This window comes from Hypanus sabinus, chromosome 3 (genome assembly GCF_030144855.1).
Source record: "Hypanus sabinus isolate sHypSab1 chromosome 3, sHypSab1.hap1, whole genome shotgun sequence".
In the NCBI taxonomy this organism is placed as follows: domain Eukaryota; kingdom Metazoa; phylum Chordata; class Chondrichthyes; order Myliobatiformes; family Dasyatidae; genus Hypanus; species Hypanus sabinus.
The window spans coordinates 71,063,390-71,135,478 of NC_082708.1; the positions used below are offsets into that span (position 1 = coordinate 71,063,390).

A 72,089-nucleotide genomic window follows, 5' to 3' on the forward strand; every position below is an offset into this window, starting at 1 on the left:
AAGGGTCTCGGCCAGAAACGTCGACTATTTTTTTTTCATTTTCACACATGTTTATTGACCTGCTGAGCTCCTCCAGCATTTTGCGTGTGTGTGTTGTGCTGGGATTTTTGTGTAAAAAGATGGTCGCAGGAAATCTGAAATAAAAGTACACTGTAAGCTGGTCAGGCAACGTCTGCCGTGAACAAAAAAAAGAATCACCTTGAGAATTAGTTTTGATGCAAACTGATGCTGATTATTGTTCTCAGGGCCCGCCCGGATCTCTACCTCTTAAATTTATCTTTGATACATAGTTTTCCAAGCCCTGAAAAGCCTTCGACCTAAAACAATTGCTTTTGTCTTGGGCAAATTGAATCATGCAGCCCGATGTTAATACTGCGAACGCGTAATGAGAAGTCAGTGTGGTGACGGGCCGGCTGGCGCTCCGCGTGGAGTTCCCTAGGCGTGCACTGTCACGGTGCCACACCGGACCACTTTCGCTCTGTTGGCTGGGATCGGTCCCTCCTCCTGGCGGGGCAGTTGGCGAGAGCCGGGGAGATCCGGAAGTGCGGCTGATGGAAACAAAGTCCGTGCCGGTACACGTGAAAGGCCGAGGTGCTGCAGAGTGCGGGCAGCGACACGGAGCCGCATCGGATCCGGACCATGCCCAGAGCAGGGACGCTCCGCGCTGAACAGGGACACGACAATGAGCTCGGATCTTTAGCTGAAGACAGCTCCCTGTTTCCCCCCCGTGAAGCGAGGTGATGGCCATCACACACGCTGCAGCGGAGTACGTCTTCTCGGACTTTCTCCTCAAGGAGCCGGCCGACTCCAGACTGAAAGCGGTGAGGTTGGAGCTGGCCGTGGACAAGCTGGTGACCCTGGTGTCGGCCGGCCTGCCTCTGCTGCTGATCTCCCTGGCCTTCGCGCAAGAGATCTCCATAGGTAAGGCTTCCACCGCGCCCAGAGCTGGTCACGGCGGTGCCCGGGGGCTTCTGCCGCCGCGGCTGCCAGTCGGCTCTTTATCCCACTCACAGTGCAGCCATTCGTGTTGTCTTTTGTTTTGTGATGGAATCGCAGGAAGGCGAACGACAGACTGGAGGACGGGGGTCTCTCCCTCTTCGCCCGGAATCGATCCAGACCTCCGGGCGGACAAAAAGCGCAAGCCCGGCCCCTGTGGGCGCCTGCCTTGCAGGCCTGAATGTTTTTACGGGAGATTATTACCAGCAGAAAACAAATGGGTGCGAATTAGTTCCACCACCCCCCCCCCCCCCAGCTAATGCTTAAATGAACTGGAGAGTTGTCGAGTTTGGTTTGACTCTGCTTTAGCCAAGCGAGGGCGATCGCCGGCATTGGCTTGGAATGGGGGTCAGAGGGCGCCTCTCCATCATCAATGCCGTTAGAATTCAGCCAAGGCCAGGGCAGGGACACTGGTCAGTGTGCGCACTTAGCCGCTGCCTTACCCAAACACCCATGCCTGCCTTGCACATGTGGGCTCGCTGTTCTGTCAAATACACCGTCATTAACACAAGGGATTCTGCAGATGCTGGAAATCCAGAGCAACGCACACAGTCGACAGGTCTCGGCCTGAAACCTCCACTGTTTATCCCTTTCCATAGATTTCACCTGACCTGCTGCGTTCCTGCAACACTTTGTCTGTGTTATAATCGTCATTTGCGTCGGAGGGCAATGCAGGCGATCTGCATTTTGTAGATGCCATATCGATTTTAAACACACTTGTGACACTACCGTCAGTGACGATTAAACATCTACATGTGCCAGACGGGCATGGTCGTTTGGATAATACAGCCAGGCGGCCGCTGACTAATCTCATTGAGGTAGTTTTCCTAGAAGATATTGAGTTTGAGATACTGACATATTGTACTTGCCGTTTATTTCATTACTCTCACCTCTGACAGTTGAGGGTTCACTATCAGTTTTGTTGTATATCCGAGGTAAATTAACTAGAATAATTGAGCATGAGCTTTTGAACGGCTTTTATATCTTCCGAAACAGAAATTTGGGATTTTGTAGCTACCATAGAAATGTATTATTTTATTAGTAAGGTCCAAGATCCAGATTCCACAGGTGTTATGGTAGAATTTGATCTCCGGTCTCCAGATGGTTCGTCCATCCCCCGGATTACTATTTTAATTGCTGTGCCATCTCTGAGGCTGGATTTATTTCGGGCACCCCTTGCGTTTAGTGGTAAATTACCAATTTAATGGCCAGTGCTTGCTTCATTTGTGGTGTTGACATGTGCGCTGGTGAGAAATTGAACTTTCACTGGCTGCTGGTGCTTAGCTAGGAGATTATCTGCCAGTTGCAAATTATGTGAAGCAGATGGCCCTCAATAGAGAGTGCCCTCAACCCTAACCATCCTTTCTAAACAGCGTGTTTCAGCACCTTAAATAGAATTTAGAAAGACCAGTTGGTTCTGTAATTTCCCATCTCTGACAGACTTTCTGTGAGTGTAGTTGAGTACACCAGCCACTCTGTAGTTGGGTTGTAATCATCAGAACTTTGTGAATAAGTTGAACATTAATTATACAGCATAGGAATGGATCCTTGGGTCATGATGTGCTGAACTAATTAAATAATGACACCTACCTAAACTAATCCTTCTGCCTGCACGTGGTCCATATCCCTCCATTCTCTGAATTCTCATGTGCCTGTTTGAGAGCTTTTCAAATGCCACTATTGTATCTGCCTCCATCACCATCTTCCCAGCAGCAGCGAATTACAGGTACTCACCGTCCTGTTAAAAAAATATTGCCCCTTTGAATTTGCCTCCTCAACCTAAATTTATGCCCTTCAGTGTTGGACATTTTGGCCCAGAGAAAAATATACCAGTTGTCAATCAATGCCTCTCATAAATTTATAAACTTTTCTCAGGTCTCCTCTCAGCTTCCCCTGCTCCAGATAAAATGACCCTCGTTTACTCAATTCAAACAAAATGCTGGAAGAACTCAGCAAGTCAGGCGGCATATATGAAGGGGAATGAACAGTTGATGTTTCAGTTTGTTCATCTGCCCTCTTAATAGCACCAGTCTTGCACCCTCACAAAGTCTTCATGTGCTTCCAATGTTGGGGCCAACCAAAATGGAATGCCGTATTCTAGATGTGGCCCAAGCTGGGAGTTTTATATGGCTACAACTATAGAGTGACGTTCTATATCTCTACAGATGATATCCAAGAAAGTGAAGTATTTCTATGATAGCTTTCATGATCTTAAGCCATTCCAAAGCACCTTTAAGATGAGCACAATACCATGCCACAGTCTTGGGCACATACCCGAGGGTGCCCAAGATATTTTTTGCATAGTACTGTAGTCATTTTATGCATTGTGCTATACTGCTGCCACAAAGAAAAAAACATATTTCATGACACATGAGTGATGATAAACCTGATTCTGATTTGGATCTTTATTGTGGACTGACAGTAGCAAGGAGGCAGGGAGAGGGGAATCATGGTTGGAAACAGGGGAAGGGAAGCACCAGAGAGTTATTCTGAAATGATCGACAAGCCAATTGTTTGGAATCAAATGACCCTGCCTTGTGTCTCAGGGCTGGGTGTGTCTGCACCTGCACCCCTCCCTGCCCTGGCATTCCTCCTCTACCACCTTTCCACACCCTTCCCACAGAGCTCCACCCTTGCAATTTCAAACATTCCTTGTTCCCGCCAGATTTACAAATTTGTTGTCTGCTCCACGTTGACAAATACAGTAGTGCGCTAAAGCCTTAGGAACCCTAGCTATATGTCTGTGTGGCTAAGACTTTTGCATAGTGCTGCAATTCTGATTTATTTCATTTAGTTTCCTGTTTTCCTTCAAGCTATGAGCTCATGCTGTTATTTGCTATATTATTCATGGGAGAGCTTCTTTCTCCTTTTGTCAGCTGCCACCTAATTAGCTTGACAGATTTCTTCCTGATTTGAATTTGAGTATCTATTGATAACACTGATTTTGAAGCAGGGCGAGGCTTGGGGTTGTGCTCATGGTGAATAGTCCATTATATAGCTACTAAAGTGAGACTACCCAAGAGACTAAAAGAGCATTAGGAAAATAATTTATCTGAAACCATTGTAACTTTTTTTCAATAAAAGTAAAAATGTGGTGAGCAGTTAACTAGAATATGCATTAATCGTCACCTTGCGTTTCTCTGCATGGATTTCAGAGAACCATAGTGTTCTCCAGTATTGTTTATTCACCATACGGAGAAGTACCCACTGTAGCTACGTTTTCTGCAGTTACGGCTCTGCATTGGGGCTAGTTAGAATTAGCGACTTTACGTAGGTCATCTAGTTCAGGTTTGCTTGCCCCTGTGCTGAGCGCTGAAGTACAGAGCATGCTGGAGTTTGCTGCTGTTCCTCTCCACATCTGGTGGCACATTGGGCAGCAGACTTGCCATTTCTTTAGCATTTGTCTGTCTATTTTAATGAGACTCGACGCTCAGCACGGATTGGAAGTGTGCAAGCAGCTGGTTGGATTTGAACCAGGTTGCTCGTCTCTCTACACCACTGGCCAGCTATGCTGGAGTTTAGTAGTAGGTGTATTTGGCTTTCAACTCTGACCTTCACCTTGCACATGAGACTGTGGACTCACTGCAGCACCTAACTATAATTTAGCCCCAAAAATCTAAACTTGCTTGGCACATCTAACATTCCCTGAATTAAGTCACAGACCTTAACTGAAAATGGGAAACATTTAAAAAATTTTGATTTGATGAATGATTAATAAAGGTTTTAATGTTCTTCAAACATTGCTTTTTAAATTTTAGTTATCTTCCAACTATCTCTGTCTATCTCTGGTTGTAGACTTTGCAAATAGAGGTCCACAAGTGGGACCCTAGTTTGGTTTTCTTGAGGTCTATTCACATCTTGGGTTCTTCGAGTCATAAGGCTACAAAATGTCAGGGGCTGTGACTGTGTTCTGTTTAGTGTGATCTGGCCCTTCCTTAAGTAGCAAAATTAATCATCCTTCTCAGCAGAATATAAAAGGCATGTGTCAGGCAGTGCTAATTACTATCATTCATGTACAGTGGATTCCAGTTAATTGGGGCAGCCGTTTATTTGCAACAATTCTTAAAGGACAAAAACTAATATAGAAAATCGTCTTTCGTCTATTTGATACACTATGTCACTTAACTGGGCAGGAGACTGTTGCAGAACAGTTTCTAGCTAGCGCCAGTTGTGTGCACTCGTGTGGCTGTTAGACAATACTGCGTACATAAATACATCTGAGTGAGGGAAGAATTTTGGTAAGTATTGAGGGTTAAATGTATTTGCATCTGATTATGATACAGATTTCTTGCATGACTTGAAAGCATTAGCAAAAACTTGTCATTTGTCATCTGAACCAAAGTTTCCTGCTTTTATTTCCTGTAATTGTAAGATAATTTGCATATTAACATCATTTTAGGAGTTTCAATTTCCAAGTGATTGCTTTACTGTAATAATTTACATACAAATTGTTTCTTGGAAATTTGTATTCTTTTTTACTTCTAAAGATTTCACTGCACTGATATTGCATAAGTGTTTCCGAAGTAAGTGTTTGGCCAATAACGTGTGCATGAAGTCGTTGGAAGTAGGGGAGATACTTAATGAATACTTTGCTTCAGTATTCACTATGGAAAAGGATCTTGGTGATTGTAGGGATGACTGAGATGCTTGAGCATATAGACATTAAGAGAATGTGCTGGAACTCTTGAAAATCATTAAGTTAGATAAGTCACCGGGACTGGATGAGATATACCTGAGGCTACTTGTGATGATCTTTGCATCATCAATAGGGATGGGAGAAGTACCAGAGGATTGGGGGATTGCAAATGTTGCTCCCTTGTTCAAGAAAGGGAGTAGAGATAACCCAGGAAATTATAGACCAGTGAGTCTGACTTCAGTGGTGGGCAAGTTGTTGGAGAAGATCCTGAAAGGCAGGATTTATGAACATTTAGAGAGACATAATCTGATTAGGGATGGTTTTGACAAGAGCAGGTTGTATTTTAGGGGCCTGACTGAATTCTTCGAGGTTGTAGTAAAACACATTGATGAAGGTAGAGCAGTGAATGTAGTGTATATGGGTTTCAGTAAGGCATTTGTTAAGGTTCCCCATGCAAGGCTCATTCAGAAAATAAGGAGGCATGGGATCCAAGGAGACCTTGCTTTGTGGATCCAGAACTGGCTTTCCCACAGAAGGCAACGGATGGCTGTAGATGGTTTGTATTCTGCATGGAGGTCGGTGACCAGTGGAGTTCCGCAGGGATTTGTTCTGGGAATGGACCCATCCTCTTTATAATTTTTATAAATGACCTGGATGAAGAAGTAGAAGGGTGGGTTAGTAAGTTTGGGTGTGTTGTGAACAGTCTGGAGGGTTGTTAGAGGTTACAGCGAGATGTCAGTAGGATGCAGAACTGGGCTGAGAAGTGGCAGATGGAGTTCAACCCAGGTAAATGTGAAGTGGTTAATTTTATTAGGTCCAATTTGAAGACAGAATGTAATATTAACGGTAAGGCTCTTGGCAGTGTGATCTTGGGGTCCATTTCCATAGGACTCTCAAAGCTGCTGTGTAGGTTGACAGTGTTGTTAAGAAGGCATATGGTGTGTTAGCGTTCATCGACCGTGGGACTGAGTTCAAGAGCTGTGAGGTAATGTTGCAGCTATATAAGACTTTGGCCAGACCCCACTTGGGAGTACTGTGTTCAGTTATGGTCGTCTCACTACAGGAAGGATGTGGACACGAAGTACACTGCAGATGCTGTGGTTAAATCAACACATATAAACAAGCTGGAGGAATTCAGCAGGTCGGGCAGCAACTGTTGAAATGAGCAGTCAACGTTTCGGGCCGAGACCCTTCGTCAGCACTGAAAAAGGAGGGGACAGGGGCCCCATAAAGAAGGTGGGGGGGAAGGTGCCAGGTGAAAAACCAATCAGGGATAGGTCAAGGGGTGGGGGAGGGGAAGCAGGGAGTGGATGGGCAAGAAAGGTGAAGAAGGAATGTAAGGGGAAAGCTCTATAGCTACCCACTTCAACTCTGCTTCACATTCCCATTCAGATATGTCCATACATGGCCTCCTCTACTGCCATGATGAGGCCAAACTCAGATTGGAGGAGCAACACTTCATATACTGTCTGGGTAGTCTCCAGCCCCTTGGAATGAACTTCAAATTCTCCAACTTCTGGTAATTCCTTCCCTCTCCCTTCCCCCATCCCACTTTCACTCTGCCTCCTCTTCTAGCTGCCTATCACCTCTCTCATTCTGCCTTCTACTACACATAGTGCTTTGCCCTTACATTCCTTCTTCACCTTTCCTGCCTATCTCCTCCCTGCTTCCCCTCCCCCACCCCTTGATCTTTCCTCTGATTGGTTTTTCACCTGGCATCTTCCCCCCTCCCCCCACCTTCTTTATAGGGCCCCTGCCCCCTCCTTTATTAGTCCTGGTGAAGGGTCACGGCCCGAAACTTTGACTGCATGTTTCATCGGATGCTGCCCGACCTGCTGAGGAATGATGTGGATACCGTAGAGAGAGTACAGAGGAGATTTACAAGGATGTAGCCTGGATTGGAGAGCATACCTTATAGGTTGAGTGAACTTGGCCTTTTCTCCTTGGAGTGACGGAGGATGAGAGGTAATCTGATAGAGGTGTATAAAATAATGAGGGGGATCGATCGTGTGGATAGCCAGAGGCTTTTTCCCAGGGCTGAAATGGCTAACATGAGGGGTATAGTTTTAAGGAGCTTGGAAGTAGGTACAGAGGAGATGTCAGGGGTAAGATCTTCATACAGAGAGTGGTAGGAGCATGGAATGCACTGCCAATGGCAGTGGTGGAAGTGGAAACAATAGGGCCTTTTAAGAGCCTCTTAGATAGGTACATGGAGCTTAGAAAATTAGAGAGCTATGTGCTAGGGAAATTCTAGGCAGTTTCTAGAGTAGGTTACAACATTGTAGGCCATAGGGCCTGTAATGTGCTGTAGATTTCTATATTCTATGCCTGTAATAACTTGCCTTGTTTCCAGACAAGGTGCACAAATGACAGTTAAAATATCTTTGTAGGGTCCTGAAGAAGGGTCTTGGCCCAAAACATCAACTGTTTATTCATTTCCATAGATGCTGCCTGATCTGCTGAGTTCCTCCAGCATTTGGTGTGTATTGCTACGGATTTCCAGCATCTGCAGAATTTCTTGTGTTCATAGTGATGTTTTGCTGCCTGAACTACACATCATAGGTGGCATTGTTTTAAAATGCTGCACCCTGTATTCGTATTTGTTTTTCTAAGAGCTTTAACATATTAAAACTATTCCACAGTAAACTATGCAACACTGACTTGTGGTCTGTCAAAATTATTTCCGGTTGGTTTCATATCATTTGGAAATAATTCCTCATTTCTTGCATTGCCTTTAAATAATAATGTGATGATGATAATAATAATAATAAATAACATACGGTGGTGTGAACTGTTTAATGCAGGCAGATGTGCTACTCCAATATGATGAAAAGAGGGCCAACTAAATTCTGCATATCGACTATTTAGGGAATACTTCAGATTGGGAGGTCACAGAATGGCATGAAGGATAGCCACAGACAGTAATAATAAATCTGAAAGTGCCAATGGACAAGTACTGTGGCATCTGGAGAGAGGAAAGCAGACTATACTTTAGGTCAACGACTTTTGAATGGCTGAGGTTCTAACGAACAGTCATTGACTTGAAAATATTGAGAACTTTACAGCATTTTTACAGTTTTCAATGTGTTAAGTATTTTGCTTTCAAACAAGCCATATCCCAATGGTGGAGATCAGCCAAAGAAAATGGAGGTATGATTTTGATTCTATTTACCCTCAGATTTGGGAGCAAGGAGTTAGCTTTGGGCTTTTCTTTGGTAAATTAACAGTTCAAGCATAACATGGTGGATTGTGTGTTAGTCAATCACCCCTGAGTAACAGGTCCTGGACATGTAGCACCATCACAAACTTGGGTATAATCCAGCTGCGGGGCCTGAAAGTTCTGAGATTTCCAATTCAGCACTTTCAATAGGAGGCAATAAAGTCATTCTTCTACCTTATTTTAACCATTTTGTAGTATTTGAATGGCTTTCTAATTCGTATTACGCAAAGTGCAAACACCATTGTTATAACGAGCAATTTAAAGTTTATTTTTACCATACTGTTTTAAATATATCAGAGACATATAAAATCTATTGCAAAATTCTTCCAGCTTTGGCACGATGTAAGCCTTTGCCCTCAGCTTTGCCTTCTGTCAAGACCTGTTCGGGGGGGGGGGGGGTGGACCCCATGGTCTTAAATCTTAGTGTTTGGCTCCCAGCTCTCTCTACAACCACGGTAAGTGTGGCTACAGGTGGACAGCAGATCTGGACATCATACTCGATACATCTATGGAAACCAAGGGATGGCCAACATTTCAGATTGTGATTCTACAAAGGGCCTGTAATGTGTGGCACCCCTTTGTCTCATGGTTGCTGATTGACCTGCTTGAGCTCCTGCAGCAATTTTTTTTGTTCCATTTTCCAGGATCTGTAGAACTGACCATCTCGCTGGCAGTCATCACCAGTACACCTCAAGGGTGCACGCCTAACACCCAACTCTACCCCCTACACTTATGACTGTATGGCCAGGCACAGCTCAGGGTCCATCCATGAAGTTGCTAAAGACACCACTGTTGGCAGAATCTCATATGGTGATGAGGAGATGCACAGGAGTAAGATGGATCAGTTGATTGAGTGATGTTGCAACAACCTTGTATTCAGTGTTGGTGAGATCAGGGAATTGACTGTGGGCTTCAGGAAGGGTGATGTTTCGGCAACTCATTAGTGTTCATTAAGGGATCAGCAGTGGAAAGGGTGAGCAGCTTCAAGTTCCTGGACATCAACCTTTCAAATGATCTGTCCTGTGCCCAACATATTGATGCAGTAATGTACTTCATTAGTAGTTGAAGAGATTTGGTATGTCATCAAAATCTAGCCAACTTCTGCAGATGTACTGTGAAGGCTGGTAGCGTCAGTGTTTGTGTAGAGGCCTTAGTGCACAGGATTGAAGAAGCTGCAGAGGGTTGTAGACTCTGCCAGCTCCATCATGGGCACAATGTCCCCACATCAAAGACGTCTTCAGAAGGCGGTGTCTCAAGAAGGTGACGTCCATCATTCAGGACCTCCACCATCTGGGACATGCCATCTTCTCATTGCTGTCATCAGGGAGGAGGTACAGGAGCCTGATGATGTACGCTCAATTTCTACCCCTCTGCCATCAAATTTCTGAATAGTCCATGAACGCTACCCTGCTATTTTTTGCACTTTTTCTTATTGTAACTTATTTTGTCTTGTGGTACACTGCTGCTGTAAAACAAATCTCACGACATGTCTGTAATAATAAACTGGATTCTGATTCTCTCCTGTATCTCCATGCTCAGTCAAACTCAGTCAGGCTCAATGTTCATGTTCTTGTTGACTAATTTGTTCTAAAGTAGGTCATGAAATCAAAGAACCTTAGACTGATTTAACATTCAGAAAGTCCATTCTGCTCAACACAAATAATGCTCATGCTGAACACATTGGACAGGTCGGGAAGAAACAATGTTCAAGAAATGGAAAGGAAAGTGCCTTTCAAATCATGTCTGAGGTGGCTTCGCAAATAGCTGATCTCTTTAAATATTTATTTAATTTCCATTTGAAACCTGTTCCAGATTTTGTAATCTGTCACTTACAAATTTATGTGTTATCAGTCTCAGTCCATGTAACTGACATCAATTTGCAAATGTGGAAGTCCTAGTAACAATGATTCCCCTTTGCATAGCAAGAGAGCTGGAAGTTGAGGTAGTTTCTTATGTTCTGGGGAACTTGACCAATGATCCTTTGCCAGTTTAGAGTAGGTGTGAGGAGATAAGGCATTCAAGAGACTTGGATAAGTATAATTACATTTTTTTAAATATATATTGGTCTAAAACATCTGAAGTTGTTCTTGAATGTTTCAGTGATTCACAAACTTTCAACGTTCAAAAAGAATTTAGTCATTAATCTTATGGTGTCAGTTTGGTTTCCCATTTAAAGTGCCATGTCTCTGATTAATGAGTTGGTCCCAGCAACCTTGTTTCATTAAGACCCTCATTTCCTATGCAAAGTTGCTTGGGGAACAATCATTGTAGAGTGAATCCTGTCATTTTTGTTGTGCGTTCTTGTGGTGGGAATTGTTTTGGATAAGCTTGTGTTCATTTCAAAGTAAGCAGCTGGCACCGAATAAATTCTGCCGCACATTTGAGCTTTCCTCCTCATGTGTTTCCTGATTAACACTCTCAAAATGCTGGAGGAACCTTGCAGGCCAGGCGGCATCTCTGGAAAGGAGTAAACCATTGCTGTTTTGGGATGAGACCCTTCATCAGGACTCATTTCCTGATATTTTGTTTGAAGAGAAAGAAAGGTTCCTTGTGCCAATCCGGATTATTACAGCAATTGGGAATGTTGTGTTTCCCTCTCGATCTTGACCCTTCTTTCAATGGGAACAGCATCTTTCATTGTATTTTCTCTCCACCCTTGATTTTAAACACTTAGATTTCCTTGCAATCTACCTGTTGAGAAATAACAAAACTCTTCCTATTCCATATGACCAAGGTACCTCATCACTGGAATCATTTAAAGCATATGCTTTTTGCATGCTTTGCATCATTCTGAAAGTCTGGTTTTTGAACTGGCCATAATATTCCTCATGTGACCAAACCAGTGTTTTGTAATGGTTCGGTATAATTTCTTCACCCTTATAGTCTGCCTTTATTTATCTCTTTTTCTTGTTACTTGTAATGAACTACATACATTCACTCTTGTACCCAGTTTTGAATTTTGGAATTAGAAAAGCAATAGTCTTAATACAACTCCCTGTGTACTCTGTTGCAGACCTTCCAGTTTGGGGGAAAAGAGCCTTTTATTATTTCCTATTGCTTAATTTTATAATCATGTTACAGCTCCTTTTGTTCTGGGAGCTTCAGTCTTGATGTCAGGTTACTGCTTGACAAGCCATCATTTTATTAATTTTCAGAGCTGACTACAGGGACTTGTGCACTATATTCATATATTTATATCACAAGGACATTTGTGGCTCTTTATCAACCACATTTTTGAAGTACATATCAGATAACTTAATTCTGTTCGATCACCTGTCTGTTATTTCAGATCAGTTGGACACACTTTGACTTTTAACGAACTTATACTGGAGTTTTGTAATCCATCAACATTTCATTGATATGACTCTTGGAGTTTATTGTTTTAATGAGGAATTGAGAAACAGAACGTGGGCCTCTGTACCTCCCTCTGCAATTGGATCCTCAACTTCCTAACTGGAAGATCACAACCTATGCAGATTGGTGATAATATCTCCTCCTCACTTATAATCAACACTGGTGCACCTCAGGGGTGTGTGCTTAGCCCACTGCTCTACTCTCTCTATACCCATGACTGTATAGCTAAGTATAGCTCAAATACCATCTTTAAATTTACTGATGATACGAGCATTGTTGGTAGTATCTCGGATGGAGATAAGAGGATGTACAGGAGTGAGACCAGCTAGTGGAGTGGTGTCACAGCAACAACCTGGCACTCAATGTCAGTAAGATAAAAGAGCTGATTGTTGACTTCATGAAGGGTAAGACAAGGGAACATGAACCAGCTCTCATAGAGGGATCAGAAGTGGAGAGAGTGAGCAGTTTCAAGATCTCTGAGGACCTAACCTGGTCCCAACATATCATTGCAGCTATAAAGAGGACAAGACAGTAGCTATACTTCATTAGGAGTTTGAAGAGCTTTGGTTTGTCAACTAAAACACTCAAAAAATTCTATAGTTGCATTGTGGAGAGCCTTCTGACAGGCTGCATCACTGTCTGATATGGAGGGGCTACTGCACAGGACTGAAAGAAGCTACAGAAGGTTGTAAATTTAGTCAGCTTCATCTTGGGCACTAGCCTACAAAGTACCCAGGACATCTTCAGGGAGAGACATCTCAGACATCTTCCTCAGAAAGGCAGCGTCCATTATTAAGGGCCTCCAGCACCCAGGGCATGCCCTTTTCTCACTGTTACCATCAGGTAGGAGGTACAGAAGCCTGAAGGCACACACTCAGCGATTCAGGAACAGTTTCTTCCCCTCTGCCATCCAATTCCTAAATGGACATTGAACCCATGAATAGTACCTCACTTTTTTTTAAATACAGTTGGCCCTCCTTATCCGTGGGGGATTAGTTCCAGGATCCCCCATGGATACCAAAATTCATGGATGCTCAAGTCCCTTATTTAACATGTCTCAGTGCGGTGGTCTTTAGGACCCGGAGGAGCTCTGAATCCGCAGTGTTTCTGTTCACAAAAATAATCACGATTGCAATTGAAAATAATGTGGAAGTAATAAAGCAATTGGAAAGAGGTGAAACACCATCGGTCATTGGAAAAGCGTTAGGCTACAGTCGGTCAACGATCGGAACAATTTCAATGGAGCATGTGAAAGGCCCTGCCCCGATGAAAGCTACAATTATGACTAAGCAATGCAGTGGTTTAATTATTGAAATATGTATGTTTCTTAAGTGTTTTATATGCATAGAAAGGTAAAATATGTACTAAGAAAAATGTTTGACTGACTGATGCTAAATAATACCGGATGCACCTGTTCCAACTTCAAATCCAACTTAAAGACGGACACAGGAACAAAACTCATTCATAACACTGGGACTGCCTGTACTTTTAAGTCACTTCTAGATTACATAATACCTAATACAATGTAAATGCTATGTAAATAGTTGTTATACTGTATTGTTTAGGGAATAATGACAAGAAAAATAGTCTGTACATGTTCAAACGAGTGCTGGAGAGAGAACTTCTGGGTTTTCCCGATCCGCGGTTGGTTAAATCCGTGCATGCGGAATCCGCAGATAAGGAGTGCTGACTGTATATATTATTTCTGTTTTTGCACTATTTTTAATCTATTCAATAAATAAATAAATATATAATATTTTTTCTGTAATTTATTTATTCTTTCTATGTTATCATATACTGCATTGAACTGCTGCTGCTAACAACAAGTTTCACGACACACGCTGGTGATAACAAACCTGATTCAGATTCTGAGGGAACTGTTCAGGAGCCAAATGAAAATCAACTAGAATAGGACTGATAGAACTATATGAATATTTTGCATTATAATTTACCAAGGACAAAGAATATTCCAAAGCTATAGAAAATAATGAAGTAGTTGAGATATTGGATGGGCAAGAGATGTCTGAAAACCCAGTAATTCATTGGGTAGTCAAGTCACATTTTCTAAAGTTACTTGGGGAACTAAGATTAGAAATTGTTTCGATTTTGACCACAATCTTCAGTTCTTTCTCCATGGATGCAAGGGTTATGCCAAAGTATGTTCCGCCCTTGTTGAATGAAGCAAGAAAGGTAGAATTCAATGTTGATAGTGGGAAAAGTTCAAGAACAACTTATGAAAGAATATTAGCATTCTCTTAAGCCAGCATGGGCTAATGAAGGAGATTCAGTGCAGCTTTCTTACAGCAATGCTCTTCAAACATTTGGTATGGACATGGCGAGTGGTGTTGATATAATGCAAATGAACTAGTGTTTAATAAAATATCTTGGTCTTATGAAGAGGTAGTACACTTATGGATACAAATTGTATTTTTTTAAAATCTGAAAGCCAGAGATCAGTGGTGAATGGGTGTTTTCCAGACTGGAGCAAGAAAAGAATGGGATTCCTCAAGGTTTATCCATTTTTTTAAATTTAGCAATGTAGCATGGAGTGGACCCTGCAGGCCTTTCAAGCCACGCTGCCTCAGCAAACTTCAACAAACCTGGTTAATTCTAACCTAATCACAGATAACTTACAATGACCAATTAACTTACCCGGTTTGTCTTTGGGCCATGGGAGGGAAAGAGAACACCCTGGGGAAAACCCATGCAGCCCACAGGGAGGATGTATAGACTGCACTGGAATTGAACTCAGATCACCGGAACGTCCCGAGCTGTAACAGCATCACACTAACCACAACTCTACTGTGGTGTAGTATTGAATTGAGCTGACTTTATTACTTACATCCTTCATGTACATGAGAGTAACAATCTTTACGTTATGTCTCCGTCTAAATGTGCATTGTGCAATTTATAGTAATTTATAATAAATAGTATGTGCAACAGGACAGTGACTATAACATAAAAATACAATTGTATCAGCGTGAATTAATCAGTCTGATGGCCTGGTGGAATGCGCTGGGCTGTCCGCACCACTCCGTGCAGAGTCCTGCGATCAAGGGAAGTACAGTTCCCATACCAGGCAGTGATGCAGCCAGTCAGGATGCTCGCAATTGTGCCCCTGGTAGAAAGTTCTTAGGAGCATATCTCCTTAGAACTTAGGAGTTCTAGGTACCACAGTCTCCCTGCTGATTTTTGGTATCAGTTAGTAGGTTAATCAGTCAGATAAGTGTAATTGGGCAATGCAGACTTGTTGGGCTGGGAGAGCCTATTACTGCGCTGTAAGAAAAGCTAAAATATTACACTATGAATGTATAAAATTTGCTCATCCTGTCCCCCCCTCCTACCCATGGAGCATTTTGACTGTTTCTGACATCACATGACATGAGCATTTGGAGATGGCAGAGGGAGTAAGTTTTGTGGAAAGACTGAAGAAGCAAACAATAATCTTTCCAATAGAGAAGGCTATAAGGAGTGGTGTTTAAAATCACAAGTAATTTAGAGAGAATTACAAAAGATGACTGAAGGGTTGAAATTTAAGGCTGTTGACAAGGAATACTTATTTTACCCAAATATTTTAGTGTTTGATTTGTATTCTGATTAGAATGTAATGTTGATCTAGTAGTAGCTTTAAAGGGAATTAAATATTTGACAGAGAGATTGAGGAGCGGTTAAGTGGGATTAACTGTAGACATTGAGCAGCTCACCATGGAGACAGACCCATCGACCCATCCCCAGTTCCCACAGCTAGTCCCAGTTTCCTATGTTTGGCTGATTATCCATCTAAACCCTGCCCTGCCAGCCATGGTAGCTATCCACGTGTTTCTTCAGTGATGCTACTGTGCCTGTCTCAACCACTTCCTCTAGCTGTTCATTCCCTATACTCACTACTTTCTGCATGGAAAGAGTTGCCTCTCATGTCCCTTTTATATTGCTTTTACCCAAACCAATGCTCCCTAGTTTTGGATTCTCCAATGCTGGGCAAAAGACTATTACCATCAGCCTATTCCTCCCATTCTTCCACATTCCAAGGAACAAGGACATCGCCTGGCCAATCACTTCCTATAGCTCAGCCCCTGGGCTTCAAGCCATCATTGTAAATCTTCTCTGCAATCCAGTTTAACCACACCTTTTCTCTAACAGGGTAACCATACTGTACACAATACTCCAAGTACAACCTCATCCCCTGCACAACTGTGCAAAGGTCTTAAGGCACATATATAGCTCGGGTTCTTAAGACTTTTGCACAGTACTTCTCAGTGTGGAGCTGAGAGCTAGTTTGGAGCGGAGCAAAAGATGTTGGGAATGGTGAGGGTGGGATGCCATAGGAGTGGTGTGCACCAGATGGCAGAGGAGTGCCAAGGGCAAGAGGTGGCATGGGTGCCAACACACCAAGCAAGGTCATTTGATTCTCTGGTGCTTCCTGCTCTCTCCCCTTTTCTGAACAATGATTCCTGCTCCATTTCCACTCTCAGTCCACAATAGAGAATCAGGTTTATCATCATTCACATGTGTCATTGTCACACTGGGTTTTGGTGAGGGTGACGTGCCCCCATGAAGGTATGGATTTTAAAGATCAGGTGGCAGGCCACAATTGCTCATTAAGTGCAATGGTGCTTATTGTGTGCCAGAGGTAAAAGAAAAAAAATTAGAAATAAGTGCAGAAGTATTTACAGTGAAAACAAATGGCAAAATTACATGAAAGAAAATACGGAGATTTACCATCAAATCTTTAGGACTACAGCTCCAAACATCAGTCTGAAGAAGCACGCCATGCCACAGTTGTCCACAAATGCATTCATTACAGTGATTTTGTGCAACAAAAGCAATCAAGAACTCACCATTTTCCGTGAGCCAGCACTCTCCCCATCCCCCAAAATAAATGCTTCCAGTGAGCCAGCATGGTGCAAACAGGGATTCGCCCCACCCATCACTCGTCCCCTCCCTGAAACTGGAACCAACAGCAAACGGGATGTGTGGAAGTATACCACTGTAGCGGATTTTGCACCTGATAATAAGAATAACGCCAGCACTGCTAGACAGGGAGAATGAGAATTACGGGGCCGCTGGGGCGGGTCGGAGGGAAGAAATTGTTTGTGGCAGACCCACTCTGTCATGTTACCCTCCCCTCTCTACTGGTTTACTCAAGTAGGGGTAAACAGGAGTAATAACCAGCGGTGACATTCCAGCCAGGCCGCCCCTCACCGGTCATTCGGGAACCAGCTGAACTACAGCTGAGCCATCTGCAGGTTCACGTTCCTGTACCCATGTACGGACATCTCCTGGCTGGGCTACTTAGCTGGCTCATCAGTACCCGAATGTGGGGGTTGGGGGTGGGATCTGGCCAGTTTCCATGGCAGTAGAGGACAGCAGCTGTGAGTAAATGTACACTCAATTCGAGACAGCCCCCGCCACGCCCAGCCCCGCCCATCAACTCAGGCCTTGGACTGGTTGGATGGTTTTAGTGCTTCATACCACAGTTTGCTAGAGCGGCAACTCCTCTGACCAATTGAATCTTAAAGTCCGGAAGAATCCTGTACTTTGGACAGAGGAGTGTGAACGGGCTTTTGCAACTTTAAAGGAGGCACTCTGTGAAGAACCGGTACACATTAGTCCTGATTTGAATACGTCCTTCCTGGTACAAATGGACACTTCTGGAGTAGGGATCTGTCCTGGCCCCAAGAGAAGAGGGTAATAAGAGGCCTGTTTTATACCTGAGTAGGAAGCTGCCACCCTGGGAAACTTGGTTGAGAAAGAGCCACTAGCTATCAAGTGGGCCCTAGACAATTACATGGCCAGGAGTTCATTTTGGAGACAGACCACCATGCCTTGTCCTGGATCCAGACCATGGAGGATCAAAATGCTTGCCTTACCTGATGGTATCTAGCCCTGCAGCCCTCCCATTTCACACCCGTCACAGAGCGGGCAGCTCGAATATCATGGTCGACTATCACTCCCGACTTGGGTAAACCAGAAGAGAGGGGAGGGTAACGTGACAGAGTGGATCTGCCACAAGTAGTCTGCCTATGGTTTCATTTTCTGTATCAAATGTATATATGTTCACATATATTTCTTCTTTTGTGATAGGTATGCAAATCAGTTGTTTCTCTCCAAGTTCATTCTCCTGGCGACAAGCAGCTTATGTTGATGCTTACTGCTGGGCCTCACTGCATCAGCCTTCCCATAAGAATGATTCGGAGCATTTACCACTGTGGCTTCATAAGGTACAATGTTTATTTCAAAGCTTTGTCCTTCAATAAAATTATGTTTTATTTTGGAATGGCTTTGGTGGACAGACATTACTCAATGTATAAGTTCTCTTGAGAAATCCAAGTATTATTTGACTAGTCAGTTTATATATTGGTGAGACCCGACGCAGACTGGGAGACCAGTTTTGCTGAACACCTACGCTCTGTCCGCCTGAGAAAGCAGGATCTCCCAGTGGCCACACATTTTAATTCCATGTTCCATTCTCATTCTGAAATGTCTATCCATGGCCTCCTCTACTGTCAAGATGAAGCCACCCTCAGGTTGGAGGAACAACACCTTATATACCAGCTGGGTAGCCTCCAACCTGATGGCATGAACATTGACTTCTCTAACTTCCGTTAATGCCCCTCCTCCCCTTCTTACCCCATCCCCAACACATTTAGTTTTTTTTCTCTCTGCCCATCACTCTGCCTGTTCTCCATCTCCCTCTGGTGCTCCCCTCCCCCTTTCTTTCTCCCTAGGCCTCCCGTCCCATGATCCTTGCCCTTCTCCAGCTCTGTATCCCTTTAGCCAATCACCTTTCCAGCTCTTAGCTTCATCCCACCCCCTCCGGTCTCCTATCATTTCACATTTCCCCCTCCCCCTCCTACTTTCAAATCTTAGTATCTCTCCTTTCAGTTAGTCCTGACGAAGGGTCTCGGCCCAAAATGTCGACAGTGCTTCTCGCTATAGATGCTGCCTGGCCTGCTGTGTTCCACCAGCATTTTGTGTGTGTTGTCTGAATTTCCAGTATCTGCAGATTTCCTCGTGTCAGTCTTACTCGTTCTGTTTTGCTTCTCTCTGCCTTAGAGAACTAGATGCGCATGGATTTGGTCAGCTAAAGGCCAATCCTGCTATCATTTGGTAGCAGGACAGCCTTAGGATGATGTACTTGTTTCTTTTTAAAATGGAATTTTAGATGTTGACTGTCCCTCTTTTTCTTGCATTTTAATTGTGGACTTAACTGCTGAAGAACAAGCAGTAACTTGTTACTCCAGAGTTACTTTAAAATTACAATCTGGATTAGCAACCAGCTGCTGTCACTTCTTTTAGTATGACTATGATAAACACAAAATTCCTAGCAACTGTTGCCCAGGTAAGCAATGGTTTTTTTTAAACAGAGTCAATCTATCTCTTCATGGGCGAAAGCAAACTTCTCTGGACTTTGTTTGGAGCAAACTAAACATTTGAATCTGACCTTACTAACAGAAGAGCAATCGCTATCCTGCTTTACTAAACCATTTTCAATTCACGTTCGGCTGTTCTACACACTTCTGATTAATTGCTTCCTTACTTGCCTTCTGACAGATCATCTTCTGCCCTAAGTCTTAAATCTGAGTGATCACTCTTGCCATCGACACTCACTGCAGCAGCAATGCATTGAATGCAGAGTATCATTTCTGGTTGTGAGATTATACAATGTGCCTGTGTCCTTTCAGAGCCACGGTTTTGCAGTTACACTATTCTGCTTGGAAAAACAGTCCATGCAATTGTTTGAAATTCCTCCTACTTTGACATTAACTAAGGCATTGGCTTGTTTAAAATCCGTAGGTGGGTACTGCAATTAATATAACTGTGAGTAACATCAGGTTCATACATCAGTATGGTTGAGCTGTGCAATTTGTTTTTGAGAGGTTTATATCCTAGAGAATTTTAACCCAGCAGTGTTAGCAGAAATTGCACACTCTGGTATAATACTGATGTATTAATTTTTTCATGGTCTCTTGCGTAGTACGATTCCAATCACAGGGCATTCCCCATCTCAAAGGTTAATTCCGTGCACCATACATGTTCCTGAGTTTATTTTAACTGTGTGGATCATTTCTCTTTTGGTTTCCATTCACTTACATTGTATCTTCCGCTAATTTCATCATCAGGTTGATAAATATTTCATTCTGGAACTCTTTTTGTGGGCTGTAACTGAGGAATAATGCGAGCAAGCTCCTCGGATAATGTGGTCAACATGAACCAATTCCATTATAAAATGTTGCAGTATTTGGAATAACATTTTGATGATATCTGAGTGATGCTGATTAAAAGCAAGGATGTAATGTTAAGAGTTTATAAGGCACCAGTGAGGCCTCACTTTGAGCATTGTGAGCCCTATATTTTAGAAAGGATGTGCTGAAACTGAAGAGGATTCACAAAAATGATTCCAGGATTAAACAGTTTGTCATTTGAAGAGCGTTTGATGGCTCTGGGCCTGTATTTACTGGAATTCAGAAGAATGAGGGGTGACCTGATTGAAACCTATCAAATGTTGAAAGGCCTTGGTAGAGTGGATGTGGAGAGTTATTTCCTGTAGTGGGGGAGTCTAAGACCAGAGGACATACTCTCAGAATAGAGGGGTGTTCTTTTAAAACAGCAATGAGGAATTTCTTTAGCCAGGGAGCGATGAATCTATGGAATTTGTGGCCACAAGCTGCTGTGGAGTCCAAGTCTTTATGTATATTTAAGGCAGAGGTTGATAGATTCTTGAATGGTCAGGGCATGAAGGGATACGGAGAGAAGGCAGGAGATTAGAGCTGAAAGGAACAGCCATGGTGACTCAATGGACCAAATGGCTTAAATCTGCTCCTATATCTAATGGTCTTATTAAGCTTGGAATCTCAGATCTAGACTGTCCCTCTTTTTCTTTCCGTTCTTTGCCCTTTGATTATGGAACTGTGGACTCGACTGCTGAAAAAACAAACTTGCCCAGAGTTCTTTTCTTAATTCATATCTGGATTAGCAGCAACTGCTGTCACTTCTAGTATGACTAAGATAAGCACAAAATTGCTAGCAACTGTTGCCCAGGTAAACAATGTTTTAGGCATGGATGCATCATTTTCTTTTTGTCAGATATGTCAAATGGACTCTACATTTCCTGGATGATTTTTAGTTTGCGTGATCTTTAAATGCGGCAGTGATAGTTTTGGGAATGTTTGAAATCTTGCTGCTTGTCTAAAGTATCCACCAGTTTTACATGCTGCAACATTTTCATTTTTGACTTAATAGAATGTAAGCATTTGGAAGCTTGTGCAATGGATCAGTGATACATATCACTGCTAAAATTCAATTTTATGCCTTAGCTTCTACTATAAGATTGAAGATATTCTATTATAAGATACACGATCTTTTACTGTAAGATTATAAGATCTTCTAATATAAGATATAGTCGTGTGTAGTAATGGGGACAAGGTCCCACTGCCTATTAAATACTCCCAATGGCGTGCGCCTCAAATAGCCTCTGACAACCAAGTCCAACTCCTGGCCTTCACGTGTGGCTTAGCTACTGAGCCTGGCAGAACCATTTCTACTGACAGGAGATGGGGCAAAGGCGGGTTACTGGCATTTGCTTCTGGCAGATGGGGCTCATCAGCTGTGGTTGGCAGCTCAGCTAGGAGAAGAAAAACTCTGATCTCAAATTTCTGCTGCCTTGTGGCTATACCCGCTCATGGGGAATGCTTCGGGAGTAAACCCCAAGGGAAAAATCCAGAACTGGAGTCCTAAGGCAGTCCTACATTGAGTTCAATGCTGACTTACAACTCCTGTGACGCTGCTGGTACCCAATTGTATCAGTCTCTGCCATTCCTCTGGGTTCATCAGATGCAAGGAGAAGAGAGCTTGCTACATGGGCAACAGCTTGCTCTCCATATTGTACTGCCTAGGTTTGTGTATCAGACAGCTAGGACACAATATCCATGGTCACCACTGACCGATGGAGGCTCTCACTATAAGATGTGAGTAAACCTGAATATAACCTCTGTATTGAGGAAGAAAAAGCCTTAATTATATGTTTTGTTTTGTGGCATTGTTGTCCACGTAGGATTCAGAAAATCTTAGTTCAGTTGCATTACTATTCCAAATCTTTTTAATTTTGTTAAATGAAGCAAATGTATATTCATACGGCAAAATGTAGATCAATATTGCTCTTGCTTGGTAACTTTTTTTTGCTCTATGACCACTGGATTGCAGTGGTCTTGTTTGAACACTTGCTGTACATATGAGCAATTTGCCTCTACCGTGCTTCACATTATAATGCTTGATTTTTTAAGTGAGGGAAGGTTCTTCATCTACTCTGATCCTTCAACCATTGTACCTTGATGTTACTTATCCTCTTGAGCAGATGAGCAGAATACTCGTAGGAAGCAAGTAGAAGTCCTTACTGGCTGGGCCACACAACCCTGTTCATATCAGTGGTGCTGAGGTGGAGACAGATGGAAGTTTCAGGATCCAAGGTGTAAGCATCACCAATAACTTCTCCTGCTCCAACCAAGTAAATGCCATAGCCGAGGAACTGCACCAGAGTTTCTGCTTCTCAGAAGGTGAAGTAAATTTGGTCTGTTTCCATTGACCCTCACCAATTTTTATAGGAAGCGTCCTGTCTGAATATATCACAGCTTGGTATGGCAATTGCTCTGTCCAGGATCACAGGAGATTGCAGAAAGTTGTGGGTGCAGCCTTCCTGGTACACTTCTCACTGTCACAGTAAAGCAGCCAGCATACTCAAAGGCCCCACCCACTTCAGACATTCTGTCTTCTCCTGGAACTGTCAAAGACCTATCTCATTCTGTCACTTGTCTGGGTGTGGCAGAAAAGTGCTGAGATACTAATTACTATGGGTTCCTCTTTCAGCACTGTCATTCTACTTCTCCCAGAAATGTGTGTGGGTAATACTTTGAAAGCCAGCTGAGCACCTGTTTAGTGGAATTCCCGTTGGATTGGACACTTGTTCCTATTAATACACCCTACTGAGCACAGAGCATCCAGCAAGCATGTGCTTCTCAGTAGAAACACAGATGGCACTTTGTAAGGAAACACAGACAGATCAGATCCTAAACTATCACAGCAGCCACCCAAATGTATACAGGAAGAGCTGTATCAAAACTTTGTTCCAAAGAGCAGAGACACACTGCAGCACAGCAGAACTAAAGGATAAAGAGGAGAAACATCCCTTTATAATATTTGCACAAAATAGATACCCACAGCCCCTCATATGAAGATGCCTACAAAGTTGACAATTCAGTAACCAAGAAGCCATCAAATGGGTTGGCCTTCCATACGTTTGAAGTATCTTGGAAATGATGGCCTGATTGCTCCAAGAACATAGAATTTTGGTTATGCGTAAGCCAACAGCAACTTTAAGGAGAGTACTTTGCAGACCAAAAGATGAACCTAGCTATTGGACAAGACCAGTGTGGTCTACAAAATCCATTGTGGGGACTGCAGCAAATATTACGCCAGCCAAACTGGGAGAAAACTATCCTTAAGGATCCGTGAACATCAACTGGCTCAAGTGACATGACCAACACTCCCTAGTATCTACCTGTGGAGATCGAGAGGGGTACAAATTTAACTGGGCATCTGTGAAGGTCATGAGGTAAGCAAACATGTGGCATCCAAGAGAGTTCCTAGAAGCATAGTTTTCCATGAACGAATCTGTAAACAGACATAAACTGCGATCCCATTTATAAGCCAATGTGGGCAAAATTCCTGAGCACAACGCACGAAGTTCACCATGCAACCAATCAGTAATGAGATCTCCGCCCTACAGCACAATCAGGATTCAGCAATGACGAACAATCAGCTGATTGATAAGTGTATAATGGCCAAGCATTTGGAGGACACACCATAATTAACAGAGCACTGATTATGTCTCTTCGCATGGTGACAAAACATTTGCAAGTAAGTTGCCAAGATGTGTGGTGGGAGTGTGTAATGAGCTGCCAGATGAAGTGGTGAATGTGGGCTCACTTTTGACATTTAAGAAAAACTTGAACAGGTACATGGATGAGAGGGGTTTGGAAGGGAGATGGCCCAGGTGCAGGTCAGTGGGACTAGGCAGAAAAATGGTTCGGCACAGCCAAGAAGGGCCAAAAGGCCTGTTTCTGGACTGTAATGTTCTATGGTTCAATGGTTCTATGAGAGAACAACTCAAACCAGCCATCGACCACGCAAACCACACATTTTCGGAAATAAATTCACATCCAGCAAAGTTTATCCATTTTTACTAGTACTCAATTTCCATCAAAGGATTTGTGCGTGGACTTTTGGTTGGCAGCCAAATGGAGTAGTTACAGAGAACGTGCGCGCTGTCCTGTTTTCTATTTTCGCACTTCTTCTTCCCCCTTTTCTCACACCAAGCTGTTGAACTTTTTTGCCATTCCCCCTGCCTACGACTTCACTCACTCCACAATGACCTCAGGGTACTAAATCCGGGAAAAAAGACGATTTTGTGGCTGGCTTGACAGTAGAGGCTATCTCCATGCTACTAGACCAACAGTGCGTGGCGTTAGCAGCCAAATTTAAATCTTCTTTCAGCTTGCTGGAAACAAAACTTGATCAAATCCAATGTAAAGTGGAGGACCATGGCCATCGTTTATCCTCTCTTGAGCTCACTATGGACAACTTGAACCAGCTCGTCAGTGAACTGGAAAACACTTGTTTCAGCTTACGTGAAAACAATACCAAGTTAATGGCTAAAGTTACTAACTCGGAGGGTCGGAGGAGACAGCAGAACCTATGCGTCATGGGCTGCCCGAATCTATTGAAGGCAGGCGTCCTACTGAATTTTTTCCAGTCTGCTTTGTGAGATCTTTGGGAAAGAGAAGCTCCCATCCCCGCCAGAGATTGATAGAACCCACCGTTCACCAGCAGCTAAACCAGCCCCAGGACAGAGACCATTCCTGGTTATTCTTCGACTTCACCGCTACCAAATTAAAGATCTCCTGGTTAGGGTGGCCCAGCGGAGAGGGAGGTTAGAATACTGCGGCCAGCAGATTCGGGTTGTGGAGGACTATTCTCCCGAAGTTTTGAGCCTGTGAGCCGATGACAGAGAAGTAATGATGGAGCTATACAACTGAGAATTCAGGCTTTCCCTTCTCTACCCTGCACATCTCCACATCACACTTCCCAGCGGTGACAAGAAGTAATGATGGAACTATACAACTGAGAATTCAGGCCTTCCCTTCTCTACCCTGCACATCTCTGCATCACACTTCCCAGCAGTGACAAGAAGTGGCTATGCTCGGTAGATGAAGCACGGAAATACATCAATAGCACCCCCACTACACTGGATTCTTCATACAATATTTTTCCCCATACCCTCTGCCAGGTAACGTTTGCAGTGCTTGGACAGTGAGGTCTGGTCTGACTTGGTCGTGTTAGGTACTGGTTACCATGATAGGTGGAATAATACTCAGTCAGTCTGCTCTTTCTCAAGAGTATTTCCTTTTACCTCCAGCTCAGTGAACTCTACAACCTTTCGTGGGAAGAGCACTGGGTAAAGTCAGTTTATTTTTTTCAAATATCAGTTTATATTTCTGTTTTATGGTTCAAGTTTTAGAGCCAAATCTAATAAAACTTTTGGGAATTGTTTTATCTCTCAATAAGCACATTGTCTGTTTAGGAGTGTTGAATACTTACTGTTTCCTTTAAATAACAATAATGGAGTTGAATATACTACGCGTGACAGGAAGTTGTATTGTGGGATGATTATTGTTCTTAAGAGCTTGCTGCTAGGTTCTGTGGCAGCTGTCTTGTGGGTTGGGGGAGTAGGGGAGGGTACTCCAATGCCTGTTCTGTTTTAAGAACCCTTAGAAGTCCTTGTTATACAGGATTTACTTCTGCCCTGTTTCTCTTTGTATTACACTCTTGCCTTAGAGCTGATACCCAAAAACGTGACACCTCTTATGCCTATCAACCTGTATCCCTTTTAAAGGAGAATGGTTAGTCCGTTAAATTTTGTGAGCTGGATTGTCAAGAGGATGAATCTTCCTGTTAAAAGAAGGAAGGTGTTCTCACATCTCAAACAGTTTAATACAGTAGTTGCATTTCCACAAGAAACACACATTCACAGTTCAGATATTTCCGATGGGCAGGGCAGCACTTTCACTCCAATTTTCAGGCTAAAGCCAGGGAGGATCTCAATTCTCATAAATCAAAACATTTCCTTTGAGCTCCACAACAAAATATCAGATACAAACGACTGTTTTGTCATTGCCACGGGGAAATTATATAACACACTGGTAGTGTTGGCTAACATGTATGCTCCTAACTTGGATGATGTGGACTTCTTTGAATGTTTTTTTCTGCGCTGCCTGATGAGTTCATACTCTCTCATACTAGGCGGAGACTTCAACTGATGGTTAGATCCAGTGCTGGATCGATCGTCTCCTATTCCCAGAGTTTTAAGCAAATTTGCCTCATTAATTCTGTCGTCCCTCTCCAACTATGGCATCTCTGATGTATGGCGCTTTCTCCACCCAAGTAAGAGAATATTCTTTCTTCTCACACGTTCATCACACCTTTCCTAGAGCTGACTACTTTCTAATTGATAATCCGCTGATTCCATCGGTCCATTCCTGTGTTATTCAGAGCATAGTGATATCAGACCATGCTCCAGTTGTCCTGTCTATAATTCTTACTGGCCTTCCTCAAATAAATAAGCACTGGCATTTTAATTCGATCTTACTGTCAGATAATGACTTTGTAAAATTTATGGAGGACCAGATAATCTTTTTCTTTAAAACCAATACGTTATCTGAAACCTCAAGCCTGGTTGTTTGGGATGCTTTGAAAGCATAGCTTAGGGGGTCAGATAATTTCCTACACTGCGGATATGAAAAGAAGGAACCATAAAGGATGACTTGACCTGATCAATCAAATTAAAGAAATAGACCAACAATATGCTCAAATTAAAAATCTGGAGCTGTAGAAAAAAACAAGTAGAACTCCAAACTAAATTTGATCTTATTTCCACTCACCCAATTGAACGCCAAATCTTGAAGAGCAAGATACACAAAATGCTGGTGGAACACAGCAGTCCTGACGAAGGGTCTCAGCCCAAAACTTCGACAGTGCTTCTCATTATAGACGCTGCCTGGCCTGCTGTGTTCCACCAGCATTTTGTGTGTTTTGTTTGATTTTCCAGCAGCTGCAGATTTCCTCGTGTTTGCTCTTGAAGAGCATGAGCCGGTTCTTTATTCATGGTGACAAATCTGGTAAATTTTTAGCCAACCAATTAAATGGCTTCAAAGCCAAACAACAGATCACAAAAATTCGAATGGAAAATGGAAGCATCACCTTGAATCATTCTGAAATCAACGACACATTCAGGAACTTTTACTCCCGAATCCCCAAATGATAACATTTTGGTCGAGAATTTTTAAAATAGCTTAAATATCCCTATGCTCTCTTGTGATCTCTAAATGAGACTGAATGAGACAATATCGTTAGAGAAAATATCCTCAGCCATCTCGTCACTGCAGACTAATAAATTTTCAGGACCCGATGGGATCCCTGTAGAGTTCTTTAAATCACTTTCATCACTGTTCTTACCTCAGTTAACCTTGGTTCCATTTGATTCATTTAAACAAAGTAATCTACCAGCATCATTTAATGAGGCATACATCATTCTTCTAGTGAAGAGAGGCAAAGATCCAACAGAGTGCTCCTCATACAGGCCAATCTCTCTGTTAAACGTTGATGTCAAAATCTTAGCTAAAGTTCTGGCCCATAGATTGGAGAATTTCCTACCATTTATTATTTCTGAAGACCAGCCCGGTTTTGTCAAAAACCACCTCCCCTTTTTTAACATATGCCGTCTTTTAAATATCTTATACTCAGCTTCAGTTGGGATCGCTGAATGTGTCATTTCCTTAGACGCAGAGAAAGCGTTCGACCGTGTGAAATGGAATTACCACTTTGCAGTTTTAGAAAAATTTTATTTTAGACGAAGTTTCATCACGTGGATTACACTGTTATATTCGTGTCCCACTGCCTCTGTTTTGATCAACTCTCAGCAATCCTAACCTTTTAATCTCAAACGTGGAACCCACCAAGCCTGTTACTTTTCAATCTGGCCATAGAGCCACTGGCGATTGCGTTCCATAGTTGTGCAGATCTGATGGGGATTTGGAGGGAGGGAGTTAAGCACAAAGTCTCCCTTTATGCTGACAATTGTTTGTTTTTATATCAAACCTGATCACCTCCTTACTCCTGTTCTCACTCCTGAACAAATTTAGTCTGTTTTCAGGATATAAACTTAATTTACACAAGAGTGAACTTTTTCCAATAAATGGAGAAGCACAAGCATCAGAGTTCCGTATCCTCCCTTTTAAGGTAGTGAATAACCAATTTACTTACTTTGGCATCACAGTAACAAAGAATTATAAGCATTTTTTTGGAGAAAATTTCACTAATTTGTTAAATCATACAAAACAGAGCCCAGCACAGTGGTCACCCCTGTCCATGTCCCTGATGGGCCGAATTAATGTATTCAAAATGAACATCCTTCCTAAATTCTCATACCTTTTTCAGTCCATACCAATTTTCATTCCTAAAGTCTTCTTTGACTCTCTAGACTCAGTCAGTCATATCATCCTACATACAGAAGGCAAACGTCCCCGACCGAATAAAGTCCATCTTCAAAAATCTAAAAGTGTTGGGGGCATGGCTCTGTCCAGTTTCTGCTTATATTACTGGGCAGCTAACCTACGCTATCTCATCTTTTGGTCTCATTTCCACAACCAATCTGACTGGCCAATATGGGTGGCAATGGAGCTGAACTCTATTAAGAATTTCTCTGTTTCTGCACTTCTTGGATCCGCACTCCCTTTTCTTACGCCTAAACCAATTGCTAGTCCTGTTATCTGGCACACCCTGAGAGTATGGGTTCAGTTCAGAAAGTATAGTGGTCTCTATGGCTTCTCTCTTTCAAGTCCTATTCTACATAATCACCTCTTCCAGCCTTCTGTACATGATCCAACATTTCAAGACTGGTATGGAAAGGGTATCAGGTGCTTTAAAGATTTTTTTATAGACAACTGCTTTGCATCATTTGAACAATTGTCTGCAAAGTTTAACTTACCCAACACTCATTTCTTCAGATATTTGCAAATTAGACATTTTATCAGCCCTTTGTTAACAAACTCCCCTGAGGCACCCGACACAAACATCATTGATATGTTTCTCTGCATGAATCCATTGTGCAAAGGTCTAATATCTACTGTTTGTGACAAGCTAGAGGTTCTGAGGCGAGCCCCCCTTGACAAAATTAAAAATGCTTGGGAGCAAGATTTAAATTTTTCACTGTCAGACGACGTACGGGATTCAGTTCTCAAGTTTAAGTCAACCTCTTTATGTGCCTGCCACCGCCTGTTACAGTTCAGGTTCGTATACAGGGCCCATATGTCTAAAACTAAATTATCTCTCATTTACCCAGATGTTAATCCTGCTGTAACAAATGCAAAAGGCAAGGCTTCCCTTATTCACATGTACTGGACATGCCCTAGCTTGGAAAAATACTGAAAGATGTTTTCCAAACTCTATCCCAAATACTTACTTACAATCTGGAACCTAACCCTTTGATTGCTCTTTTTAGCACCTCCGGAAAGGGGGACACGCACCTAAGTCTAACCAAACATCGCACACTGTCTTTTGCCTCTCTTTTGGCCAGGCGCGCAGTCTTGCTCAGGTGGAGGGATGATGTCCTGCCCACCCATGCTCAGTGGCTTACGGACATCATGTCCAGTTTATACTTTGAGAAGATCCATTATTCAACTCTCAATTCAGACATAAAGTTCCAAAAAGCGTGAGGACCCTTTCTTGAATACTTTCAGAATTCCCAGCTAAACTAAAGTTTCATCCCATCTTCCTTTCCTCTGCACACAACTCCCTGACTTTCAGCATTCTCCGGTAAAACTCTACAAACTCAGACGCATAAACATACAACAGTTTATGTGTTAGGAAAATATACCTTCTCTATACCAATGCAGCTCTGTGGGGATAAAGGTTCTGTTTAATCCTTTTTGCTAATGCAATGATGGCTTGGAGATGGGAATTGGGAGGGGTAGGTCGGGGCAGGGAGGCAACCAAAGGATGATTGTACTATGGGTGCATCTGTTTCATAGATGTGAATTGTACATTTGTTACATTTGTCATGTACTGCACAAACCTTCTTTGTATTATGCTTTCTTGATTTAAAAAAAACAATAAAAATATTGCTGAGAAAAAAGATTTGTGTGGTTTGGGATGAGTCTAAACACTGTTCTTCATGGATTCACTAGTAAAGTCACAATTTATTTGACTGAACATATGATAAAATAATACTGATGAATTATTGTATCTTTCCTGGTTAAAAAATCCCATTTTGATGATTATCCTAAACAATGAGTTTATATGGTGTTTAATTTAGGCCAGGTAAAAGGACCTGGAGTCCACAGTAAAAGACTAAATTTAAAGTAGCAAAAGAATCTGAAAAGATTTTTTCTAATATAGAGTGAGTTTACTATAATGTGTATAAATGTGCAGTTATCCAGTTTGGTTCTGAATTCAGAAAGGCGCACACATTCAGGTGCAGCAGCTCATTAGCAATGCAAATTGCATATTAGTCTTCATTACAGGTCATTGCTGCAGCCCCACAAGGTCTTTGTGAAATTCCATCTGGAGGTTTCTTTGTATATTCCATCTCATTTGTTGAAGAATGGTGTTCTCGTGCAACCAAGGTTTATAGGATCAGTTCCTGGGTTGGTAGGACTGACATGAGAAGAAATTGGATTTATATTACGTCGAGAACAGAAGAATGAGAAAGGATCACCTAGAAACCTATAACATCGATTCTGTAAGATAGCTTGTACTAGTTTACCTTACCCACCTCCCCCCCACCACCTTCTGGTTTCCGCCTCCTACCTTTCCAGTGTTGATGAAGGGTTTTGGCCTGAAATATCAGCAGTTTATTCCTGTCTGTAAACATAATGGAGGTGTTTAAGAGTTTCTTAGACTCATGAATGTGTAGAAAATGGAGGCATTTGAACATTGTGTAGGTAGAAGGGATTAGAATAGATAGGCACTTAATCGATGATTTAATTAGTTTGACCTGGACAACATCATAGTCAAAGGGTTGTTACTGCACTGTACTGTTCTATGCTTTATCTCCCATGTAAAGAACAGGACACAATTCTAAAGGGAGAGGGGGTAAATTTGTATAGTGCATTGAAATTGGCAGAGCAGTTTAAGAAATGGTTAAAAAACATGGTCTTTATAAAATAAAATATGGAAGGCAAGAACTGGGGTATCATGTCCATTTCTGGGAACCATCCTTTTAAAAAAGATATGAAGTGCAGAAAAGTTTTACTGGATTGCAGGAATGAAGGAGTTGTGTTAGGTTGATAGACTGAAGAAGCTGGTTGTTATTGTTGGACCAAAAGAGTCAAAAGGCGAATCTGATAGATATAATTACAGTTATGAAGCATTCACAGCAAAGAACTGTTCTAATTGGTGGCAGGGTCAAAAGCCAGATAACACAGGATGAGGGTGAATGGTGAAAGAAAGTGACGAGAAAATAATTTTTCCACAAAGCAAATGGTTAGGGTCCGGAATACATGACACGGCAAGAGGTAGAGGTGTATTCAATCATTGAACCATTGAATTCAAAGGGGAGTTTGGTAAGGAAAGTAACTTGTGAAGAGTGCACTAGAGCATGACTAGTAGGATTGTTTTTGGTATTGAGCTAGCACAGATTCAATCTGCTGAATGGCGACTATCCAGGTGGTAATCTTTCTGTGAGCCTGTCAAGGTTTTGATTTCTTTTTCTGCTCAATCCTTTAACTTAGTATTTACTTTAATTTTATAAATTGTAAACTTGGTGAATTAGACTTCTGATGCAGAAGGTTTTCAGAGCCTTTGAAGTGCTTTCCCCCCCCTCACTTTCATTGCTTTGTTCTTAAAAAACTGTAGAATTTTTAGTAAGTGTGAGGCAGCTGACAAATGCAGATTGGACTACTTCTAGCAGACCACCATTAATCTGAAGTGTTTACTCCTGTTGTGCTCCCTAACCTCTTGAGTATTTCCATCATTATCTGCTTTTATTTGCAAACTGCCACCATTTGTAGTTTGCATTTGAAATTTTTTCACACTCACAAAGTTTTTTCTTGCTCTGGTTGTAGGTTTTTCCATATGTACTCCTGCTGGTGTCTATTCTCATGTATGTTCCAGCCTTGTTCTGGAGGTTTACTGTGGCCCCTCATCTGTGTGGTGACTTGACCTTTATTATTGAGGAGCTTGACAAGGCCTATAACCGTGGAATCAGATTAGCACAGCACATTGTCAACACCAGTGGATCAGACACCCTCAGCTGCTTTGAATCCTTTGGAGAACAAAGTGGGTATGTATATAAACATTTATATGGTTGTAAATGTTACAGTTATCCAATGCCTGTGGATTGTCCACCAGAAGCTTTTTCTGTAGTATATATTTTCTGAATAATTACATTAATTATTCCTATTTCATACAATTGCATGCAAGAGAAAAAATAAATCTCAAAATTTATTTTTCCCCCTGTGGCTTTGTCCTGTTAATAGTTGCTCACATCTCACTGTAGAATTGTAAAAGTCTTGAAACACGTAATTTTATTGTCAAGGACAGAAGAGAAGTAACCAATTGATACAATCTTAGTAATGATCAGCTGATGCTCTTAATGAAACCTTTAACAAGAATAAATGTGAGCAGCAGCAAATAATTTGGTTGAAGAGCTGCACATTTTTTAAAAATATAAATCCAGCCCAATGTCAACAGGCTGCACAGGTGGGGTGGTTTTTGTGGTGGTCCTTCATTTAGCCCAGGAAGCATTGTAGCCTTTGTTCAAAAACATTAATCTGGAGCCTCGCATTACCAAAGAGGCAAATAACATGCATGTTGCATGTTTTGTTAGAAGAGGCAGCCAGAGTTAAAGTAGTACAGAACCTTGAAAACCTGGCTGAAGCTTTTGGAGGCAAGTTAAGATTAGTGACGCAGTAGGTGGCCTCACCCGATTTTTCTCCCCCAACTGCAGTGATAACAATGTTTTTACGATTGCAATGGGAATGAAGGTATTGAAACATTTCAGAATGTCTCTTGGTTGACAGCCTTGACTTTCACATGCAGAAAATACATTAGGAGTTCAAATTATACCATTTAAAACCTCCTCTGTTCCAATAATAGACAGTTGACTTTGTAAATCACATTACAGGCTATATTTAATCATTTTCTAGAAATATTTTTAATTAAGAAAGATGGCATGAGGTGATTCAAGTTGTTAAATACGTAACTTGGCAATAGGAAATCTGAAGCTATTGAACTGATATTATAAATCTTATATATTATATAATATATAATGAATTTTCAGTTTGTCGTGTTAGACTTGTGCTTGTTTCACAGTGACGTGTTCACTCTGATGCTGATACTGCATGATTCAGACCATTTTTCATTTTATGCAGTTTTTTTCTATCTTTCATTAACTTCTGTTCATTGCAAATGTGAGGTCAGTTCTCAGAACTGCCTGTGTCGTGCAGAGATCTGCACATTGCCTGGGAACCTTCCCAGCATATAGTGATTTTGCATTTATGACATCATGTCGGTGCTCAAAAACAATTCAGATTTTATAGTTTTTTGGATTTTAGAATTTCAGGTAAGGAGTATTCAACCTGTATTTTGCACTGAGAGGAATGGGTGCCCAGACTTGTGAGCCAGGCATGGTAGTGGACATTAATATGGTAGAGATGCATAAGAAGCTCTTAGATCGGTGTGGGTATCTTCAGAGAATGGAGGGATATGGAAATTGAAGGTATCGGGAATTAGTTTAGTTAGCCATTTAATTAGTTTGGCACAATATCATATGCCAAAAGGTCTGTTCCTGTTCTGTATTCTGTGTTTGACTATAGTTGACCAAAACATTCTGACTGAGGTACAGTTCAGTTCTGTGATGGAATGCCCTCTGCTTGTCTGGATAAGTGCTGCTTTACCAGCTCTTAATTGGATAGTACCATTTTTCAGCATGAGTCTTTTGGAAATTGCTCTTTTCTTCTACAATGAAACCTAATAATGATCATTTCAGATCCCTTTACATCACTTTGAAATTTCGAACAGGGTGACCTGTGGAACCTGGACCACATTGTTCTGGGGTGTGTACTGTACACCCAGTGGCCCTGGCACAACAATGGTCTTTCACCAGTACTAAATGGGAGGTGAATATTTCTCATCACCACCTGTCATTGTCCCGATTTCTCTAATGCATTGGTGACCTCTCCCATAGCACTCTAATGGTCATCATAAATCCCCACTTCTGCAGCATGCAGCCTGGGTACAAACCCACCCTTTGGCATAACTCCCCTTCAGAATTGTTCTGCTCATTCCTGTGGCTAACAAATTCCCAAACCACCCGTAGGATAGGTAGCCTGCATGGCATATTTTTTTCCACGGTGATCATTGGTGCCTTGTGTTTGCATTATTCTATCTCATTTCTGTGGGGGGAATTCTTGACTTTCGCAGGGCATTATTTATCTTAATGGAAATAATATTTATACAAAATGTTTATACCGTCGCACCTGAGTAATACCTTATCCTGTATTGATAAATTGCTTGCCAAAGGAAATAGTATGTCTAGTATCTCACAAATGTAAAGACCACTGTAATTTATTTTAAGTGATCTTTTATTTTTTTTAAATAGTTCCAAGGAGAAGAGAGAGAATTTTTTTCAGTTTCCAATTGTGGAGCGTTATTTGAAATCGAAAGAAGATTCCTGCAGCATGTTGACAATGTATCTTATACGCAAAGGCCTTGCTCTCTCTTTTCTTGTCTTTGCTTGTATCTACTTGGGATATTACATCTCTCTGACCTTCCTTACAGATGAATTCAAATGTTCAATCAAAACAGGCATTTTGGGAAATGAAACAAACATACCAGAATTTTTTCAGTGTAAGCTTATTTCAGTTGGAATATTTCAACTTCTGAGTATTGTTAACATTGCTGTGTATATCATCCTCATCCCAGTCACAATGTACAGTATGTCTTTTCCTCTAAGAAACAACCTCACTTTTCTTAAGGTCTACGAACTTCTACCACAGTTTGAGGTGATCATGGTTCCAAAAAGTTGTTGGAATGACTTAAACCTCTACCTTCTATTTTTGGAAGAAAACATTAGTGAAGTGAAATCTCATAAGTGTCTCAAAGTATTGGAACTCATAAAAACGAAGGAATTGCTGGAGCCTCAATCAGTGACGGAGGCAATGTCGCGTTTAATAGCCCTGGGACAAGTCAAGTCAGATATGATAGATGGCTTGATCAAAACTAAGAAAGCTCAGAGGAAATCAGAGTCTGATGCAGATCTGAATGCAACACAACTGAAAGGTAAGTTTATATTCTCTCTATTCTCCCTCATAGATGAAGTGTGTGGATTAAAATGGTAGCGTAATCTAGTAACAATACATTAATCATTCATGCAGGAATATGTTTTTATTCCCCACTCTGATCTTTTACCTCTTATTACCTGACTCTTCCTCCCCCTGGGTCTCCATCTCTCTCCCTTTCTCCATTCTTCTTTCTTCTCCGGCCCTTGACCTTTCCCATGCTCCTGGCTTCAATCATCACCTTCCAGCTAGCCTTCTTATCCCCTCCCCCCCAACATTTTTATTCTGGCATCTTCCCCTTCTAGCTCAGTCCTGAAGAAGGGTCTTGGCCTGATAACGTCGACCGTCTATTCATTTCCACAGATGCTGCCTGACCTAAAGCATCCCTCCAGGGATTTGTGTGTGTGGTTTTGGACTTTTATTTGTTGAGGAGGATCTCAAGTTCCTTCATTATTCACATGTGGGGTGTGCTTTCATCTAATTGCCCAAAAGAAGCTGCCGTGAGCCACAACTTGGAACCATTGCAGTCTATGTGGTGAAGAACTCCTACCATACAAGCGGATGAATAGGGAGTTCCTGCCTTTTGTTCTAGTGACCATGTAGGAATGACAGTGTGTGACTTGTGTTCCCATGTGAGAGCTCCTTCTGTAACGCTGATGGTAATAGAAATCGAGTGACCACTTTTGTGACCACAATATGGGGAAAAAAATTAGATTGAGTTTGAAAATGTAATTCAGTGTTAAAGCAGGATCCTAAATCTAAACAGGAACTGTAGATGACTGAGTTGGGAGTTGGCTGTTGTTGATTAGAGACCTACAGTGAAAGGTATAACATTGAATAGGCCATGTCTGGTACTTAGAGTTATAGAGCACAGAAACAGGATTTTAGATCCAAGTGGTCCATGCTGACAAAGATACCTATAAAAGTATTAGCATAGAAATAAAATCACTCTGTAAGAGTTTATATTAGTATGTACAAAGGAAAAGACTATCTAGGATAAAAAATTAAACTATCTTCTATGGACATGAAGGTTTTCTTTTGGAGTTTTAATCCCAGAGGCCAATGTATAGTATCAGACCAGGGGTACAGGCAGACTGGACTGACAGGTGTTTGCCCCTCAGATACTTAAAAGATAGGGGACCTCATTGAAACATTCCGAAATGTTAAAAGGCCTGAACAGATTAGATATGGCAAATTTATTTTCTATGGTAGGGGATTCTCGGACAAGAAGGCAGGACTTCAGGATTGAAAGATGTCCATTTAGAATTGAGATGGGGAGAAATTACTTTAGTCAGAGGGTGGTAAATCTGGAATTTGTTACCACGAGAGGCTGTGGAGGCCAAGTCATTGGGTGTATTTAAGGCAGAGATGGATAGCTTCTTGATTAGCCAGGGCATCAAAGGGTATGGGGAGAAGGCAGGAGAGTGGGGATGACTGGAAGAATTGGATCAGCCGTGATTGAATGGTGGAGCAGACGATGAGCCAAATGGCCTGCTTCTGCTCCTTTATCTTATGGTCTTATATGCTATTGGATTTCTTACAGAGGTGGGTGGAGCTCTGCTGATGTTTCCAATGATGGCAGGCCACTTTGAGAGAATTTAATGAGATTGGAGGAGTGAACTGGGCTCTTCACCTCATTTCTCTGTTACTTACTTATTAGGTATGGTAGGATAGAGGTCCCAGAAATAGAAGACACCATGGCTTTTGGTAAACTTGCAGTGCTTTTGAGATCTGCAATTCAGTCTGTGGTAAGCCAGAGGCTTCCTGGTAGGGCTGGAGCATGAAGTCATTTGCAGAACCTTTCTTCTTCTCTTGTTACTCTGTGAATGATTCAGAGAGTGAAATTGTGGTCATGGGACATGGTAAGAGTAGGCCAGCATGCATGCCCTGCTTCATTCTAACACCATCCTGTCATCTCCCGGGACTATCCCAAATAACTTAGACATTTTGCATTACAGTTAAATTGTGACAAGTGATACAATATTGAGAATTTATTGCTGGGTAATATTAATTAATATATTTTGAATTAAAGGAATAGATACTTTGTAGCAGAAAATGGTGATGAGGGCTATTGAAACATAACTGTTTGACAATTCAGTTTAAAATGTTTTAAAATCTGTGCAAGATAATATAAATGTGTATTGCAGGATCATTTATGCCCTTTTGTATTTGGCACTTTACATGATCACATCATTAGTAGGAATAGGTTTTCATTTACATAGAAACATAGAAAACCTACAGCACAATACAAGCCCTTTGGCCCTCAAAGCTGTGCCGAACATGTCCCAACCTTAGAAATTACTAGGCTTACCCATAGCCCTCTATTTTTCTGTTCCATGTGCCTATCCAGGAGTCTCATAAAAGACCCTATCACATCCGCCTCCACCACCGTCACCAGCAGCACATTCCACGCACTCACCACTTTCTGCGTTTTTTAAAAAAACTTACCCCTGAAATCTCCTCTGTACCTACTTCATATATGTGTATATATATATATATATATATATATATATATATATATATTTACATATATATTTTTATGAATTAACCTGAACTCTACACATTACACCTGATGGCCCTGCAGTAGCATTTTACTTCGCCAGGATTTTGAATGAAATTTTGGCAGAGTCTGGACAGACTCTAACCTCACTAAAAGTACTGCTGAGAAGTATTTGATAGGCCAGGCACAGTCCAGCATATCAGAGTAGAATTTTTTTTTCTCGCTCCGTTTTGGATTATCAACTTCTTTCATTGGAAGTGCTGTTAATTTCAGGTGTTTTTGTCTGAGAAACAATTTGGGAACATGCCATTAAGTCTTTACTTGTGCCACTAACCTATTTACTGTTCTAATGGTTCTGGTGGAATCTATTACACTGCCCTCTCCCGCTCTCCTAGATACAAATACCAGTTGCTTTTCCTTCTCTCCCTCATCCTTGGCTGTACTTTGCCATACACCGATCTGGAGTACATTATTCATTTCACAACATACCCGTGTTTTGCTGCGCATCCTCTGTAGGGTTAGGCTTAACTGTGATAAGAAACAGTTGATGTTTCGGATCGATAATGCTACATCAGAACTTGACCTAAGAGGCAGTCAACATCCTGTCAAGAGAAAGGAGTGGAGGTTTTCCAAGAATGAATTTCCGAGAAGAGAAATGTCAACAAATTTGATTGTACGATGTAAAAAAAAACTGCAAATGTTGAAAACATGAAACAAAATCAGAAACTGCAGGAAATGTACAATGTACATTGTGGTGGAGGGAGAAACAGCTTATGTTCCAGGGGTGCCGTTATTCAAGCACAGCTTCTGCCCCCAAGATAGAATCATAGAGTCTTAGATCTCTCTTTGTTGTTCACCTTGTTCTGATGAAAGACTATGGACATGAATTGATCTTTTTTTTGTTTCTCTTTCCACGGAGGTTTCCTGACTTGAATGTTTTTAGTGTTTTCTTTTAATTTTAGATCATCAAAAGGCTTCATTTTCTTTACTTTTCTAATCACGTGCTTCCTAACCATCGAAAAAATTCATTGATTTCTAGTCAAATCTGTTTTTTTCTAGATGCTTATGCCTTTTTACAATGTGTTCAGATTTTATGTGCAATGGATCTAATCTTATAGTGGCCTGTAGCTTTTTCAATGGACTCCTAAATTTGTGTAGTGCATCTTGTCTTAAGTAATTGCAAGGCATCTTTCCTTAATTAACACACATTTTTAATTACTTACAATTTTACATTGATTTATGGATTTAAAGAATTGCAGAGAATTATTTTAGTCTAAGATAGATTAAACTCTAGTTCCCTGGATACATATTAATTGACCCAGGTATCATGTCAAGTAAAAACTGTCTGATGAATGGGGACCTATGTGGTACATCCAAGGAGCAGAAACCATTAATATTGAAAGTGAAAAGTGTAAATGAAGGGTCTAAAATTGAACCATGTTTATCTTTTGAGGAGTTTTTAAAAAAATTTGTTATACAGCGAAGTAAAGAGGACTTTTTTTTTCTCCCAAATATTTCCAGTTATAACCAAGCCGGATTCTATAGATGATGGCACCAGATCTGCTGATGAAGAAAGGGATGAGCCCTCAGCTGTAAGACAAAGACTTCTGGAATCTCAGACCTACAGTTCAAATTGTTAAGATGTATGGGATTTGACTGTGTGCATTCTTTTGCAAAAAAACATACTCACCTCATTCGTTTGTGACAGTATTAGCAAACTGAGTATTTATTGGAGGTTTAATATGCTGTAACTTTATTCCAGTATTTAATTTAATTGTTTACCTGGGAGTGTGTTCATTCTTAAAATAGGTGTTTTGTTATTTTTGTATTTCTGACATTTTTATAAGTTTGTGATGTCAATGTTACAGTAAGAATATTGAGGAAGCTGAAAAGACAACCTGGTTAAAGTTTGCCAGGAAACCGAGAACTTAATTCAACGCAGACAATGTAACATTTAAAAATGTTTTCATTTTTTAAAAGTTTACTGACATGAATGAAATTACATCATCTCTAATTTCTGAAAATACTTGATAGATGGTGAGCGTTTGGTTTAGAGGTAGAGCACCTACCACAAGTAAAAGTGAACAATGGAATAACTATTACTAAAAAAGTGAAACCATATGGAATTTGAACTCTTTTGTTGTAAGTGGCTAAAGGATCTCTCCCATAAAACACTTAAGTTACAGTCTTCCTAGGAAAGGCAATAATAAAGGAACTACCTTGTTAATAATGTAGAAAAACAAACTTTAGAGGCCAAATATAACTTGCATACTGGGAGAATTTTGACAACATCTCTCTAAATTACAGGGATATATGAAAACTTGAAGTAAAACTTTATTGTAACACTGCAAGATTTATACAAGTTCATACAGTTCAGTTTCCACTTTTCCTGAACAAATTATTATTTTTGAAATTTCACATGCACACATTCCCCAGAGCTTTATTCCCACTCTAATGTTTGCTGGACTATGATTCATTTATTGATTATTATGAATAGCAGGAAAATATCTGACTGTTACTACAGAATGAAATACCGTCTTGTCAGTAAATTCTGGTTGGATTGGAACTTCCCCATGGATAATTTTTCCATGTAATTTCTATTTCATATAGTGTTTATTTTTTTGTGGATAAGGTTTATAATCAATGTTTTGGAGCCAATTGAATAATTTACAAAGTAGCTGGCAGTGGGCCTTTCCCACTGACAGACTTGCACAGATTGAGATAATAAAAAGCTAAAAAAATGCTCGATTAATTTAGGAAATCGGCATTTAAAGAAAGATTGTTCTGAAATTTTAGGGCCATTATACCCCACAGATCTGTTTCACCAGTGTTCCTGTCTTTTATAAATACAGATTTGCAGTTTTTTCCTTTTATTTTTCAAACATTAGGGATTATTATAGTGAATTTTCATGATATTTACTGCAGAATTGAAGAAAAATATGCCAGTGGTTTTCTATTAAAATTATTTCAAATTCTGCCGGCATATTTTCCAGCTTTGTATTTATTTGTTTCCATAAGATTGTAACAATGCCTATGTGACAAAACACGCACAGTTTCTCTAATTTATTATTTAACTCTGAAGCAAAGATCGGCATTTTTAACTATTTAAAAATGCACCAATCTGCTTGAAACAAACACCCAAATTCTTATTTTGCAACAACATTAGTGTTCTATTCAGCCTGTTATTTCCGTTTTCTTGTACAAATAAACCACAGCTTAGTGGTACCTCTTTTCACTTCCCTGCTTTTATTCCATACATTTTTATTCCTACACATGGGCCAAGTTTTTAAGGTGGGTGGAGGGTAGAAATTCCCCACTTCCCTTTCACTTCTTTTTGAAAATTAGTTCCTGATTTCACTTGCAACTAAAATTGGTGGTGCAGTTGGGTCCTATCCCCAAAGTGTTCTGTAGAAATGCCTGGCTCTGCTACTGCTTTCCTGGTACCATGGATGTGGGACTACAATAAATAAAGATAGTCTGTAATCCTAACTTGTCGGACCATCAGCGTTTGAGGAATAGCAATTCAGGGAGCTTTTTTTTTGGGAGTTATCATATTCCCTTTGATCAGCAGGTGAATTACAGATGTTGCAGCACTAGATGAGATGTTGTGGTCCATTTTCTTGGGAGAGAAACCCTGGAGTGTGAAGAACTAATATGATGAAAAACCGGTTTATTCATTTAATTTGTCTTGCAAAGGCAGTGAAGAGAACACTGATGGCTTCTGCCCATGGAAAGGTGCAAGCATGCCTGGCCCACAATATATATTCTTCATGGGAGACCAAAGTGAATTCCTAATGGTGCTTGGATGAGGGATTTCAGTGAAGAGACCCCGGAATCTTACAAATCATGCCTGGATAATTTCTTACATTAGAATAGTAATGACCTTTAACCCTCCTCTTCCGCCATTACTTGACCCAACCACCCCCTCCCCATGGCATAAAATCTTGGTTGTTTTCCAACCTGATGGCATGAATATCAATCTCTCCTTTTAATAAAGCATTTTCCCCCTTCCTCTATTCCCCACTCTGATCTTTTACCTCCTCTCACCTTATCTATTACATCCCCCTAACTCCCCCCTTCCCTTTCACCTATTGTCAACTCTCGTTTCCTATCAGATTCCTCCTTCTCCAGCCCTTTTTCCACCCCTGGCTTCACCTATCACTTTACAGCTATCCACTTCCTCTGCCCCCCCCCCCCTTTTTACTCTGGCATCTTCCCCCTTCCTTCTTAGTCCAGAAGAAGGGTCTCGGCCCAAAACACCAACTGCTTATTCATTTCCATAGATGCTGCCTGACCTGCCGAGTTCCTCCAGCATTTTGTGTGTGCTGCTGCGATAAACATTTGTATGTTGTAATTAATTTCATTTGAATAAATAATGAATGTAGCTTGCTGTGGAGCACTTCTGTAATAGTTAATTCTGTTTTGCAATCAAAATTGATAAAGTGTAATGTTCTTGTGTCAGGTTTTTACATCATGTGATGATATTAATATTGCTCATACACAGTTGGGATCATTTAGTTTTCCCAGGCCGTTCTGTTTTTTCAGTGTACACTTCATCCTGCTTGGCTGAAGTCTGCTGCTGCAAGTAAAATGTAATAATTTACATCACAAACGCACGTTTTTGAACATATTCTAATATTTGGCACAAGAACTCTTTATGCAAATGGTTTTGATGAGGATGAATTTTACATTTTTTAAGTTCACTGTATATGTCCCACAGGAAGTTGGCTTTAGCATTCTCAAAAAATGCACCACTGATGTTTTTTCATGGATTTGTCTGTTATATCATGACACAAATTAAATACAACAATTATCTGTGTTGGTTAATGTAGACCTCTGGCAATGAATTTGTGACTGTCTAGTAATATCCCTGGTGGTGTGCATTTGTGTGATGATCTCATTAGATTCATCTATACCTCTGCCAGTAATCAGCATGCGTAATCATAGTTGTTTCCAATAATGATCAAGCTTGTGGGGTTTTTGGGCAACTGGTCCATTATGCACACTCAGCCTTTCAAATGATGGGTAGAATCACATCACAAGTAATTTGTGATTTTTATAGACCATCTGGAGTAAAATAAGGTTTTCAAAAATATTGCTGGATTTTGAATCATTAAATAAAATGATTATATTTAAAGCCTTTTATTTCCAGTAGGCATTAACCTTTTTCTGATATATATGTCCATTACAACCAGCTCTATTAGGGCAATGTGTTGGCCATCTGTATACTAAGGTACAAAGTGAATGATTTTAAACTTCAGATGATTGAATCACAGTAAATCTTTTACAATGGAACTGCTAACGCAACAATGAATCCTGAAAACTTGTGTTGTATAAAAGTATTAATTATTAAACTTGTCATTCATTTGGTGTTTTACTTTTTGTGGTAAGTGGGATTTTCACATTCATCATTGCCTTCTGATGTAAATCTGGGCAGGAGAATTACGTACATGTAGCACTGTGGTTAAGATTTTTACTGCTATGCTGCCGGTATTTCATTTTAGCTGTTCTATAAGAACAGTCGGTTTTGCTTTCAGCATGTGTGGGTTTGAGCTAAAGATAAGAGGCTTAGGACTGTAGTGTCAGACAATCAGGATGGTGGAATTGGGAGAAGGTCCTAGAGAATGCTGGGCGGAGAGTGTTTTTTGTGGCGTACACTGGTGTGGGTCGAGTTTTTTTGGTGGGAGCTGGGAGGAGACTGGAGGGAAGATGGCTGAAGATACTGTCCCTGTCGCACAAGGTGCTTTGTGCAGATGAATGACTTCTGGGAGGAAGGATCAGTACTCCCGTGGGAAATCCTGTTTGTTCGAGATGTGACGTTCAGAAGGTGATGTGTGCTTTCACACAGACCGAGGCTCCAGCGAGTAAGTTAAAGAAAACTGCAAGATGACCACCAACTTATGGGCACATTTGACTCTTCAGTTACGATGGGCCCTTGTGTTTTTTCCCTCTTTCTCTTCTTTAATAACTGTTTGGATAAGTTAACATTCTTAAATCTACTTTCTATATAACTATGCAGTGTATGAGCTGTTATTTCTTGCCGATGGGCAATTGCCGGGGGAAGAAAATCACGCGGGCATTCACACAAACCGGGGTTTGGGTGGGCAAGACAGCCCAACCTCACGGATGTGGCAGGGCCAGAGTTGTATACATCCACCTAGACGTACGAGGAACCCTGAGGAAGATGGGTTCCATGCTGCTGAGTCCAGTGGCTGTTAGCAAGGGTCTAACCAGCCGCATTTCCAGAGACGCATGATAAAAATGGGGTTCATACATTTTTTGCCTTTTTTTAAAAAAAAGGCCATACATTTCCAAACTGCTGTTTCTAATAAGCTAAAATGTAAAATGAAGTAATGGGGGAAAATCACTAATTAAGGAAGTATACAGTATACAGAGGATTACAGTGCAATAGAATCATTCAGAGACTCTTGGGTATGTACATAGAGCTTAGAAAAATAGAGGGCTATGGGTAACTAGGTAATTTCTACAGTAAGTACATGCTTGGCACAGCATTGTGGGCTGAAGGGCCTGTATTGTGCTGTAGATTTTCTGTGTTTCTAGAATATGCAGCTTGGGAGATGGTGCACGTGTATTACTGAGATATTTTCTGGAGAAGATGAGACAGACGGGTCTGGAAGCATTGTTCTTGGTGATATTAGTAGTGTTGGGGATTTGAACCAACGTGGCCAAGGAATGGGAAGCTGAGCAACTATCCAAAAGGAAGGAAATTCAGAAGTGGAATTGGAAGATGATAGTTTCAAAGTCAGGGGACGTTATGGTTAAAGGTGTTTGCTGTGCTTATGATAAATACCTAACCATAAGGAATCTAGTGAATGAGGGGGTTGAGTTGAGGGTACTTGTAGACAGATGGATCGTTGGATATACTATTGAATCTTGGCTTAGTGGGCAGGATTGGCAGCTTTCAGATGAGCTGTAGAGAGTTATAAAGAAAGTGGTAATATTGTAAAATATTACAGTGATGTCAGCGGTTGATGTAACAGACTGAACTACAGAACAAATCAGGTGAATGACAGGAGTGCATCTTTGCTCTCTTGGCAGATGGATAATTCTCCAGGCCTGAAAACATGTATCCCAGGTTGATAAAGGAAGGAAGTTGCATAGCCTCTGATTAAAATGTTCAGTCTAGCTACAAGAGCACTGGCAGAGGATGGAAGGACCTCTGACATTGAGCCTTCGCTGAAGAAATAACTAGTACCATGCCAAGTAGTTACAGACCAGCTAGTTTAACTTCTGTGATGGGAAAATCGATGGAATCCATTTTAAGGAATATTATAAGCCTGCATTTAGAATGGCTCTGATTAATAAGAGGCAGAATGGATTTTGATTGAAATTTTTGAAGCCGCAAGAATGAGGGTAGTGTGTTTGATGTAGTCTGCGTGGATTTCAGAAAAGGGTTTTGACAGCTTTGCCAAGAAGTAGAAACTCCAGGGATTCAAGTATGAATAGCATCTTGGATCCAAAATGTAAGTGGCAGGAAGCAAGGGGGTAATGGATGATGGGTGTTTTTGTGATTACAAAGCTGTTGCCAGTTGAGTTCCACAGGGCATGAGTTCTGAGCCCTTGCTATCTAGTACATACTGTATTAGTAATTTAATGTAGGAGGCTTAATCAAGAGTTTTGTGGATAACAGAAGAATTGGCTCCATGGCAAGGAAGCATAATTTTGATCTGCAGCAAGACAAACTGTAGATGGCATGACGACTTGGCAGGAAGAAAATGGCAAATGCAATTTAATACAGAGAAATGTGAGGTAATGTATATGAAACAATGCACCAAGACAAGGGAATAAATAATAAAACCATGTTAGATTGTTGAAGGATCAACAGGACGAAAATCAATGAAGTGGATAAAATGACACAAAAGGTACAATTCTTTATTAGCAAAGACAAAATGCAGAAGGAAATAAATTATGCTGGAAAGTGTACAGACCCAGAACACATCCTGAATGCAGCATGGAGTTTGGGTCATCTTACAGAGAAGACACTTCATGGTGGACAACTTGCAGTTGATGATTCTGTTGCAACAGGAAAAATGAAAGCTATTAGGAAAATTTGGATAAGCTGAATGAGATGTTCTCTTTGGAAGAGTGAGGACCAAGAAGAGTGGAGTACCTAGATAGGATAGTAGAAACAAAAAGGCTTGTCTTGTTTACATAGTACTTAAATACTTCATCTGGCATGGGCAAGATGGGCTGAGTGGTGTATTGTGTCATAGATTTTGTGTAATAGAAGGCTGATCAGTAAGGAGAGGAAAATGCTGAATTTCTCTATGTGATCAAAATTATTCCTATAGATCACATCACGTGTATCCATCTTGTACAACAGTCCTGACAAAGGGTCTCGGCCCGAAACGTTGACTGCTCTTTTCCATGGATGCTGCCCGACCTGCTGAGTTCCTCCAGTGTGTTGTACGTGTTACTTTAACCACAGCATCAGCAGTGTTCTTTGTGTTTATATGTATCCATCTGTTCCATGGCACCACCTCAGTAAGAAATGTTTGGCTTGCTGTTGAGGGATGCAGCAAATCAGTGGTTGCTACAGAAGGTGGTGCTGTTGCACTGACTAATGTTTCTCAGAACAGAGTCTTTGAAAATAGTTTTGCCCTTGCATAAGTTAGTCAGTTGAAATAATTGATTCATGAAGATAAGATCAAATATTTTCATTATATCATAAATGTAAATTAAATTAACACCATGTCTACACTTCTGTGAGCATAGTAGTCCAGCTCTGAGGCTTTCCAGGGAGTTGGGATATTTTAGACTGGAAGTTAATCATGTTCCTTACAAACTGGTTCCAGCACTAGACTTCAACACTTGCATTGCACCAGGCACTTCTAAGTTTAATATGATTTGAAAAACATTAAGACATCAGCAGGCTGACAGTACAGCTTCTTTGGCATTCCCTTGGGATCAGTAAGTGAGCTACAAGCTTGTCAGAAGGTGGAGTAGGAAGTACCTGGCGAATGGGCCTGGGGTGGAGGTGTGGATGTAATTTGCTGAGATTCATTGGTGATATTTTTCCAGTGACTTGAAATGTCTGCTGTAGATAGCACAGGCCTGAGAAGCATATAGGAATCATTATTTCCCAGTAGATTGTGAGTCTGAGGTCTTCATTTTCAAACACCCCTTTCCCCACTGTCCTTTTGTTTATTCCCTTGCTTTGTAGCATTGTCCCAAATATATGACCTTTTTTTTTCCTGGATTAAATTCCATTTCACCAGTGCTGAATTTCATCACCCATGCTTGCCTTCTCTGGAGAACGGCCCCCAGGATCTGGAAATGGTCCACATTTTACAGTGACCCACCATAAACCTTCATGGTCAGCGGGCAGTGTGGTTCAGCAGGGGCACGTTGGTGGAGTTCTCTGTCTTGTGGATTTTACTTGCAAGATCCGCCCTCATGTATGCATCAGTGATGGTTTGGAGCCGAGACTCTGATCACGTGCAAACACAATTATTGTCTGCATTGTTACTTCATGCTCTACAAAAGTTATGCAACTCATGTCACATGGAGTTCCTTTTCTGGCTGGAAAGTCGGTCCATTTAGTTTCCTCATCGTTCATTTTTCTTTGTACTGCACTGCTTGTTACATGAATTTTCATAACAGGTCGAGGAGTTAGAGTCAATAATGACACTTTAGAAACGTTTCCACCACCGTGTTGTGCTCCTGATTCTGTGTCAGAGATGGTCATGTTCCCAAAATTATTCTGATAAATTCCTGATGATGAATGGAATTGGACGAGGTAGCACAGTGCTAAGTTCTGCTATGTACCTCACAGTTCAGGGGAACTGGGTTTGATTCTAACTTCGAGGGTTGTCTGCATGAAATTTGCACTGTTTCTCTGAGATGTAGGTTTCCCCTTGTTCCCTCTCACTTCCCAGAGATGTGATGATGATTAACTGGCTGCTGTAAATTACCTTGGCACCAGTTAATGGTAAAAAGAGCATAGGTAGCATGTGTGAGTGAGAACACTTTGCAAGGATAATGGAAATAGTGAGATTGACACCCTGGCAGTCCTGATGGATGCAGTGGGCTGAATGCTCTCCTCTGTTAAGTACTTGTTTAAGAAAAATCAATCTGAAATCTAAATTCTTTGCTATTGAAATTCATGAAACCAATGATGGGCATTTGAGCCATCAGGTGGATGTTTACAAAGAGCAGTCCAATCTGTTGCTGTTTTCCACTTCTTGGTTGTGAAAGTGTATTGTGCCTTCTGCCACCACTGCCCCTTTAACTAGTGAATTTCAAATCTCAACAGCATCTGGGGTGAAAATGTTCTCAGCTCTTCTCAATTTCTTCTACCAAATCCTCAAAGCTATGCACTTTGTTTTTTTTTCCCCTCTGTCATTCGGGAAATAGTTCCTTTCCCTTCAGCCCAACTAGGCATTGTTAAATTTTATGTATCTCACTTAAGTCTCCCATGACTCTTGTCAGCTCCAGTCAGTATTAATGAACCCAGTTCTTGTTCAATCCTGAAGTTTTCCAGCACTACAAATTTATCATGAGTCACCTGATAAAGAAGAGTATGGCAGGGAATGTTGATATACACTCTTTCTGGTTTCTCTGTACTTATTTATTAAGTAAGTATTTTTGGTAGATATAATTTTCACATACCACTGGATTGAATTCTTCTGCCCACTTGATCATTTTATTGACAAACTCCTACACTTCAGCTTTCTTTCTCAATGTAAAACAAGTTTTTTTTTATCTATCAGCTGCAGTCTTCTAAATCATACGCTGTATACTTAGGTCAAAATCATTGATTTGCATCTTGAAAATAAGCCTCACCAGGATTGAAGAATGTGACTCACTACTACCTTCTCAAGGGCAATTTGAACTAACCAATCAATGGCGAGCTTGCCTACAGGGCCTAAATCCCACAAGTGATTTTTTTAAAAAAGAAAATCTCACTTAAACTTTCATTCAACTTAGTGTAGTTGCTATCAACCTAGCAGATTAAGTCAGATTTGAGATCTGGAATCTCCTATTACTCTCTGTGATATGATGGACTGAACACCTGAGAAAATTCTGTAGAACCTGGCGGAGCACCAGATCAGAAATAGACATGCTGAGAAAATTGATGTACTGGGGAGTCTGTTCCACCATGAGAGGTAGAAGCAGAATTGGGCCATTCAAGTCTGTTCCACTATTTCATCATGGCTGATCCATTTTCTCCCTCAACCCCAATCTCCTGTCTTCTCCCTGTAATCTTTCATGCCCTAACTAATCAATATCCTATCAACCCCTGCCTTAAATACATCCAACAAGCTGGCTTCAACAGCTGTCTGTGGCGATGAGTTCCACAGATTTACCATGCTCTGTCTAAAGATATATCTCCTTATCTCAGTTCTAAATTGATGTCCCTCTATTCTGAGGCTGTGTTCTCTGGTCCTTGACTCCTTCACTATAGAAACAGTCTCCAGATCTACTCTACCTGGGCCCTTCAACATTTGATAGGTGTCAGTGGGAATCTTCTCCACTGCCCCCTCCCCCATTCTTCTAAACTCCAGTGTGTATATGCTCAGAGCCATCAAGTACTCATATGATAACCAATTCATTCCTACAATCATTCATATGAAATTCTTCTGAACCCTCTCCAATGTCAGCACATCCTTTCTTAGATACGAGGCCCAAAACTGCTCATAATAATCCAAATGGGACCTCACCATGCCTTATAAAGCCTTAACATTACACCCTTGCTTGTACATTCTAGTCCTTGCAAAATGAATGCTAACATTGCATTTTCCTTCCTCACACTGAATCTACCTGCAAGTTAACCTTTAGGGAATGCTGCATGAGGACTCCTAAGTCCCCTTGCATCTCATATTTTTGAATTTTCTGTCCATTTAGAAAATAAGCTATGGTTTTGTTCCTTCTATCTAAGTACATGGCTGTACATTTTCCAGCACTGTATTCCATACGCTACTTCTTCACCCATTCTCGTAGTCTTCCTTCTGCTGCCTCGCTGCTTCCTCAACACTACCTTCCCCTTCCATCAATCTTCATCTCATCCACAAACTTGGCTGCAAAGCCGTCAATTTCATCATCCAAATCATTGACATATAACGTAAAAAGAAGTGACCCCAACACCTACGGAACACCACTAGTCCTCAACAGCCAATCAAAAAAGGCTCCCTTTATTCCCACGCTTTGCCTCCTGCCAGTCAGCCAAACTTTTATCCATGCTAGTATCTTTCTTCTAATACTATGGGTTTTTAATCTTGATAAGCAGCTTCACATGTGACACCTCGTCAAAGACCTTCTGAAAATCAAAATACACAACATCCACTAATTCTCTTTTGTCTATCCTGCTTGTTATTTCCTCAAGCAAGATTAAGGAATTCATGCTGACTTTGGCCTATTTTATCATCAGCCCCCAAGTACCCCTGATACCACTCTTAACAATCATTTCCAATATCTTTCCAACCACAGAGGTCTGGCTAACTGGCCTACAATTTCCTTTCTTCTGTCTTCTTTTTGACATTTGCAATTTTCCAGTCCTCTGGAACTGTGTCAGAATGTAGTGATTATTGAAAAATCATTCCTAATGCCTCCACTATCTCTTCAGCTACCTCTTTCGGAAACTAAGGTGTAGTTCATCTAATCTAGGTGACTTATCTACCTTCACATCTTTCAGCATCCCAATCACCTTCTCCCTAGTAATAGCAACTGCTCTCACTTCTACGCCCTGACACAATCGAACTACCAGCATTCTGCTAGTGCCTTCCATTTATTCCCCCCCCCCCCCATTACTACCTCTCCAGTGTTATTTTCCAGTGGTCTGATATCTACTCTCATCTCTTTTACTCTTTATATACCTGGGGGAAAAAATGTTGGTATCCTCTTTGATATTATTGGCTAGCTTACCTTCATATTTTATCTTTTCTCCCTTAAAGGCTTTCATAGTTGTCCAACGTATAATTCTCCGTAACTTCCGCCACCTCCAGCGGGATCTCACTACCAAGCACATCTTTCCCTCCCCCCCCCCTTTCTGCTTTCCGCAGGGATCGCACCCTATGCGACTCCCTTGTCCATTCGTCCTCCCCATCCCTTCCCACCAATCTCCCTCCTGGCACTTATCCTTGTAAGCAGAACAAGTGCTACACCTGCCCTTACACTTCCTCCCTCACCACCATTCAGGGCCCCAGACAGTTCTTCCAGGTGAGGCGACACTTCACCTGTGAGTTGGCTGGTGTGGTATACTGCGTCTGGTGCTCCTGGTGTGGCCTTTTATATATTGGTGAGACCGGACGCAAACTGGGAGACTGTTTCACTGAACACCTAGCTCTATCCGCCAGAGAAAGCAGGATCTCCCAGTGGCCACACATTTTAATTCCACATCCCATTCACATTCTGATATGTCTATCCATGCCCTCCTGTACTGTCAAGATGAAGCCACACTCAGGTTGGAGGAACAACACCTTATATACTGGCTGGGTAGCCTCCAACCTGATGGCATGAACATTGACTTTTCTAACTTCCGTTAATGCCCCTCCTCCCCTTCTTACGCCATCGCTGATATATTTAATTTTTACCCCCTCCCTTTTTTTCCTCTTTCTGCTCATCACACTGCTTGTTCTCTATTTCCCTCTGGTGCTCCCCACCCCCTTTCTTTCTCCCGAGGCCTCCCGTCCCATGATCCTTTCCCTTCTCCAGCTCTGTATCCCTTTTGCCAATCACCTTTCCAGCTCTCAGCTTCACCCCACTCCCTCTGGTCTTCTCCTATCATTTTGCATTTTCCCCTCCCCCTCCTACTTTCAAATCTCTTACTATCTTTCCTTTCAGTTAGTCCTGACGAAGGGTCTCGGCCCGAAACGTCGACAGTGCTCCTTATAGATGCTACCTGGCCTGCTGCGTTCCACCAGCATTTTGTGTGTGTTGCTTGAATTTCCAGCATCTGCAGATTCCCTCGTGTTTGCTTAGTTGCCTTCTGTTGGCTTTTAAAAGCTTCCCAATCTGCTACCTTCCCATTAAGTTTTGCTCTATTATATGCCCTCTCTTTTGCTTTCATGTTGCTTTTGACTTCTTTTGTCAGCCGCAATTTCATCATCCTGCCTTTAGAATAGTTCTTTTTTGGGGTGCATCTATCCTGCGCCTTCTAAATTTCTCCCTGAAACTCCAGCCATTGCTGTTCTGCCATCATCCCTGTTAGTATTTCCTTCTAATCAATTTTGGCCAATCCCACTGTCATACCTCTGTAATTCCTTTTACTCCACTGACATACTGAAACAGCTGACCTTAGCTTCTCCCCCTCAAATTATCGGGTGAATTCTAACATATTATAATCACTTTCTCCTGAAGGCTCCTTTGCCTTAAGTTCCGTAATCAAACCCGGTTCATCACGCAACACCCAATCCAGAATATCCTTTCCCTGATGGGCTCACCCATGAGCTGCTCTAGAAAGCCATCTTGTAGGCATGTTAGAAATTATCTCTTGGGATCCAGCACCAACCTGGTTCTTCCAATCTACCTGCATATTGAAATTCCTCATGGAGATCGTAACATTGTCCTTTTGACATGTGTTTTCTATCTCCCATTGTAATTTGTGGCCTGCACCCTGGCTGCTGTTCGGGGGCTTATATATAACTCCTATCAGGGTCTTTTTATCCTTGCATTTTCTTAACGCTACCCACAAGGATTCTACATTTTCCTGTCCTATGTCTCGTCTTTCTAAGGATTTGATTTCTTTTTTTAAAAAAACCAACACAGCTACCCCAACCTCCTCTGCAATTTTGCCCTGTCCTTCCTGACCATCTCACTACACACTGCATCTATTTGTATACGACATGGCCCATCCTCAGCCCTATCACTCTGGTTCCCATTTCCCTGTCAATTTAGTTTAAGCCCTCCTCAACAGTTCTAGCAATCCTGCCCACTAGGATATTTGCCCCGCTCGGGTTCAGGTAAAATACACCCTTTTTGTACAGGTCACACTTTCTCCAGAAGAGATCCCAATGATCCAGTAATCTGAAACCCCGTCCCCTGCATCAGTTCCTCAGCCACACATTCATCTGCCAAATCGCCCTTCTTACCCTCACTAGAGTGTGGCACGGGCAGCAATCCAGAGATTACTACCCTAGAGGTCCTGTTTCTCAGCTTTCTACCTAGCTCCCTAAATTCGCTCTTCCTCCCTTTTCCTGTGTACCAAGAGTTCTGGCTGCTCCCCCTCCCCCTTTAAAATTATGTGGACCTGATCCAATCGGAGTCAAGTATTATAGGGTACAGGCAAGAAAGTACAATCAAATCATCCATTTTTTTAAGCGCCTGTATTTCCCACTTCAGCTCCTATTTATATTATTCTCATTTTCAGCATGGAACAGAATAAGTGGCGAAACTCACAACTATAGCAGACAGAAGATGCAACGTTGGCATAAAAGGCACCGGGAGGCCTGATATGTCAGAGAGTTCTTCTGAGTATTGTGAATGCAGCCCAGTCTGTCATGCAAACTGTCTACTCTTGTCACAGCCTCAGAAAAGCAACTAACTAAATCAAGGATCTCTCTCCCTCTCTTCTCCGCTTCCCCACTGTGCAAAAGATACAAAAGTTTGACAGGACTCAAGGACAGCTTCTAAGTCCTTCTTATCAGACTTTGAACAGATCTCCCATATGTTAAAGTGGAACTCTTGATCTCTCATTCTACCTGCATTGTAGAATGTTCATTCTGTCCATTCTAATTTTCTTTTTACTACCTCAAAACTTCCTTTTGTCAGGAAAACGTAGAGGAGCCTTGACCCAGAAGCAGGGCAGCAGAGATGATTTAGCAGTAAATGATACGTTACTAATAAACTGCAAAGTAACAAGCCGCAAGGGGCTACAAAACAAGAGAGAAGGGAAAAGAGAATATCCCAGGCTGGAGTGTCATGGCTGGCAGTTGGCCTGGCAGCAGTAGGCATGGTTGGCAGCAAAGATGGCCCTCTGTGCCTGCTTCCAAGCATTCTGGCAGTGGCAAATCAAGGCCTTGGTGAAGGGGATGTCAACTGTTGACTCCTCCATGGGGAACAATGGGGATTGGCGGCCATGAAGCTCTTCAAAGGGATATATACTGTACCTGTGGTAGAGGGGCTGTGTAGACTGCCGGACAGTTCTGCCCAGAGCAGACACTTACCCCCATGTGAAGAGCACCGTAGCTTCTTCTCCTCTTGCAGATTGGCTCATTCTGACTGACCGTTGGCCTGCGGGTGATAGCCAGAGGGCAAACTCCCCGAGCTGCGGAGAAGAGAGCAGAAGGCTTGTCAGAGCAGGAGATGAATTGCGGGCACCAATCTGACACATCGTCCTGAGGGGAATTGTGGAGGTGGACTATATGTTGGAGAAGCAGATCCTCCGTCTCAATGGCTGATGGAAGTTAGGGGAGGACAGTAAAGTGGGCCGCCATGTATCGGAGCTCTGGTAGAGGCCATAGGAATCCACAAGACCTCTGGTTGGAGGAATTGGACTGGGTATAACGATGGCAGGCAGCAAAGAACTGACATCAGGTGCGCATCAGAACTAGAGTCCCTCATGCACCTGGATGACCAGAGAGGGGTGAGAAGTGGGTCTAGTGGAGTGCCTCAGTGCACAAGACCACTGGCACATACATACAGTTCTCAGGTTTGTCAGCCAGAGGAAGTTCATGGTATAGGATTGGCGTATCTAATTCTCAGGATCCTAGACAATCAGGTCGAGGATCTGCAAGAATAGAATGGTGGGCTGAGGGTTGACATCCATTTCAGCTGGGTCAAACAGTCAAGACAGGGTGTCTGCCTTAGTGTTCTTAAAACTGAAGAACTTCTTGAAGATGAAGTTGTGTTGCTCAAAGAGGGTCCAGAGAACCTGACATGGGTTGAGTTGGCAGGTCTGTTGTACAGTATGAGCCTTTGGTGCTCAGTCCAGATCAGGTATTTCCCATCAGCCAATGTCTCCATTCCTCCAAGCCCCATTTAATGGCAAGTAGATCCTTGTCTCCTACTCCATAACAGCACAATGTAGAGGTGAATGTGCATGAGAAGAAGACACAAAGGTACCATCCATCCAGTCCTTGCTGGGAGAGGGTGGTACCCAGCGCCCACATCAGATGCATCCAGCTCTACCATAAAAGATCCAGAGGGGTCCAGATGGCAGCGAATGGGAGCAGTGTGGGGAGAGGGTAACAGTTCTTAATGGTAACTAATGCAGGGACGGAGATGAGTGTGGGGTGAGTCATTAAGGAAGAATTGGACGGACTCGTAGTGCTCCATGATGCTCATATGTATAGGCTGTATGCATACTCTGACCATCCCAAACCCCAATGGACAGCCATCAACAGCTGTGGTGCAAAAATGGTGAGAGGTAGGCTTGGTAGCAAGTCCAAGTGCACACGCAGAGTCTGATCTAGAAAGTTGCCTGCTGCTTCGGAATCCACCAGAGCCTCCTGTGCACATAGAGCTGTTGGTGTGTGGAGGATACAGAGAGAGTGAGTCGGGGTATGGTGCTGGAACAGGGGTGGGGGACTACCCAGTAGATGGCCCTTGTCTCTACCTGTGGTCCCATTTCCTGGATGCGGTGGGCATTTGATGTGTGGATGATCGGCTGCTCCACAGTAAGCACACAAGTTCTTCCATTGATGCTCATGCTTCCGTCCCATTTAGCAGTAGCTCAGGTCAGAGCTCACCCAAACGAGAGACAGAAATGACAGAGACAACCTTTGCTTGGTCTGTAGAATGCAGAAATGGCTGGAGCTCCGAGTGGAAGATGCATTGGGACGGGAAGTTGTAGCAATGGGTTGGAGATCCGTCAAAGCATTCAGGCATCAGAATCTGGGGCTCCGAGGCAAGAAGTTGACTGGCGCAGGGTTAGGAAACATAGAGGAGGCAGAGCAGCAGATCCAATTTAGCAGTAAACAATACTTCGCTGATAAACTGCAAAATAGCAAGCCATGAGAGCCTCCAAACAACAAGAGAACAGATACTTAACCCAACAGGCAACAAGAGAACTGAAGGCTAGGAGTAACTGCTTGAGGCTGGCTGGTTCAATGGTGAACAAGGACTGTGAATATGAGCAGTTGATGAGTTGGAAACAAATGGCAGGTGAGTCCTGTAGCTGAGTGGTGCCTCCTTGTGCAGGCTTGACAACTTATTGCTTGATCTGATTGGAGGGTACAACTAAAGCTTTCCATCGCATCTCAGTACATGTGACAATAATAAGCGAATTAACAAAATTTAAATAAGGTCATAGGTGAAGACTTCCAGTCACAACTTCGAGAAAGCAATTACTGTTTACATTTTAAAAGAGCTTCACGAGCTGTAAAGTACACTGGGATAGCCTGAGCAATGAAAGGCTTCTTGTAAAGGTGTGTCTTCCTGTCTGGGCTAGAATGAATAAAGGTTTTGTAAAAAAGAAAGGAATGCAAAGCACTAACATTTAGGTCGTGATCTATAAATAGGAAATCCTCACATCTGAGCAGAGGCTGCTGTGATCCAGAGTTAAAGCTGACCGTTCACTTCCATTTTGCTTCTTGAGCCATACGTCAACAGCCATCTTAGGATTGGTTGTGTAGTGTTAGGCTGCATTTGAGGTGGTTAAAGCATTATTGATACACAGTTTCAAACTCCACCCATTTTCCTGTTGCAGATGTCAATGAAAATGATGGTCTGCTGGAAGACACAACCATCTTTTTTCTCACTGGGTGGATGAGAGTAAAACTGGTGATTTGTTTTTATTTTATTCTCGACTCCACTTCCACTACATTCCTCAACAGTCCATCCATTCCCTGCCTCCAGGATCACTGCTCTCCCTTGGATATTATATCTGACAATTTAGATCTTCCACTAGGCAAAACATGAAGACGTGCATTTTTTCAAATCATTATAGCACAGTAAATGTTAACTGACAGAAATGGAGCTTCGTCGTGACCATACTGTGTCAAGAAAGAAAGCAAGCGTATCACTCTATAGAATATGTACACGACGCTGGAAGAACTCAGCAGGTCAGGCAGCATCCGTGAGAAAAGAGTGGCCAACGTTTTGGCCCGAGACCCTTCACCAGGAAGTGTATCACTATCTTGGCCATCAATCGATACACCTGCTTGATCTGAATCCCAGTCTCAGCAGATGTGTGCAAAAGTGTTAGAGAGTTCATGTAATTGGTGAAAACCAATTCTGCTTCAGCACCTGTGGGTTTTCTGTCTGCATTTGCTTGCTAATTCCAGCTGTTGTTTTCAACCCAATTTCCACCGGCTCTTAAATATCATCTAGAGTGTATTCAGTTTTTACATGTCTCTGGGAAACCAGCCTACTAAAATTGAGGTGTTCCAGGCCAGTTTAGAATGCAGTTAAGATTAACCAAATCAGTGTTACTGAAGCTGTAAATATTCTGATTTAATTCTATCTTTCAGCAAAATTGTTGGTTTATCACCACAATTCAGTGGCTTCACTCAAATTGATATAATTATTTATATTCTTAGATTTTTTAAAAAACTGAATTTATAATCACTGAATAGCTTTGGATGGATTTGACAAGTTCCTTGTACTACAACGCAGAACAGTATAGCACAGGGGCAAGCCCTTTACCACCATGTGTTTGCCAACAGTAATGCCAAATGAAATAATCTGCCAGCATTGGTGTGTATCCTTTCCTTCTCTACTTGTTCACATCTGTCAAAATGCCTCTTAAATGTTCCTATCACATCCTCTGACAGCATGTTCCAAGCACCTATCACTACTTGTATTTCAATTCTTGACTAGCACATGTCCTCTTAATTTCCCCCCTCTCATTTTAAATCTATGCTTTCTAAGTTTTGACATTTCCTCAGAAAAAAGGCTGTCTCTCCACCCAATCTACTTTTCTCTAACTTTACAGCATCTACTGATGACAGGTTGGTCTTCAGCCTCCAATCCCGGTTTGTTCAGCCTCTCTTTAGAGCTCATACTCTTCATTCCAGCGCAAGGCCTTTACATCCTTCTTGTAATGTGGTGACCAGAACTACACACAATACTGCAGATCAGTTCAAGCTAAGGTTTTATACAGCTGCAACAGCATCACAGCTTTTCTATTCAATACCGGAACTGATGACCGGAAGCGTGCCTAATACCAGCTTCAATCCGGACAAGTGTGAAGTGATGCATTTTGAAAGGTTATATGCGAGAGGAAAGGATACAGTAAATGGTGGGACTTCTACAAGCATTAATGTACAGAGGGTCTTTGGGTGCATCTCCCTATCTCCCTGAAGATAGCAATGCAGTACGAGTAGGTCAGGTAGTAAAGAATGGCAAGCCCTTTTACTTTTATTAAGCAAATTAAATACTTTGGAAATCTCCTTAAACCAATTTGTCAGTAACATTTCATAGCTCTGTGGTGAACTATGTGCCTGTCTGGACACGCCCCCTTCTGACTGCTCCTGTGGCTCCTCCCACAGGCCCCTGTATAAAGGCGATCGAGGTCTGATCCTCTGCCTCATTCTCCAGGATGTAATATCATGGTCACTCACTGCTGGTTCCTTCTTCAGTCAATAAAAGCCGATATCTCGCCTTACGTCTCAGAGTGAGTTATTGATGGTGCATCAATTTTATTGACTGAAAGTTTTAAAACATGGAAACCGTTTTACGTCCGGAATGTTGGATTTGGACCCTCAAGACCCTGACGCAGCTCTCGCTTTTGAACACTGGCTCACATGCTTCCAATCATACTTGGCGGAGCTTCGTGCGACTGACCCTGCCGTTATGTACAGAATTCTCCTCTCGAGGGTCACCCCAAAAGTTTATTCCCTTATCCGGGACCTGCCGACCTATGAAGGGGCACTGGACGCCCTCAAAAGACAGTACTTGCAGCCGGTGAACGCAAGACATCGTTTAGCTACCCGGCGACAGCGGCCTGGAGAATCGAGCGCAGAGTTTCTCCGAGCACTACAGACACTTGTCCGAGCTGGTGACTGCAAGACTCTCACGGCAGAACAGCATGCGGAGCTGCTAGTGCGAGACGCCTTTGTGACGGGACTGAGGTCAGTGTACATGCGCCAGCGGCTGCTGGAAAATGCCGACCTTACCTTACGCTCGGCGATTGAGACGGCCAATGCTCTGGAAGCTGCGCTGCACTACGCCAACGCTGTCCAGTCGCGCGATTCCCCGCCAGTTCCGTGGACGCCTCAGACCCCGCCACCGCCGGCTCCCGCGAGCGACATCACCGCTGCCAGTCGCGATTCCACGAGCTCCCCGAACCCGACCACAGCGGCAGCCCATCAGAAGCCCATGCTTTGTTATTTTTGTGGCCACAAAAAACACCCTCGTAAACGCTGCCCAGCGTGAGAAATGACCTGCTCCAGCTGCGGAAAGTGGGGCCATTTCGCCGAGGTCTGTAAGTCTAAACTGCGAGCGGCGTGCAGCGCTGCGGGTGAGACGTGTGGGCCGCCATCTTGCATGCCCGGATGTGAGCAGCCATCTTTGTCGGCGTCAGCATGCCCTGCCCCCGACCCTCTGATGCGTACCGGGTACCCCGGATGTGGGCGGCCATCTTTGTCGGCGTCAGCACGCCCCGCCCCCGACCCTCCGATGCTTACCGGGTACCCCGACGGCTCAACTCTGGCCACTGTAACCCTCGACCAAAGCGCCCCACACCAGCTTGCAAGGTCCATGATGGACATCCGGGTGGAGGGGCACAGGACTGGATGCCTGTTTGACACGGGCAGCACTAAGAGTTTCATTCACCCGGACACAGTGCAACGCTGCGGACTTGCAACACGGCCAGTTAGTCAGACGATCCATTTGGTTTCTGGGTCGCATTCCACAGACATCCGGGCGGGTTGTGTAGCGACATTGGTGGTGCAAGGCACAGAATATCGGAACTTTGCGCTACTGATCATGCCTAATCTGTGCGCACCTGTGCTATTGGGGCTGGACTTCCAGAGCCATCTTGAAAGTGTGACTATGGTATATGACGGGCCCCTCCCACCACTCACTGTCCAGAATCCTCAGTTCTGTGGGACTTCATCACTATTGACCACACACACAGAGCGACACACACATCCCATCCAACACGACAGCTGCGCTACCGACACCACTTGCAGTCTCTCCACTCTCAAGGTCCCTCCCCCACCGCTGTTCGCCAACCTGACCCCTGACTGTAAGCCTGTGGCAACTAAAAGCAGGAGATACAGCGCGGGGTCAGGGCCTTCATTCAGTCAGAGGTGCAGCGGCTGCTCAGGGAGGGGATCATTGAGCCAAACACAAACCCTTGGAGGGCCCAGGTGGTCGGATGGTGGCCCTACCCCCCCCTCACGAACTCCTATTCTCTTTTCCCAGGAAGTCTGTCACTGGGACCACTCTACCAGTTTGGCTGATGTCCCCGGGGCCAGTGCTGCTCTGGAAACATGTGAGGAGCAATAAATACTCCCCGCTGGTCGAGAGGGTTCACCTTCTGCATGCGAACCCCCAGTATGCTTATGTGGTCTTACCTGATGGGCAGGAGGACACGGTCTCCATCCGTGACCTGGCGCCCGCAGGTGCAGCAGACCACTACCCTGAACACTCTCCGGTAACTATGAACCCTGTACCCGAGGTGACACCGTGCTCACCAGGCCCTACATGGACTCCTCATGACACATATATACCAGGTGCCTCGCACATGCATGAGCTGGAACCAGCACAACCTCCGTCTCCTGTGCAATCTCCAATGTTGCTGGCATCGGTGCAATCACAGTTGGTGCTACGTAGATCACAGCGACAGATTCGACCACCTGATAGACTTGACCTGTAAGAAACTTCGCCACATGGGGACTCTTTCAAACAAAGGGGGGGTGAATGTGGTGAACTATGTGCCTGTCTGGACACGCCCCCTTCTGATTGCTCTTGTGGCTCCTCCCACAGGCCCCTGTATAAAGGTGATTCAGGTCTAATCCTCTGCCTCATTCTCCAGGATGTAATATCATGGTCACTCACTGCTGGTTCCTTCTTCAGTCAATAAAAGCCGATATCTCGCCTTACGTCTTAGAGTGAGTTATTGATGGTGCATCAAGCTCCTTTGGACTGTCCTAATTCTTTGTTCTTTCCTGCTTTCTTTATATTTTTCAACGGCCATATCCGACTTCAACTTTTAAGCCTTACAACCAGGCCTCTGGCCTACTCTGGTTGCACAGCCAGCCCTTCTTGAACTCCAGATTATACTCCTATCTAGAAAGCACAATACTGCAAATTCTTGAAATCTGTAATAAAAACATCTCTGTAATTGCTATTCCAGCTAACACTGACTGGCAATTGCGGAGGGCCTTCCCCACTTATATTCTTGGTACAGACTGTCCTAGCATCTATCCCCATTTCTCTTAGTATTCCACTTCAACTCTCTTATTCTGTTTTAGTACAGGAGTAGGTCATTCATCCCCTTGAGCATGCCCTGGAGCGGCAGACGCTGAGGGGAGATCTGATAGAGCTTTATAAGATTGTGAGAGGCATAAGTAGCGTAGACAGGGAGTTTATCTTTCCCAGGGACCTTATGGAAGCATATATAATTATAATAATAAGGATCGATCTTATGGAGGCTTATATAATTATGTTAATGAGGGCCGAACCTATGGAGGTGCATATAATTATGATAATGATGGTTGATCTCATGGAGGAGTATATAATTATGAGAGGCACAGATGTGGTGAAGGCACACAGTCTTTTTTCCAGGGTTGGGGAATTAAATCTAGAGGGCATAGGTTTAAGGTGCGAGGGGAGAGCTTTAATAAGAATCAAAGGGACAACATTTTTGCCCAGAGAAATGTCAGTATATGCAATAAGTTACCAGAGGAAGTGTTAAGGCAAGTACATCAACAGCATTTAAAAGTTACTTGGAAAGAAACTACATAGAGATGGAGTTTCCCAACCTGGGGTCCATGGAGAATCCATGGCATAAAAAACTGTCAGAAGAATAAAGGGCCAAACAGCAGAAAGTAGAATTATTGATGAGCATGTACCAATTGAACTGAAAGGCAAGTTTCCTTGATGTGTGGCTCTAACTGACAATCGCCCAGTGGCACTTGCATCCACAGTGGCTGACTAGTGTAATAACAACGACCCTCACTCAATGTCAAGAAGACCAAGGAACTGATTGTAGACTTCAGGAGAGAGACACCAGAGGTCCATGAGCCAGTACTCGTTGGAAGATCAAAGGTGGAGAGGATCAGTAACTTAAAATTCCTGGGTGTCACCATCTCAGAGGAGACATCATATAAATATAATTGCAAAGAAAGCACAACAGTGCCTTCATTTCCTCAGGATTCTGCAGAGATACGGCATGTCATCAAAAACCTTGGCAAACTTCTATAGATGTGTGGTGGAAAGTGTGCTGTCTGGCTGCATTACAGCCTGGTATGGGAACACCAATGTCTTTGAGTGGAAAATCCTGTAAAATGTAGCGGATTCGGCCCAGTACATAATGGGCAATATCATCTCAACCATTGTGCACATTTACATGAAACATTGCTGTAGAAAACCAGCGGCTATCATCAAAGATCCTCATCACTCAGTTCATGCTCTCTCCTCGCTGCCGCCATCAGGTAGAAGGTACAGGTGCCTCAGGACTCGCGACTCTAGGTTCAAGAGCAGTTACTATCCTTCATCCACCAGGCTCTTAATAAAAAGGGATAGTTGCACTTATTTAAGGGATCTTCTATTTAATTTTTGTTATTTATTGATATTTGCTATCTGCATTTGCACAGTTTGTTTACAGTTCCTGATGTTTACAGTTTATAGATCCTGTTTACAGTTACTGTTCTATAGATTTACTAAGCATGCCCACAGAAAAAAAAGAATCTCAGGGTTGTATGTGGTGACATGTATGTACTCTGGTAATAAATTTTCCTTTGAACTTCTACAGCTCTTTATGATTCTGTATATCTGGATGTATGTTTTATTAATTCCACTGGTGAACCACGTACGATGAAGCAGGGGTCAATTCAGATGCAAAGCTCAGATAAGATTATTGGATGCTGCGTAAATTATATCTGAAAGAAACTACAATCATAATTCAAAAAATAACTCCTCAAAAGCCACCAGGAATGTTTTACGAATACTATTCATTTTTAATTTGCTAATTGAGAGTGATTTGATCTCAGCCACTCACATTGGTGCTGAGCCAGATAATAAATAGGAACTCCAGTCTGATTTGCATGTGAGCTGTTCTTATGCAAAAGACTGTTGCACTTTACTATTAGCCTCAGTGCCTATGAGCCACAAGAAGGAAAATAGTCAATCTTGATTTCGACTCGTTAGTATTTCAGGAAACATACCTGGCTGCATTATTTACACAGCCAAGTGGATTACTCCTCTGTTGTGCTGGTCCTTCATATCGAAATGTTACGTACACCTCCTAGACTGTCCATGATCCAACATCATAATAGCACAGCCCAAGCAAACATTTATTCTGTTTCTCTCTCGAAAGACTGTGCCAGACATGTTTTCAACATGTCTTGCTGCACATGGGAACAGCACTGGAAGAAATTCAATGATTATGTTCTAGATTGAATATTTTACAAGAATCATGTGGTCTGCTTAATTTATTGATTCTGGCGTCCAGCAGTTGCTGTCACATAGTTGATAGCTTTATCTCAACAGCAGGGTGTTGAAATCTGCGAGTGACAATTAGCACTTTTTTCTATGGTTTTCAGAATTATAGTGTTAAGTAGCAAAGCCGGTATTTATCATCCATCCAAAATTATTGAGCTGCCTTCTTGAATCATGGTGGGGAAAGGGTTTATTCCTGAGATCATTGCAGCTTTGAAGAAATGGGAAATCAGATAGTTACCTAGAAATTGCAGGGCTCATAAACTGAAGTTCTAAACATGCACCTCTCTACATCAATGCACATCGATGTGTGGTAATGAGAGGCTGCTGATCGGGCAAAGTTGCAGTCAACAGGATGAGTTGCAACGTAAAAGGTGGACAAAATCGAAAAAGGGTGAATACAGCACTGAAGCTGTTGTAACTGAATGTGCACAGTAGACGGAATAAGGTGGATGAACTTGTGGCACAGTTACAGATTTGAATTATGATGTTGTGGGCATCACTGAGTCATGGCTGAAAGAAGATTATAGCTGGGAGCTTAATATCCAAGGATACACATTGTATCAAAAGGACAGGCATAAAGGCAGAGGGGGTGGCATTAATCAAATAATTAAAAAGAGGTGACATAGGGTCGGAAGGTGTTGCACCATTGTGGATAGAGCTAAGGAACTGTAAGGGTGAGAAGACCCTGATAGGAGCTATATACAGACCCCCAAACAGTAGTAAGGATGTGGTCTACAAAAAACAATGGGAGGTGAAAAATGCATGCTAAAAGGCAATGTTACAATAGTCTTTGGGGACTTCAATATGCAGGTACACTGGGAAAACAGGGGAGAGAATTTCTAAGAATGCCTATGAGATTGGTTTTTAGAGTGGCTCATGGTAGAACCCATTAGGGGACCACTATTCTGGAATGAGTGCTGTGCAATGAACCGGAATTGATTAGAGAGCTTAAGTTAAAAGAGCCCTTAGGAGAATTGATCATAATAGGATTGGAATTGCCCTGAAATTTGAGAAGAAGCTGAAGTTAGATATATCAGTATTGTACTGGAGTAAAAGGAATTGCAGAGACATGAAAGAGGAGTCGGACAGAATTGATTGGAAAAGGGCACTGGCAGGGATGACAGCAGATTAGCAATGGCTAGAATCTCTGGAAGCAATTCGGAAGGCACAGGGTATATACATCCCAAAGAGGAAGAAGTATTCTAAAGGCAAGTTGACACAACCGTGGCTAACAAGAGAAGTCAAAGCCAACGTAAAAGCCAAAGAGAAGGCACATAATAGAGCAAAAATTAGTGGGAAGTTAGAGAATTGGGAAGTTTGTAAATACCAACAGAAGGCAATTTAAAAAGTCATTAAGAAGTTAAAGGTGGAATATGAAAGTAAGCAAGCTAATAATATTAGAGGATACCAGAAGTTTCTTCAAATACATAAAGTGCAAAATAGAGTTGAGAGTAGATATTGGACTGCCAGAAAATGATGCTGGAGAAGTAAGAATTTGGGGACAAGGAAATGGCAGACGGACTGAATAAGTATTTTGAAACATCCTTCACTGTGGAAGACCCTAGCAGTATGGTGGAAGTTCAAGGTGCCAGGGGTCATGAAATGTGTGAAGTTACCATGACTAGAGAGAAGGTTCTTGGGAATCTGAAAGTTCTGAAGGTAAATAAATCACCTGGACCAGACGGTGTACACCAGGGATCTGAAAGAGGTGGCTGAAGAGATTGTGGAGGCATTAGTAATCATCAGTCAAGAATCACTAGATTCTGGAATGGTTTTGGAAGACTGAAAATTGCAAATGTCACTCCACTCTTTAAGAAGGGAGGAAACTATAGGACGGTTAGTCTGACTTCTGTGGTTGGGAAGATGTTGGAGTTGATTATTAAAGATGAGATCTCTAGATATTTGGAGGCACATGATAAAATAGGTCATTGTCAGCATGGCTTCCTCAAGGGAAAATCTTGCCTGACAAATCTGTTGGAATACTTTGAAGAAATAACAAGCAGGATAGACAAAGGAGGATTGGTTGATGTTGTGTACTTGGATTTTCAGAAGGCCTTTGACAAGGTGCCACACATGAAGCTGCTTAACAAGCTATGAGCCCATAGTATGACAGGAAAGACTGTAGTATGAATAAAGCAATGGCTAACTGGCAGGAGGCAAAAAATGAGAATAAAGTGAGCCTTTTCTGGCTAACTGCCAATGACTAGTGATGTTCCACAAGGGTCTGTGTTGGAACCAATCCTTTCTACGCTATTTGTCAATGATCTGGATGATGGAATTGATGGTGTTGATGGAAAGTTTGCAGATGATATGAAGAAGGGTGGAAGGGCTGGTAGTTTTTAGGAAATAGAGAGGCTACAGAAAGACTTCAACCAATTGCAATTATGCATAAAGAAGTGGCAAATGAAATAGGGTGTATGGTCATGCACATTGGTAGAAGAAATGAAAGGGTTGACTATTTTCTAAAAGGGCAGAAAATACAAAGTAACTGAGGCACAAAGGGACTTGGGTGTCCTTGAGCAGAATTCCCTAAAGGTTAATTTGCAGGTTGAGTCTGTGGCAAGGAAGGAAAATGCAATGTTATCATTCATTTCGAGAGGACTAGAATATAAAAGCAAGGATGTGATGTAGAGGCCTTATAAAGCACTGGCGAGTGTTTTGAGCCCCTCCTCTTAGAAAGGATGTGCTGAAACTGGAGCGGCTTCAAAGGAGGTTCACGAAAATGATCCAGGATTGAATGACTTGTCATATGAAGAGTGTTTGATGGCGCTGGGACTGTATTCACTGGAATTCAGAAGAATAAGGGGTAACCTAATTGACGCTAATTGAATGGTGAAAGACCTTGTTAGTGTGGATGTGGGAAGGATGTTTCCAATGGTGGGTGTGTCTAAGACCAGAGGATACACCGTCAGAATAGAGGTTTTACAATGCAGATGAAGAGGAACCTCTTTAGCCAGAGAGGAGTGAATCTGTGGAATCTGTGCTACAGGCAGCTGTGGAGGCCAAGTTTGTATGTGTATTAAAGGCAGAGGTTAGAAACATAGAAAACTTACAGTGCAATACAGGTCCTTTGGCCCACAAGGTTGTGCCGAACACGTCCCTACCTTAGAAATTACTAGGGTTTCCCATAGCCCTCCATTTCTCTAAGCTCCATGTACCTATCCAAAAGTCTCCTAAAAGACCCCACTGTATCCGCCTCCACCATTGTTGTTGGCAGCCCATTCCACGGACTCAGCACTCTCTGCGTAAAAAACTTACCCCTGACATCTCTGTACCTACTCCCCAGCACCTTAAAACTGTGCCCTCTTGTGGCAACCATTTCAGCCCTGAGAAAAAGCCTCTGGCTATCCACACAGTCAATGCCTCTCGTCATCTTATACATCTCTATTAGGTCACCTCTCATCCTCCGTTGCTCCAAGGAGAAAAGGCCGAGTTCACTCAACCTATTCTCATAAGGCATGCTCCCCAATCCAGGCAACATCCTTGTAAATCTCCTCTGCACCCTTTCTATGGTTTCCACATCCTTCCCGTAGTGAGGCAACCAGAACTGAGCACAGTACTCCAAGTGGGGTCTGGCCAGGGTCCTATATAGCTGCAACATTACCTCACTGCTCCTAAATCAAATTCCACGATTGATGAATGCCAATACACCATATGCCTTCTTAACCACAGAGGCAACCTGTGCAGCTGGTTTGAGTGTCCTATGGACTCGGACCCCAAGATCCTCCACACTGCCAAGAGTCTTACCATTAATGCTATATTCTGCAATCATATTTGACCTACCTAAATGAACCACTTCACACTTATCTGGGTTGAACTCCATCTGCCACTTCTAAGCCCAGTTTTGTATCCTATCAATGTCCTGCTGTAACCTCTGACAGCCCTCCACACTATCCACAACACCCCTGACCTTTGTGTCATCAGCAAACTTACTAACCCATCCCTCCACTTCCTCATCCAGGTCATTTATGAAAATCATGAAGAGTAAGGGTCCCAGAACAGATCCCTGAGGCACACCACTGGTTACCGGCCTCCATGCAGAATATGACCCGTCTACAACCACTCTCTGCCTTCTGTGGGCAAGCCAGTTCTGGATCCACAAAGCAATGCACCCTTGGATCCCATGCCTCCTTACTTTCTCAATAAGCCTTGCATGGGGTACCTTATCAAATGCCTTGTGGAAATCCATATACACTACATCTACTGCTCTACCTTCATCAGTGTCTTTAGTCACACCCGCAGGTTGATAGGTTCTTGATTGCTCAGGGCAAGAAGGGATATAGGGAGAAGGCAGGAGATTGGGGCTGAGAGAAAAATTGGATCTGCCATGATGAAACAGTGGAGCACACTTGATGGCCCAGATGGCCTAATTCTACTCCTATATCTTATGGTTTTATGATGTGACATTTAATTATGATTGATGTGCAGGTTTCTAAATGTGCTTTGAGGGAATGTAGGCAAACGCCTGCAAAAACATTATTCCCACATCTGTCCTGCCTGCCTCAAAACATTTTGCACATTTCAATAAAATAATTTATTCTTCTAAGCTTGAGAGAAAGACCAAGTTTGGTTAATCTCTCTTGTGTGTTTTTTTCTAAAATAAATGCCTATTCATTGAAAAATCAACCTAGGGAGCATATGATTGTCTCCCTCCATTGTAAATAGAAATTTTCTGAAGTAAGGAGATCAGACCCATATTTAATATTCCAGATACAATACCATTAGGGCCAAAACTTATTAGAGTAAGATTCAAAACCATAATCCCCTCAAAACTAATCAATAAGTTTCAAAACCTTGGCCTCAAAACCTCCTTGTGCAATTGAATCCTTCATTTCCTCACTTGCAGACCCCAGTCAGTTTGGATTGGTAACAACATCACCACCACCATCTCCATCAGCACAGCTGGATTACAAGGTTGTGTGCTTAGCCCCTGCTCTACTTACTTTACACTTACGACTGTGTGGCTAAGCAAAGCTCCAATGCCTTATTCAAACTTGTTGATGACACCACTGTTGTAAACATCATCACAAGTGGTGATGAATCAGCATATAAGGGGGAGACTGAAAATCTGGCTGAGCGGTGCCATAACAACAACCTCTCACTCAATGTCAGCAACACCAAGGAGCTGATTATTAACCTCAGGAGAAGGGAACCAGTGCTCATCTGGGGAAAAGAGGTGGGGAGGGTCAGCTAATTTAAATTCCTTGGTGTTATTCTTTCAGATGACCTGTCCTGAGCCCAGCACATAAAGTACAATCACAAAGAAAGCATGGCAGCACCCCTACTTCCTTAGGCATTTGCGAAGATTCGGCATGACATCTAAAACTTTGCCATCAGGAAGAAGGTACAAGAGCCTCTGGACTCACACCAGCAGGTTCACGCACAGTTACTACCCATCAAACATTAGGCTCTTGAACCAAAGGGTCAATTCACTCAACTTCACTTGCCTCTTCATTGAAATATTCCCACAACCAACTGAATCACTTTGAAGGGCTCTTCATCTCTTGTTCTCAATATTTATTGCTTATTTATTTATTTTTATATTTGTAGTTTGTTGTCTTTTGCATACTGGTTGAATGCTCAAGTTGGTGCAGACTTTCATTGATTTTATTATGATTATTATTCTGTTATGGATTATTGGGTATGCCTGCAAGAAAACGAATCTCAGAGTTGTATATGCTGACATCTGTGTACTTTTATAATATATTTTTTTTGAACTTTGAATGTATTTATTCTTGTGTTCAAATTCTCTTCCAATAGAGATCAACTTGCTATTGTTTTCCAAATAATTTTCTGTTATATGCACATTAACTTTCAGTGTTTTGTCTGTAGCCCATGCATTTCATCTGGTCAAGCTTCCTGTGCAGAGTGGAAAGCAATATAGATAACCTTAGTTCAAAAGAGATAGGTAACCCCCCCCCCCCCCACCCAGACACATGGATTGGTGGTGTCTAACTGAGAGTAAGGAATTAATAAAAATTGACTATTTATCAATATTTTTTTAAGAAAACAGAAGCACCAGATGAGTGCAATTCTGTCACTCCCTGAAGTTCTGTGAAGCCCACAGTCCTTGAACATCAGTGTGTTTAGTCACCTTAAGGGTCTTTGCTTGGGCAAGAGGACACACTGCGCATTTCCCTCAGCACAGAACATCAGTCATGATGCAGCATGCAGCAATCTAGGCATGGATCAGCTGGAATGATCGGAATAGGAATAACCTGGGGTCTAATTTCCGGGTGACAATGACCACAATCATGAGACCTGCTCAGTTGAATACAAGGGCAGTAAAACCAGACAGATAATTACCTCAGCATGCATGCAGTCTGCTCCATCAGAGAATATTTGCTGGAGTTACAGTACATTACCCTCACGTGCACACACTGCTTCTGGTAGAGACCCATGATGTTAGGGGATGCTGAAAAACCAGTGGCATAGAAGATGACTAAACTAATGAGTATATGGAAGAAAGAATGGCTGTTGTTTGGACACTGGGCTCTGGCCAGCAAGGTACCTAACATAGGGTCATTTACCATTTGGGCATGCAGAAATGAAATCTCTTTTAGTTCCATATCTTTAAATTTATATTTGACATTTGCAACACAATGTGAATGTTGTCATGGCACCTCACATTGCTGAGATGCCTACAGCTCTGAAGTGTTTTACTTGGAGCTCCTCTGCATTGGAAGATGGAAAGTATTTGGCCCTCTGAGAACGGAGAGCATCTGTGGCCTTTCAGATGAATAAGACAGAAACATAGAAAACCTACAGCACAATACAGGCCTTTCGGCCCACAAAGCTGTGCCGAACAGGTCCTTACCTTAAAAATTAGGTGGGGTTACCCATAGCCCTCTATTTTTTTAAGCTTCATAAACCTAACCGCGAGTTTCTTAAAAGACCTATCGTATCGGCCTCCACCACCATCGTTTGCAGCCCAATCCAAGCACTCACCACTCTCCATGTAAATAAAACTTACCCCTGACATCTCCTCCTTAGCTGCTTCCAACTGTATCCTCTCGTACTAGCCATTTCTAGCCCTGGGGAGAAACCTCTGACTATCCACAAGATCAATACCTCAAGATATTTCACAGATTTCTACAGCTGCAGCTGGTAATGAGATAAATGTTTAAAAGCTGTGAGAATTTAAATCTGTTTGCCAGTTGAAGGCTGCCATCCCATTAAAGACATTGTTGTGTGACTAATTCCTCTCTGGGTCACGGGCACGTTTTTTCAGAAACTTCAAGAGATAATCTGTAAAAATCCCTTTAGTAAACAACAGCTACTTTGAACCTCTCAGGCCTTGTGAATATAAAGGAGGAATTTAATAACAGACTTCTTTGGAGGTCAAGAAGTAACCGACTTTGTATACTTTGCAGAGTTGTTAACCTAAAAAAAGCAGATTATCCACAAGCATACACTTAAAATATACATTGTGAGTACACTACTCAGAATTGCACAAGCTGTGATACTAATTTTCCTTTCAACTTTTCATTCTCTCCTTATCACCAATAAACCAGAGCAAAACATAAATACACAGACGTAAATTCTGGATAACAAACCCAGTGAAATGATTGAAGTACTTCCATCAGTGCATAACAAGCCCAGTAACGCTTGGTTTGGGGAATAAATTAGACACGTGGAAATGGTGATAATGAGAGGATATTCTGAAGGCACATATCATAATTCAGTTAGATTTTTCATAATATGGAAAAGGACAAAGATTATCCAGGTGTAAATGTTTTGTCTTGGCATAATACCAATTTTACTAGGCTAAGATTTGAACTAATAATTGGAAACAACTGTGTGAAGGTTAATTAGTACCTGAATAATAGGAGACATGAATGGAGGAAATAGTGAAAATCAAGACAACAAAATCTTTCACAAATGAAAACCAAGTCTCGACTCATTTGGATGTCAAGAAATATACAGGTGGTACTGAAATTATGTGTCACATCTTCTTATGAGGTCCAGCACATTGTCGTGCACAGGCTCTTAAGTCTGGAATGTAATGATGTGAACTTTGCAAGGAGCTAATCATTCTCAGCGAGCTGCCAGTGCAGTCCAGCTCATTGGCTAAATTGCTTTCCACATCCAACATCAAAGGAAATCCTGCTGACGGCTCTGTAATGGGAAGGGTGTGAGATAATCATGTTGTAGCCCGGGGAAGAGTACACACTCAAGGACAACAACTACTGTTTCGGGTTTTAATTCCTTTATCTGTTTTAGATGTTTAAGTGCCAGAAGAGGGTCTTAAAACAAAACAAACAACTTTACAATCAGATCCTGCCGTTACAATCTCCGTTTAACCTTCGACCCACATTTTTATGCAGTATAAAAATACAAAGAAAATCACTCGATACTAATACAGAACTAATACGGAACTAATATGATAGTGGCAATTCTGAAGGAACACAATACAAACATCATTAGAATCCCCCCAACCCTTTATCTTATACATATCCAGTTCTGAATGCTCAACACATT

At 42.2% G+C, this 72,089-nt stretch overlaps 1 protein-coding gene across 1 annotated transcript; it reads left to right on the forward strand.

Annotated features, from left to right (window-relative positions):
- The first annotated feature begins 417 nt into the window (after positions 1 to 417).
- Positions 418 to 43,430, forward strand: panx1a (pannexin 1a). The gene is made up of 5 exons (XM_059964618.1): positions 418 to 921; positions 18,291 to 18,427; positions 32,381 to 32,598; positions 34,918 to 35,597; positions 39,618 to 43,430. The coding sequence occupies exons 1-5, from the start codon at positions 741 to 743 to the stop codon at positions 39,734 to 39,736; spliced, it is 1,335 nt and encodes a 444-aa protein (XP_059820601.1). The 5' UTR covers positions 418 to 740; the 3' UTR covers positions 39,737 to 43,430.
- Positions 43,431 to 72,089: the final 28,659 nt, after the last annotated feature.

Coding starts and splice junctions, on each gene's coding strand:
- panx1a (XM_059964618.1), top strand. CDS start 741: ATGGCCATCACACACGCTGCAGCGGAGTACGTCTTCTCGGACTTTCTC. Junction 922..18,290: donor CGCGCAAGAGATCTCCATAG/GTAAGGCTTCCA, acceptor CTTTTGTGATAG/GTATGCAAATCAGTTGTTTC. Junction 32,599..34,917: donor TCCTTTGGAGAACAAAGTGG/GTATGTATATAA, acceptor TTTTTTAAATAG/TTCCAAGGAGAAGAGAGAGA.